This window comes from Pantherophis guttatus, chromosome 4 (genome assembly GCF_059756535.1).
Source record: "Pantherophis guttatus breed Tessera chromosome 4, ASM5975653v1, whole genome shotgun sequence".
NCBI classification, from domain to species: domain Eukaryota; kingdom Metazoa; phylum Chordata; class Lepidosauria; order Squamata; family Colubridae; genus Pantherophis; species Pantherophis guttatus.
In genome coordinates this window covers 9,198,486-9,251,526 of record NC_142066.1, presented here as the reverse complement: position 1 = coordinate 9,251,526, position 53,041 = coordinate 9,198,486, and the positions used below count along the sequence as shown (strand labels likewise).

The following is a 53,041-nucleotide window of genomic DNA, read 5'->3' as shown; positions in this document are numbered from 1 at the left end:
GCCAGGCCATTACTGGAATGGAAAGGTGCTATGAGGGCATGGCATATCCCTAGTTCTGCTAGGAACCCCTAGAATTGCGTAGCGGTTAGTTGTGGCCCATAATATGACACCAGGACATCCAGTAGCCTATGAGGACCTTATTAACAGCTTCTGCCATGGTAATGCTCATTAGGATAATTTCCATCCATTTGGAAGAGGTGTCTACAACTACGAAGAAGGTTTGGCCTTGAACGGGCCCGGTGAAATTAATATGGATTCTTGGCCTGGGGGCCCAGGGACATTCCCACTCTTGAGCTGGTGCTATAGGAGGAACTGGCCGAGACTCTTGAGAGGGCGAGCACCTGGCTACCACACTCTTGGATCTCCCGATCCATATTCGGTCACCACACAAAGCTTCGGGCTAGGGCTTTCATCCAGACAATCCCTAGATGGCCCTCATGTAATGATTTCAATATGGAATACCTTAAACTCTGAGGTATCATTACCCTGTCACCCCATAGCAAACATCCTCCTTGTGAGGAAATCTCGTGCTGCCGATTGGCAAACTGTTTGAATTCTGCCCCGAATGGGGCCTCTGGCCACCCCTTCCACGCCCAGTTCAACGTTGCATCCTTAGCTGAGTGCTTGGCCACATTGACGGAAGTTACAAGGCCAGAATCCAGGCAGTCTATCAAGATGACAGGGAGTCCTGGTGTCAGGTCATCCAACAAGTCCAGCAGGGGCAATGGCTGAGGGCATCGGCATGCCCCAATGATCATCCAGGCCGGTGCAGCACCCCTATGTGTTACTATGGTCTGTGCCTCCACAGTAGCGCCATCTACCAGCTACTGCTGGTATGTCTGCACAAGATCTAATTTAGCGAATAGGTGTCCAGGGCCCAGGGAATGAACAGTTGTTGGACTATTGGCACTGAGTATATGCTCTGCTGGTGTGCCTTATTTATTGTGCACTTATAATCCACACAGATGCGCACTGACCCATCAATCTTGACCGGGGTCACTATTGGGGTTTCCCACCTCACGTGGTCTACGGTTCCAGGATTCCCTGCTTAATTAGTTTGTCCTTTTCCTTGTCTATCCTTGGTTTAAGAGCAAGGGGGAACTCATCGGGGCTTTAACTGGATGGGGAAAATCTTGGGGTCTAAGCTGAAGGAAATGGGGGTGCCCACATACTTGCCTAGCTCCGGGTTAAATACGTCCTGGAATTCCCAAATGAGGTCATCCGTCCAGGAACAGGCAATGGCATTGATGCCGGTAACACCAAGACCCAGGGCATCGAACCAATCAAGCCTGAGGAGGTTCAGAAAGTTGCCTCTGATGAAGGTCAGGGACAGATTCCCCTGGAACTTGTTGAACTGCACCTTGAAGGACCGATGACAGTCAACCGATGACAGGGATTCAATTTCCCTGATAGTCGCTGAGTTACAAGGCTTGGTGGTCTAGCTTGTTCTCTGTATGCCAGGAACTGCCAACTTCAATGCTTGCCATGACATTATTGTGACCGACGAGCCCATGTCTATCTCCATTTCACAGGGTGAACCCTCGAGTTGGATAGTGACATGAATCTTTTTCTTGCAGGGCACGCTTGCTTGCCCTATTCTGGTTTGATAGTTGGTTTCAAGAGCCTTCGCGCTGGTAGATTCACGCCTGGGATTCCAAGCTTCTCACCTTGTCAGTCTTGGACCTTCTGTTTTAGTCACATTGGTGCCAGATCATGGGTAAACGGGCAGGTTGGCTTGACAGACCCTAGCCAAATGTCCTTTTCACTCACAATAGCAGCAAATGCCATCTCTATAGCAACAGGGTGCTGAGCCCCGAAGCTGGCACAAGGTTGCCTCTTATTTTCTCTTACTGTGGGCCTTTTTCAGTCAGTGCAATACACTTCACATCCGCTTCCGTCATGTTTCTCATCGTGATAGAGGTTTTCATGTACCGTGGCCATTGGCTTTGTGACTGCTGGCATGGTGGCCAGCTTCTGTTGTGACTCAGCTGCTTTGTTTGACAACTCAGTTGCCCGAGCCTCATCCAGCACAGCCTGCAACGTCAGGTACATTTTGGCCAAGAGTCTCCACTGGAGTTGGCTCAGATAGGGCTTCAGTGGTGTTGAAGTCATCGTGCCCACAGTGGCTCAGGAATAGTGCTCGCTTCCGGTTATCCGACAATGCAAGGAGATTGTTCACTTCCATGAAGCACTCAAATCCGGTCATATAAGAGTGCTACTTCTTTGCTGGGTCGAATGGCGTTGGCAGGTGAAATACCATCATTCTTGCTGTGCTTCGCTCTGCTTGAATTTGGCACGCAAAATGGCTGCTGTTTGCTATCTGCCACTGGGCTGGATTGTCCTTGTCAGCGTTTCGACGCTGGCATAGAAAGCAGAGGGGAGAGAGAGATAAACTCTGAACTTTTGCCTGCTAAATCCCTTTGAAGTCGTGGAAATGAAGGGGGGAGACATTCCTGGGAAATGACAAGACAAGAAGTCTAAAGAATGACTTGGAAGATAGCCAATGAGAAGCAGAGATTTGGGGATCGGAAAGGGAGGGATTGGGGGGCAAAAGGTCAGTCTTGTCCGCATCGAGCACCACATTGAGCTGTGCTCAATTAAAGAAAAGATTTCCTTAAAGATTGGCAGTTTGGAAATTCATTTATTTTGAGATAGCATCGAAGTCTGACAGTCCCGCTGTCAGCTCTTTGGATTCTCCTTGTCTCTCAGAATCCCACCTTCGTCACCAGTGTTAGATTCATGGATAGGGAGACAGGAGGCAGGCTTCAACAACAGCTCTTTTATTCACAACTATGTCCAATCCAGCAGCTAGCCTCTCTGACAGCCAGCCCTTTTATATGGAGTTGTCAGGAGTGCTAGCCAATCACATTTGAGCTATTTTCTCACTTAAAAAGATGGACCAGAGTGAAGATTATTGTTGTCAATATCTAACAAACACTTTTTATTCATGTAAGAAAATTTGGGGGAACTGGCTAAGATTATAAAAAGAAAAAAAATGCAATCAGATGTCTTAAATTTTTATTTAAGGACATTCCTTAAATTTCAATTCATAAACGTGACAAACTATGCGGAACACATTGTCACCAATTAACAAATCACCTGGGACTCTACATGGACTGTAGTTGAAAAATATCCAGAATTCCAGTTGGTTCAAAATGCAGCCACCTCTATGGTTTTGTGCAGACCCAGGTGCTCACATGTGTCACCTTTATTGCGAGAGTTGTATTAGGTGACAATTTGCTTCTGGGTACATTTCAAGGTGCCAGTTATCACCTTTAAACCTTATATGGCTTGGGACCCGGTTATATGGCTTGGGACCAGGTTATTTGAAGAAACGTCTCTTCCTAATCACATCTTCCATCATCTATCTACCCATCTACCTACCTACATGCCTACCTATATAACTCTATGCCTATCTATGCCTATCTGAAATGGTGGCACTTCAGCTCCTGCGGTCATTGGAGGAAATGGATTATCTAGACCCTTTTCAGTCTGGCTTCAGGCCTGGCTACAGTACAGAAACTGCTTTGGTCATGCTGATGGATGATCTCTGGCGAGTCCAAGATGGGGGTCATTCCTCTATCTTGGTGCTACTTGACCTCTCAGCGGCTTTCGATACCATTGACCATGGTATCCTTCTGGGACAACTAAGGGAGCTGGAACTGGGAGGCACGGTGTTACGGTGGTTCTTCTCCTATCTCTCTGGTTGGTCACAGTCGGTGTTGGGAGGATGACAGAGGTCGACCACTAGGCCCCTCGTCTGCGGGGTGCCTCAGGGCTCGGTCCACTCTCCCCTCCTATTTAACATCTACATGAAGCCGCTGGGTGAGATCATTTGATGATACGGGGTGAGGTATCAGCAATACGCTGATGATACCCAGCTGCATATCGCTACCCTGTGTCAATTCAGTGATGCGGTGGATGTGATGTGCCGGTGCCTGGAAGCTGTGAGGGTCTGGATGGGAGTCAACAGGCTCAGATTTAACCCAGACAAGACTGAATGGCTGTGGGTATTGCCTCCTGAAGACTATGTTGACTGTCCATCTTTGGTTCTAGGAGGGGAGAAATTGTCCCCCTCAGAATGGGCTCGCAATTTGGTTGTCCTCCTAGACTCACAGCGAAGATTAGAGCAACATCTGACAGCTGTGGCTAGGGGGACCTTTGCACAGGTCGCCTAGTGCACCAATTGCGACCCTACTTGGATCAGGAGTCTCTCCTCACGGTCACACATGCCCTTGTCACCTCACGGTTAGATCATTGCAACTCTCTCTACATGGGGCTACCCTTGAAAAGTGTTCGGAGACTACAGTTGGTCCAGAACGCAGCCGCGCGAGCTGTCGTGGGTGCACCTAGGTACACCCACATTACATCAATTCTCCGCGAGCTGCACTGGCTCCCTATTGGTCTCCGGTCACAATTCAAGGTGTTGGTTATTACCTTTAAAGCCCTACATGGCTCATGGCCAGGTTATCTTCAAGACCGCCAGCGACCGGTAAGATCCCACAGAATTGCTCTCCTCCGGGTCCTGTCAGCTAAACAATGCCGGCTGGCAGACCTGTGAGGGAGGGCCTTCTCTGTGGCTGCCCCAGCTCTCTGGAACCAGTTACCTCTTGAGGTCCGGACCATCCCCACCCTATTGGCCCTCTGAAAAGCAGTGAAGACCTGGCTTTTCCGGCAGGCCTGGGGCCGTTGACCTCGCTCTTGCGATCCGGCGAGATCCGGCCATGAATGGTATGAATGAGTTTTAATGTTTTTAATGTTTTTAATTTTGAAATGTTTTTATTAGGATTTTAAATGTATTGTGAGCCGCCCTGAGTCTTCAGAGAGTGGCAGCATATAAATTGAATTAAATTGAAATTGAAATTTATTTATTAAATTTTTATACTTCCCTTCTCCTGAAGGACTGAGGGCGGTGTACAGTCATATTAAAACAAACATATACCCATAAAATTTAAAAAGAATTTAAAATATATAAAATTTTGGCCCTTATGTTAAAAACTACAAACCCCCAATTAAAGTTCATTTTCTAAGCCAGCCCGGCCTGTTGGACCAAAAGAGTCTTAAGGGCATGGCGAAAGGTACGTAGGTCGGGGATCATACGAATCTCCGGGGACAGTTCATTCCAGAGGGCAGTTCTATCCTCTCCATCTAGTGAACACTCAAAATGTTCTAGTGAACCCTCAAAATGTTCCTCAAAGAGTCCTGTCCTCTGTCATAGAGGGATGTACACTTTTTCTAGGATTTGAGCTGAATTTCAGCTGACTTTCTTGGAAAATGCCAGACTTGTTATTGTAAACTAATTCAAATCACTCTTTCTAATGATCAGCATACACTTTGAGTAAAGCATGAAACAGAAGGCAGGATACATTTCATTTCATTTCAGTAAATTTCCCCTATTATTAATATCTGATAACAGGTTGCTCAAGAAATAGATCTATGGGTAGAGAGTGAATGGTTATGACCCAATACGAAACCCTTTTTCCAAAATACATGTCAATGTACAGGATTAACAAACTCAATAAATTTGACTTTTAAAAGGACCCTAACAAGTCGAAAACTGATATCATATGATATTGTATTCAATAATATTCATAAAATGATAATGAGCTTTTCATTAAATTTATGTACTGTTTTAGGAATTGAAAGTAGAAAAGCCATAAATATGTCTCTGCAGACATTGGACATCTCCCTCCCTTACCCCCTCCGTCTCTCCATACCTACTTACATACCTATAGGATTATCTACCATCTCCATCTAGGACAGGGGTGTCAAACTCAAGGCCTGTGGGCCAGATCCGGCACACAGGATGCTTAAATTTGGCCCACAGGGCCACCCTGGAAACCGCAAACAACTGGCCTATGCTGCTTCTTCCAGCAAAAATGGAGCCCAGGGGGCCTATGCATGCTTTCGGCCTGGATGTCCCCTGCAGCCCTCTGCCAGAAAAAACGGTGCTCCTGACATGAGTGATGTCGAGCTGACTACGTCCACCAGCCCACCCAAGGTCAAATACAACCTTGGTATGGCCCGTATTGAAATTCAGTTTGACACTCCTGATCTAGGGGAATATTCACATTTTTTCCCTCAGATATTTTCATTTTTGTAATCGCTCCCTCTATCAGAGACAAGGGTACATTTTTTTCTAGGATTAGCCCTGGATTTCACCTTTGCTTTTATTGAAAAATGCCTTCTAATTCCATACTGATTGAAATCACTCTTTATTATGGTCTTTGTTCAGTACAACTTTGAATAAAGGATGAGACAGAGGAAAAATATCTTTATTTCCATTTCACCGAATTTCCCGTATTATTGAAATCTGGTAACAGGTTGCAATGAAAATAGATTTATGGATAGAGTGAATGGTTATGACCCAGCATATCACTCTGCTAAAAAAACTAATTCCCACAACACTGTCAAACTCTTTACTAAGATTGTATTACTATTATTCTTCTCATCCTTCCTATTATGTATCTCCTCCCACTTATGACTATAACCATGTTGCTTCTATCTTTACAATTTATATTGTTTTTTTTGTTTCCTAGTATGATTTGATTGCTTCTTAGTAACCTTTGACTATCACTAAGTGCTGTATCTTATGATTCTTGATGAATGTATTTATTTATTATTTTATTTTATTTTTAGGTACACTGAGATCATATGCGCCAAGGACAAATTCCTGTCTGTCCAATCACGCTCAGCCAATAAAAAATTCTATTCTATTCTATTCTATTCTATTCTATTCTATTCTATTCTATTCTATTCTATTCTGTTCTGTTCTGTTCTGTTCTGTTCTGTTCTGTTCTTTCCCTCCCCTCCCCTCCCCTCCCCTCCCCTTCCCTTCCCTTCCCTTCCCTTCTAAATGTTTGGGGTTTACAAACTCAACATATTTTCATTTCAAATAAGAAAAAAAAACAACCCCTAATATCCTATAATACTATGTTAAATATATATTCATAAAATGGTAATTAGCTATTTACTATATTTATACAGTGCTTTAGGAATTGAAAGTATAAAAGCCACAAGAATGTATCTGCAAACATTGAACATTGTTTGAGTCAATGTCTGAAATATCTTAACAGGAACCAAGAAACCTACATTATCAAAGTCAAGTTCAACAGCAGTGTTGTAATGGGAAAGGATTAGGTTAAAGAATCTTGGAAAATGATGGAAATTTATTTTATTTTATTTATTATTTATTTGTCAAAAATGTACAAGATAACAAGTATAAGTATAAACATGGATATAAACATAAGAAATGAGTACAAATAAATGGGGACAGTTGGACATGGATGAGTATTATTGAGGTTGAAATGCATCAACGTGAGAACTTATTTTGGAATGGCCAAACATAATAAAACTTAATAATCACAAATATCCTATACAAATCATTATTTAACAGAAATAAAAATGTCTATGTTTCTAAACTTGTATATAATTTTCCTGGAGGAACCAGTCTTTCTATTCCTTTTTTGAAAAGTTCTGCTAAATCAGAAAGATCACATGATGTACTAATTTCTCTTTGTGAGTTGTTCCCTGTGGTTGAGGTCAGGACGCAAAACAATGATGTAGCACTTTGGCAGGAATATGCATCCCAGTAATGCAGCGCTGGAGGCCAAGATGGAGAAGACCTCCACAGCTGCCATGGCTTTTCCTTTTGTGCTCAGATAGGCTGGAAAGAAGGAGATCCACACACTGCAAAAGGCCAACATGCTGAAGGTGATGAACTTGGCTTCGTTAAAGCTGTCGGGTAATTTACGGGCAAGAAAAGCCACAATAAAGCTGGCAATGGCCAAGACACCCATGTAGCCCAAGACACAGTAGAAGAAGAAAGCTGACCCCTCATTGCACTGTAAAATCATTTCTTGGTGCTCTGATTTCATGTCCAACTCAGGGAATGGGGGAAATGTTGACAACCAAAGAATACAAATGCATACTTGTAAGAGAAAGCATGAGAGGACAATAGAAAAGGCCAATCTTTTCCCCACCCATCTCCTCATCTGAGATCCTGGTTTCGTGGCCATGAAAGCCACAACTACAGTGATGGTTTTGGCCAGTACACTAGAAATGGCTACAGAGAAAGTGACACCAAACATTGATTGTCGGAGAAGGCAGGTCAGTTTGCCAGGTTGGCTAAGGAAGAAGAAAGAGGAGAGAAAACAAAGCTGAAGAGAGACAAGCAGGGTGTAAGTGAGGGACCGGTTGTTGGCTTTGACAATGGGAGTATCCCTGTGCTTAATAAAAGTTCCAAGCACCCAAGATGTCAAGAAGAAGAAACAAAGAGCTGCTGAGGATAAACCAATTCCTAAAGTTTCTTCAAAGGTTAGAAACACCACCAGTTTCGGGATACATCCTTTCTTTTCTTTATTTGGATAATGATCTTCTGAACATTCAAAACAGTCATCCATATCTGGAAGCAAAATCAAGGAATTTGTCATCTAGGCATGTCAATTATTAGAAATTACTTCATTAACTCGACCATGGTATCATGCTGCACCGGCTGGAAGGGTTGGGGGTGGGAGGCACCATTTTACAGTGGTTCTCCTCCTTTCTCTCTGACCGGTCGCAGTCTGTGTTGACAGGGGGGCAGAGATCGACCCCGAGGCCCCTTATATGCGGGGTGCTGCAGGGATTGGTTCTCTCGCCCCTTTTATTCAACATTTATGTAAAGCCACTGGGCGAGATCATCCGTGGTTTCGGGGTGATGTACCATCTGTATGCTGACGACACTCAGCTGTACATCTCCACCCCGGACCACCCCAACGATGTCCTTAAAGTGATGTCCCAGTGCCTGGAGGCCGTACGCATCTGGATGGGGAGAAACGGGCTCAGGCTCAACCCATCCAAGACCGAATGGCTGTGGTTTCCGACGTCCCGATATAGTCAGCTGGCGCCATTGCTGGCTATTGGGGGCGAATCATTGGCCCCCACAGAAAGGGTTCGTAACTTGGGCGTCCTCCTGGATTCACGGCTGTCTTTAGAAGAGCACTTGACGGCCGTGACCGGGAGGATTTTTCATCAGGTTCACCTGATTCGCCAGTTGCGTCCCTTTCTAGATCGGGACTCGTTACACACAGTCACTCATGCCCTCGTCACCTCTTGTCTGGACTATTGTAACGCTCTCTACATGGGGCTCCCCTTGAGGTGCACCCGGAGGCTCCAACTGGCGCAGAGTGTGGCCGTGCAGGTGGTTATGGGAGCAACGTGGAGCTCCCATGTAACACCTCTCCTGCGCGAGCTGCACTGGCTCCCGGTGGTCTTCCGGGTGCGCTTCAAGGTTCTGGTTACCACCTTTAAAGCGCTCCATGGCTTAGGACCTGGTTACTTACGGGACCACCTACTACCATCAATAGCCTCCCACCGACCAGTACGCTCCCACAGAGAGGGGCTCCTCCAGGTGCTGTCGGCCAAACAATGTCGACTGGCGGCCCCTAGGGCAAGACCCTTCTCTGTGGGGGCACCGACGATCTGGAATGAGCTCCCCCCAGAGATACGGAGGATCCCAGATCTGCGCACCTTCCGTCGCGAGCTGAAGATGCTTTTATTTCATCAAGCTGGCCTCGCCTTAATCTTCTCCCTTTTAAGTGTAAATTTTAAATTTTTACTGTATTTTAAAATATGGGTATTTTAAATTATGGGTATTAATTCAGCCAAATTTATTTAATTCATTTTATTCGATTTTAAATTTTGTATATCTATGTGTTTTATTTCATGGCTGTGCACCGCCCTGAGTCCTTCGGGAGTAAGGCGGTATAGAAATTCAATAAAAAACTAAACTAAACTAAACTAACTTTTTGCATCCTAAACTAGTACATTAAACTCTAATGAAAAATGGTAGAATGCGTAACCTACCATTTTGATCTGAAATCTTCCCTTGTGGGCATGGAACACAGTCATAGCAGCAGAACTGATTTCCCTCAATCCCCTTCTTCCAGAATCCAGGTAAACAAGGATCATTGCATCGAGAAAGTGGAGGAACCTGGTGATAAGCATAAAAGGTTTTGAAGTTGGAGATAGATAAAACAGATTGTTCAATTTTTCAACTTCATCAACTTAAAAAGATGTGGAAATTGCAATGATGTAGGAAAGGTCCTGTTTGAAGGACGGGGCATGTATATAATTAGACATAGTGGCAATCTCATGAAAAATTTCCCACTCTAGTAATTTCTGATTCAAATCCAAACCAAAAATGCAATCATGCCTTTTACATTGTAATATCATATTATCCATTTGAGGAGTGCCTGATCATCAACAAGATTTGAAAAGAATATGCCATTGTTTATTTACAAGAGACCCAAAAATCAGATTTCTAAACATATGACGTTTAATATGGGATCATAATGGATTAATTTTAGCTCCTTCAATAATTGGATACCTGATTAAAAGCTGGGTTCCAGACAATCACATCTTTATCAATGAATAATTCTTTTCCTTTTGGAGCCTGGAGATCCATCTTTCCAACTCTAACTCTCTGAAAGGATCTGTTTGGAAAAGTGATCAAGTTGGTGATGTCGAATCCGCCTGTTGCTTCCCCTTTCTTGTTCAGGAACACTCTCTCCCCAGCTGAATTGTTAAAAGCAATGCCTCGAAGTAATGAATGGAGCTACTTGAAAAAGAATGACAGAAAAAGGGAGTTGAATAAAATACAACACCATATCCAAGTTTCATTGACTCGTTCATCCCAGGCCTATAACAATTATTATAACAATTATACATAGCACTCTATTATTAATTTGATGTTATTTTAAGGAAAAATAAGAATGAACTAAAGCAGAATGAAAATTGGCTATTGCGATTACTCAAATTTTTTAAATTATGATTCAGGTTCATTTCTTAAGCAATAATGAAACCAAGCTAATAGCTAATCTTCCCTGAATGGAATAAAGATATTTTCAAAATATGACAAATTTCCTTTAGCCAGATTTCAAAATTTGAGATTCATTATTCAATAAAGATGTGAGATAGAGATTATGGCAAACATAAGGTTATTCCAGAGCATAGGTGCCATTTCTGAAAAGAACCGTCTTTTAATTCATTCCCCTTGAATTCTGATAAGGATAGAAAGCTCAGTTTCTCAATCTGAAAAATTCATGAGCCAAGAGGAAGAATTGATTATTTTTTGGGAGGAAACAATGGATAAAACCCCCCTAAATTATCATTTTAAATATCTCGTATTCTACAAGCTATAATGATTTTCTGCATAATTCCTATTGATACCTAAAGCATGATAAAAGGTAGAGACAGGAAGTAGAGGATCAGTCATACTGGATTTATTGTAATTCTCACTAACAAAGAGAAAAGAAAGAAGATGTTGAAGTTACAGGAATGTAACAGAAAATTACACTCAACAGAACGCAAAAGAATTGGTTAATGGAGATGTAACAGAAAGCTTTAGTATACAAAAAGGAACAAAGCAAGGTTGTCCCCTCTCCCCATTATTATTCATTTTAACCTTAGAGGTATTGACAAGGAACATAAGAGAAGATACAGAGATAAAAGGAATGGAAATTAGAAACTCCAAGCTTTCACTGATGACTTAGTGTTTATATTAGAAGAACCCATAGAAACTGGCCCTCAATTGATAAAGAAAATTGAGGAATATGGAGAGGTGGCAGGGATGAAAATAAATAAAGATAAAACCAAGATATTAGTTAAAAATTTCACCAACAAACAGAAAAAGGAATTGAGAGAGAAAATTGACCTACAGATAGAAAACAAGGTTAAAAACCTTGGTATTTTCTTAACAGCTAGGTGTGGGGCAATCAAAGAGGACAACTATACAAAGCTGATACAACGAATTAAAACAGGATGAAAAGGTGGAGGAATGTACAGTTATCAATGATAGGGAGAATTGCAGTGATGAAAATGAACGTACTACCAAAACTACTCTTTCTATTTCAAACCATACCAGTAAAATTAGGAAAGAAATTTTTTGATGAATTAAATAAAATGATTCTGCAATTGAAAGTATTACAGGATTCTAAGAATAATGGTGGTTTTGGGTTCCCAGACTGGGAATTATATTACCAGACTGCAGCTCTCACCTGGCTAAAAGATTGGGTAAACTTGAACAACAGAAGACTATTATTACTAGAAGGGCATGATTTACAATTAGGCTGGCATGCTTTTCTCTGGTATTGCAGAAATATGGTGCATGATATTTCCAGAGGCATTATGTGAGGAATGTGTTACTTAACATTTAGGAAAAAATTAAACTACAACGCTATTGGGAAGTACCAATCTGGCTCTTTCCAATGGAGGCAATAATATATCCAAATCTTATAAATTGGGGAAAAATTGTATGTTACAAGAACATTTTAGATGAAAGGGGGGGGATCTTAAATCCAGACAACAATTGCAGAAACAGGGGTTGGACTTATCTTGGTGGCTGTATTTGCAGATCAAAGCAAGGCACGAAAAAGATGTTAAATTATGGGATGTAAACAAAGAACAAACAGCATTGGACAAAATTTTAATGGGGACAGATGAAAAATAGATTAAAAATATATATAATTATTTACTGAACTATAAAATGGAAGAAGAGATAGTTAAAGAAACAATGATTGCCTGGGCAAAGAATTTCAGATACAACACAGAATTAGAAAAATGGTTAAAAATTTGGGAGAGAAACAACAAACTGAAGATGGCCGCGGCATATAAAGAAAACCTTTACAAAATGTTTTACAGGTGGCAGTTGTCACCAGCAAGATTAGCCAAAATGTTTAAGAACTCCTCTGCCAATTGTTGGAAATGCAACCAGACTCCAGGATCATACTATCACATGTGGTGGACATGTAAGAAAGAAAAGAGTTACTGGGAGAAAATTCATAAATGGCTAGAAATGATAACTGAGTTATAAGGAGTTAAAGACTTAGGGAGAATATGAATTCAATAATTTGTTAGCATATTTTAGCTTTATGTTTGTGAATGCTATACCCTGTGCTTGTTCTGGGAAGTCTAGGGAGGGGGGTGGGGAGGAGGGAGGGGTTGAGGGGGGAAGGGTGGGGGGGGAGAAAATGTTTGTATTTCCTATAAAACTTTTCAATAAAAAAAAAAGAAAGAAAGAAAGGCGTTACTGGGAGAAAATTCATAAATGGCTAGAAATGATAACTGAGCAACATATTGGAAAATATGTGAACACCCCACCAGATGAGGACATAATTAGGAAAATTTGGGATTGTGCAAAAATGGACAGATTAACCTTAAAAATTAAAGATAAAGAAGACTCGAAATATTACAGGACATGGAATAAATTTTATGAACGGATAGAGACAATAGAGGGAAGTTTATGAATATCAGTACAACAAAGATGTATAAAACTATGGATATAATATGGAAACAGTAGAACTTTTCTTTATTTCCCTTTTTTGGTTCTTTTTTGTTTTGGTTTATTTGGTTGTATTCTTGCAATTACTGTTAAGTAGTTAAATAACTTATAGTTAAAGTTATTAGCATGTATGTTATTTATCATTGATCTCTCTCTGGCTGTGCTTTATTTGCATTGTTATCCTGACATGGCACTGTCTTTTCAATAATAATAAAAAAGAATTCTCAAGGGGAAAACAACCTAAGAAGCCTTGGAAAATTTGAAAAGGGACATTATAAAAGCCCAGTCTAACACAATTCCAATGAAGAAGAAAAATAAGAGATCTCAAAAAAAAAAAAAAATCAGCATGGTTCAAAAAAGATCTCTCTGATAAACTGAAAGACAAAAAGGACAAGTATAAAAAGTGGAAAGAGGGGCAAATAACTAAGGCAGAATATCAGCAAATAGCTTGCACCTGCAAAAATGAAGTCAGGAAAGCTAAGGCTCAAAATAAACTAAGGCTTGTGACTAAAGTAAAAAATAATTTTATAAAAGGATCTTTCAACATGTAAAAATGAAGCAAAAGATCAAGAAAACAATTGGCTCATTAATTGGAGAAAACTTATTTTCTTGCATGTGTCTTTACATAAAACAGTCCAACCTATCTACACCCACCCACCCACCCCCTCAAAATAAGTCAAAATAAGCAAGATAATCTTAGGAGAACACCTATCTGCTCTAGACAAGTTCAAATTACAAGAACCAGATGGATTACACCCCAAGGTTCAGAACGAAGTGAAAGATATGATCTCAGACCCACTGAATTATATCAAAGAATGGTTGTAGGAATATCTAGTTCAATGAAAAGAAGGACTAGAGGTGCCATGATAAGAGTCTTCCAATATCAAAGGAGCTGCCAGAAAGAAGAGATGGTCAACATGTTCTCCAAAGAACCTGAAGGTAGGATGAGAAGAAATTGATGGAAATTAATCTAGAAGAGAACCAACCTAGAACTAAGCAGAAATTTCCTGACAGAACAATTAATGAGTGGTTGACCTCCAGATATTGTGGGTGCTCCAACTCTGGAGGTGTTTAAAAAGAGATTGGACAACCATTTGTCAGAAAGTGTATCGGTTTCCTTCTTGGGGAGGGAGCAGCAAGGTCCTTTCCAAATCTTTTATTCTGTTGTAATTTATATAGTAGCTTCTCAATGATCAGAATAATGGAAATTAAGAAAACAGAAACTAGTTTTTCTGAATCTGTTATATTAAGTGTTGTACCTTATGATTCTTGTTGAACTTATCTTTTATTTTATGTACACTGAGAGCATATGCACGAAGACAAATTCTGTGCGTGTCCAATCACACTTGGCTAATAAAAATTCTATTCTATTCTATTCTATTCTATTCTATTCTATTCTATTCTATTCTATTCTATTCTATTCTATTCTATTCTATTCTATTCTATTCTATTCTATTCTAAAAATCTCCAGTGATGTAGCATGCATTCCCTGGAGGCAACATTTCCACTAATTAATTATTCTCACTATCAGGAAATATTTCTTTATTTATAGGTTGTTTCCCATACTTAAAATGTAGAAAACATTAAGACTTTCCACAGTGGGTTCAAAAGATAATTCTACATCAAACTGTTCATTGAAATAAAGGAAGTGTCCAGTGCAGAAAGAATACCTGACAAGCCTGGAGATCTAGATTACCAGTTTGTTCACCCATTATAGCTTTTTTTCTATTGAAATGTAATGTGTACAGAGCCTGCAAAGCATGAGCCACCGCATAAACAGCATTGTAGACACTGTAGCTGTGGCCAGTCATTTCTATTTCAAACAAAGGGGCAGGAAGATCTTCTAGCTTCTTCTGCCCAGTGCACAGATTACTATGCATTTCTTGTAGTTCTGGTTTTGGAAATGAACAATCAAATGATTGTTCCCAAATATCCTGCAGAAACCCATCTCTGTAGACTGAAAGAGGATTGATGGTCTGAAGAAATTCCTTGAAACCTGCAACTGCTGTTGAATGAACAGTGAAGGAAATAGCCCCATGGAACATCTGCAGATCCCAATTGACTTGAAATCCAGATAATATGAAATCAATCTGTGCAGTCATGATCCACACCTTTCTAAACGATGCAATTTCCTTGCACTCAGGGTCTACAATAAATGTGACAGTTCTTAGCCACATAATTGCCCAGGATTCTCCATAGACGAGAAATGCATTGGCTTTGCTATTCATCATATTAATGGAGATAAATGAGAGTGTTTGATAAAGTTCTGGTATGTCTTCTGCATGGACTAGTTGGGAAAGCCTTTGTATAAATGATGAACATATTCCATTCTGTGAGAGTAAGGGCTGCATTTTCTTTAAGAAATTTTCTCCATTGTTGTTATCAACAGCAAAAATCCCAATCCATGTCCACTTGAAATGGTGAAGCAGTTGGATAATCCCAATGTACTGATGGTTCTCTTTTGGGACCATGGAATAAAGTGAAGAGAGTTTACTGGTCTGAAATTCCTTTTGGGCTAATGAGCCATATGTCAACTATAAGAGAGTGGAATAGTATTCTGTTGAAATACTAAATCAAATATAGTTTTCCTTATCTAGTTTTTTTTTAAAAAAAAAATGTTCAGGGAACATATTCCCAAGAATTCTTCTAAATATTAATATAGAAAGGAATTATTTGGATTTATTTCAGAGATGTATAAGAGAACAATTGTTTCAATAGGTGCAAGAGTACTATATAAATTTCCCTCAGTTATGGAATACTCTGGATACTTACTTCTTGTATTTGGCATTGGTCTTTGGTATTATAGTTTCAGAAAAGAATGCTAATTAGTAAACCATAAGCCACCCATCCTCTTAACACAAACTTAAACCTAATCTTTGATGCTCATTATATATTCCATAACAAGAACAAAATATAGAATTTCCAGCTTACTTGTGGAATCTTGAAGAAACCTGTCAGTTCACCTATATAAGACGATGATTCAAAATCCAATCCTCCAATGATAGCCATGAGATTCTTCTGGCTATCACATTTGTAGTTAGGGACAAATTCCTGGGATTTGAAAAGCAGGTCTAGAGTCGTGCGATAGGTCATCCTCGCATTTACATAACTGTCATAGATGTGGAACCCAAGAGTGATATTAGGTAAGATCTGGGAGTTCTCATTGATCTCCTTCACAGCAAAGGCCAAAGCAAGGACATGTTGATGAAATTTGGTGATTACACTGCAAATGTTTTAAATAACCCAGTTGAAAATGTAAGTTGACAATTCTCACCATTTCTGTATGAATAACAAGCATTTATGATTGTATAACTGTAACTTTGTTGCTGGTATCCTTACAATTTATATTGACTGTTTCCTAATATGATTTGATTGCTTATTTGTACCCTATAATTATCTTTAACTGTTGTACACTTGGCCAATGCAGAATTCTATTCTATTCTATTTCTTTCTCTGACAGTAGTAAAAAGATCATCACTATTCTACGGTTCTTAATAATTTCTACAGAGGGTCCTTGGAGCTCTCTGAGCTTGTTGGCTTTCTTGGAGACATTTCATTATCCAAAATAGGTAATATCATCACTGCCTGGCACTGTGGATGGATAATGAAAAGTCTACAAAAAAATAACCAATCTCAGAGAGCACCAAGGACCCCTCATTTCAACCCTGAGCTACACATATTCCCTTTATTGGTAATTTCTACTGAATACAAATTTACAATTTTACACATTATTTCCATGACGTGCAACAAATACATACCACAACATATACAAGTAGTGACTTTTTTCAAAAGACTATGTTTTCTACAAGATTTTCAGAAAATGTTATATGAATACATTAATCGGGTTTCACTCATTTACTGTATGTTTGGTGAGGAGAGATAATGCCAAACCGTTTTAAAATTACCTTAACCTCAGTAGATGTTCAACTAGGTGAGTGAAGGTTCTTTAAAAAAATGTTAAGAAAAATATATGTTCTGTCAGAACCAGATGCATTTGAAAGACACAGAAAGCATAGATTACATTAAAAAAAAAAGATTTGTGCACACACATCTTTTACTCATATAAGGGATTTTTGAGATTGGCTAAGATTAGATAGCGTAGAAAAATTCTTACATTGGTACCACGTAAGGTGTTCTAGCAGGGTTTTCATCAAATTCTATTTTTAAAAAGTGGTAAACGATGTGAGATGCCATTCCACCAATGATGAAGTCTCCAGGCTGGTACCACTCATGCGGAACAAGGAAAGCATCACTTGCAGGGCAGCTTAGAGAACCTACTTTATGCACCCAAAACATCAGGAGAAACATCTTAATGGTCTTGTTATTGTGGAAAGGTTTTGCCTTCCATCCTACCCATAGGGAAGCATATATAATCCAATACTTCATCTAAAGATAGATCTAAGGATTATGTTTGAGAATACATCTAATGAGAAAATCTATCATTTTCTGTTTGAAGATCCATGTGAGGACAAATTTTTATCTTGACTATCACAAGGATTTGAAGAAATACTCTGGCAGAAGAAAACAAAGTGAGGAAACTTGAAGCAATGAATCTGACAGAGACATTACTACCCCTTGCACCAAACTCTCTGTTGCTCCAGACTCACTTTGTAGCCCAAAAAATACCTTCATTGTTGTTGAATTTCAATAGCCTTTTGTGCAGCCTTTGATGTTTTGTCATATAGTACTGTAATTCCTCTAGGATGTAATTATTTTGTTTTGATGAGGTGGTTCAGCTTTTTTTTTTTTTTAAATGACACATGTGGTGGACATGTCCCAAAGCCAGAGATTACTGGTTAAAAAAATAAAAAGTGGTTGGAGGAAATAACTGAGCAAAAAATTGACATGAATCCAGAACTATTTCTTTTGTGGATTATCAAAGAAAAAATGAGTAAAGATATTCAATACCTTATGCTCCACATAATCACTGCCACCAGAATTTCATTTGCCCAAAATTGGAAACAACAACATGCTCCATCAAACATGATGATCATAAAAAAGGTGCTAGAGTGTGCAGAATCAGATAAGTCGATGATGGAACTCAAAGACAGTGAGGACACAATTTATTATGAAACATGGAACAGATGGTATGATTGGCTGGAAAAGAAATCTAAAATCAATGAATAGTGACCGTTAAGAGAAGATATTATAGTGAAAATGCATTATTAGTAGGTATGTATATAGCGTAGTGATTATATGAATAAGTATGTAACAAACAAAATACATATGTGTATAATTGGCCGAAGGATAAAATGGACATTATTAAAGATGCCAGTATTGGGAAGCTGTAAAAGTATAACTAAGATTTTAAAAATGTAAATGTCGAATAAAAATAAATTTTAAAAAACATTCCATTTCCAATAGATATTAGGACTGCTCAGCTGATGGGTGAGTGGATGGATGGATGGATGGATGAGGGACGGGGGAGGGAGGGAGGGCAGGAAGGAAGGAAGGAACAAAGGAAGGAAGGAAGGTGGACTTTATTTAGAGCCTCTTAATGAATACAAACTTTCCACCGAATCTGGCTTTCCAGAAGCTTCCTTATACCTCAATGGACTTATGCAAATATCATCACGAAATGTTCCCATTTAAAAACAGGATCTTCTTTTTGGATTTTTACATTTTCTTCAAATTGTTCATGTCAGATGGCAGGAAATTCATTTTAAAAATTCACTATAATTTCTTGCTGTTGTTTTTTTTCCCTATGATAGCCATGCCAAAACGTGAGTACGCAATTTTAGAGAAAGCAGTAATATGGGTTGTTCTTTTTCCTGATATATGTGAATTTCAATTTTAATTTCTCTTACTTCTTTAGAGTCCCTTTCTGAGGTGCAACTTGTATCATCAGGGCCCAAAACACTAAGACCAGGGCAAAATCTCAATTTGCTCTGTAAAGTTCCTGGTGTCTCAACCTTGGACAACTGTGCTTGGAACTGAATCTGTCAGGAAAAGGATTAGAATGGATTCCCAGAATCCATTGAACCTTGTCAATTGCTGTCACTGTTGTGTATTATTGTGCTGGAGGCCCACAGTGAAAGATTTTGCCTGCTCCTCTGAATAAAAACAGGAAGCTGATTGCCAGTAAGCATGAACGTTGTGGTGGTGCAGTTGTTAGAATGCAATATTTCAGGCTAATTCTGCCAACTGCCAGCAGTTCAATTCTCAGCAGCGGAATTGACTCAGCCTTCCATCCTTCCAAAGTGGGTAAAATGAAGACCCAGACTCTGTAAACTGTTTAGAAAGGGCTGTAAAGCATTATTAAGTGGTATATAAGTCTAAAAGCTAGTGCTATTTCTGTTCCAACAAAACAATATTCAGACAATATAATATGTGAATATACCTTGGATGAATATAACTCCTAGAAGAATATCCAAAAGAGTGGGCCCAGCCAAGAAGTTTAATTCAGCTCAAGGGGAAATTGAAAAAAACTCTTTCTACCCAATTGATCCAGCTGGCTGAGTCCACTCCAAAGAATTTGGGCTGATTATTGATGGGAATTTTGATAAAACATAATAATAAACATTTTCTTGATGGCATGAAAATGTCATCGTTTTGTGCAACTGACTATGCAGGCAAAAACTGAGTGGAATTTGGATCACAATGTCATCGTATACGCTTCATCTTTTAATCATTTTCACTTGCCACATCAGATTTATTTTATCATTTTTTAATTTTATTTTTTTATGATTTTACTTTTCATTTTATTTGAACTCAAGGCAGCAATCATATGCAACGCTCCTTCCTAGACATATTTTCCCCACCACAACAAACCTGTGAGTTGGGTTGGGCTGAAAGACAGAGTTTGGCTTAAGGTCATCAAGATGGCTTTCATGGCCAAGTAAGGACTTGTAGTCATGGTCTCCCATTTTCTAACCGAGTGCCTTTACCATTAGACCAAACTAAAATACCTTTAAACATAGAAATGATAGAGAAACCTCTATGAAAGAAGAATCTGGACTGCAATGGCACCATATATCAGGGGCATTTTCTGAAATGACACAATAAACCACCTTTAATGTTCTAATTTGGTGAGAAATCCACCTTCACCTCTTCATTTCTATAGACAATGAAGAGCAAATGACAATCTCTTCTGGCATCCCCATCTCCACTTCTTTTATGGCATCTTCAAAGCAAGTCTCCCTGTCTCCCATGGTCTCTCCAGTTTCCAGGTTCTCACACAAAATTTGGGAATGATGGGAGCAAAGCCATAGCAAAGAAGTCCTTCACCCATGTCCAAATCAACAGTCAACACACTTGTTGCTGGATGGAAAACATCTATAACATCAGCAAATTCCTCCCCTTTCACACTTGGAATATGAATGCTCAAAATAGACAGTTGTACATCATCAATCATTCTGCTTCATTCTTGTGGTACCCAGTGAGGCTGGTTAACACCTTCACCTTCAGATACTTCAGGTGGAGTCTGACAGAGATATGGAAGTTTGGCATGACAGGGTTTTTCAGGGAGATATTGGTGGAATTGCTGCAACCAGTTGGGAGTGTGAAGATACCTGGCATTCTCCCACAAGCATACAGATTCTGCCTACCCTTTCTAGTGGATCAAATATTGGGTTCCCTTGCCCTTCACCTGGAACCCCAAATTTCTTCCATTTTGTACATTATTTTCCCCTCCAATATCACTGCCAGAGAATTTGTGAGACTTCAGAACACAAAGTGCTTAGAGGCTTTTATTGAAGCAGCAACAAACAGTAAAAAATTAGTCAGAATGAGGTAATTACAAGTGTAGAATTACAGGGTTGATGTGTTGGAGGACTTTGAAAGGTCCGTTGAAAATACCTGGTAAGAGATAGTATCAGCTAAGGAATGCCCTAGTGCTAATACACATGACTGCACCCCATTGTATAACACCAACACGATTATTAAATTTGTAGATGACACAACAGTGGTGGAGCTCATTAAGAAGAACAATGAGTCTGCTTACAGGAAGGAAGTACAAGGGCTGACATTGTGGTGTAATTAAAATAATCTCACACTTAACACCAAAAAAACTAAAGAACTTATAATTGACTTCAGGAGGAAGAGAGATGTACATTTACCATTGTACATAAATGGTGAGGAGGTGGAGAGGGTTTATAGTTTTAAATTTCTGGGCATTTATATCTCGAAGGACCTCTCATGGACTATGAATGCTAACATGCTTGTGAAGAAGGCACAGAAGAGGCTGTACTTCCTGAAAATGCTCAGGAAGATAAATCTATCTCAGCATCTACTTCTGTCCTACTATCGCAGCACCATTGAGAGTGTCCTGAACGATGGCATACTTGCATGGTATGGGAACAGCTCTGTAGGGGACAAAAAATTTTTTTGCACATAGCTCTCAAAGGGTCACAACGTCCAATATACACTACATAAGCATGACAAAATAAATAAATACCAAATTATGCATACGCCCTCATACCCACATACATTATATGACACAGAGAAACAACACAGTCTAGTTTGGATGAATACATGAACACTTGGGTATTAATTTCTCTTTGTGAGTTGCTCCCTGCAATTGAGGTCAGGCCGCAAAACAATGATGTAGCATTTTGGGAGGAATATACATCCCAGTAATGCAGCACTGGAGGCCAAGATGGAGAAGACCTCCACAGCTACCATGGCTTTGCCTTTTGTGCTCAGATAGGCTGGAAAGAAGGAGATCCACACACTGCAGAAGGCCAACATGCTGAAGGTGATGAACTTGGCTTCATTGAAGCTGTCAGGTAATTTACGGGCAAGAAAAGCCACAATAAAGCTGGCGATAGCCAAGACACCCATGTAGCCCAAGACACAGTAGAAAAAGAAAGCTGACCCCTCATTGCACTGTAAAATCATTTCTTGGTGCTCTGATTTCATGTCCAATTCAGGGAATGGGGGAAATGTTAACAACCAAAGAATACAAATGCATACTTGTAAGAGAAAGCATGAGAAGACAATAGAAAAGGCCAATCTTTTCCCCACCCATCTCCTCATCTGAGATCCTGGTTTCGTGGCTATGAAAGCCACAACTACAGTGATGGTTTTGGCCAGTACACTAGAAATGGCCACAGAGAAAGTGACACCAAACATTGATTGTCGGAGAAGGCAGGTCATTTTGCCAGGTTGGCTAAGGAAGAATAAAGAGGAGAGAAAACAGAGCTGAAGAGAGACAAGCAGGGTGTAGGTGAGGAATCTGTTGTTGGCTTTGACAATAGGAGTATCCCTATACTTAATAAAAACTCCAAGTACCCAAGATGTCAGGGAGAAGAAACCAAGAGCTGCTGAAGCTAAACCAATTCCTAACGTTTCTACAAAATTTAGAAAGACCAGCAGTTTCAGGATACATCCTTTCTTTTCTTCATTTGGATAATGGTCTTCTGAACATTCAAAACAGTCACCCATTTCTGGAAGCAAAATCAAGAATTTGTCATCTAGGCATTTCAATTATTAGAAATTACTTCATTAATTTTTTGCATCCTAAACTAGTACATTAAACTCTAATGAAAAATGGTAGAATGCGTAACCTACCATTTTGATCTGAAATCTTCCCTTGTGGGCATGGAACACAGTCATAGCAGCAGAACTGATTTCCCTCAATCCCCTTCTTCCAGAATCCAGGTAAACAAGGATCATTGCATCGAGAAAGTGGAGGAACCTGGTGATAAGAATAAAAGGTTTTGAAGTTGGAGACAGATAAAACAGTTTGTTCAATTTTTCAACTTCATCAACTTAAAATGATGTGGAAATTGCAATGATGTAGGAAAGGTCCTGTTTGAAGGACGGGGCGTGTACATAATTTCACATAGTGGCAATCTCATGAAAAATTTCCCACTCTAGTGATTTCTGATTCAAATCCAAACCAAAAATGCAATCATGCCTTTTACATTGTAATATCATATTGTCCATTTGAGGAATGCCTGATCATCAACAAGACTTGAAAAGAATATGCCATTGTTTATTTAAAAGAGACCCAAAAATCAGATTTCTAAACAAACTACATTTAATATGGGATCATAATGGATTAATTTTAGCTGCTTCAATAATTTGATACCTGATTAAAAGCTGGGTTCCAGACAATCACATCTTTATCAATGAATAATTCTTTTCCTTTTGGAGCCTGGAGATCCATCTTTCCAACTCTAACTCTGTGAAAGGATCTGTTTGGAAAAATGATCAAGTTGGTGATGTCGAATCCACCTGTTGCTTCCCCTTTCTCATTCAGGAACACTCTCTCCCCAGCTGAATTGTTAAAAACAATGCCTTGAAGAAATGAATGGAGCTACTTGAAAAAGAATGAAAGAGAAAGGGAGTTGAATGCAATGTAGTGGAGAGGAGTACACCATATTCAAGTTTCATTGACTCATTCATCCCAGGCCTATAACAATTATAACAATTATATATAGCCACTCTATTAATTCGATATTATTTTAAGGAAAAATAAGAATGAACTAAAGCAGAATGAAAATAGGCTATTGGGATTACTCAAATTTCTTCATTTATGATTCAGGTTCATTTCTTAAGCAATAATGAAACCAAGACCATAGCTTATCTTCCTTCAATGGAATAAAGATATTTTCGAAATATGACAAATTTCCTTTAGCCAGATTTCAAAATTTGAGACTCATTATTCAATAGATAGATGTGAGATAGAGATTATGGCAAACATAAGGTTCTTCCAGAGCACAGGTGCCATTTCTGAAAAGAACCGTCTTTTAATTCATTCCCCTTGAATTCTGATAAGGACAGAAAAATCAGCTTCTCAATCTGAAAAATTCATGAGCCAAGAGGAAGTACTGATTATTTTTTGGGAGGAAACAATGAAAAAACAACAACCCTAAATTATCATTTTAAATACCTTGTATTCTACAAGCTATAATGATTTCCTGCATAATTCCTATTGATACCTAAAGCATGATAAAAGGTAGAGACAGGAAGTAGAGGGTCAGTCATATTGGATTTATTGTAATTCTCACTAACAAAGAGAAAAGAAAGAAGGTGTTGAAGTTACAGGAATGTAACAGAAATTTACACTCAACAGAATGCAAAAGAATTGGTTAATGGAGATGTAACAGAAAGCTTTAGTATACAAAAAGGAACAAAGCAAGGTTGTCCCCTCTCCCCATTATTATTCATTTTAACCTTAGAGGTATTGACTAGGAACATAAGAGAAGATACAGAGATAAAAGGAATGGAAATTAGAAACTCCAAGTTTTCACTGATGACTTAGTGTTTATATTAGAAGAACCCATAGAAACTGGCCCTCAATTGATAAAGAAAATTGAGGAATATGGAGAGGTGGCAGGGATGAAAATAAATAAAGATAAAACCAAGATATTAGTTAAAAATTTCACCAACAAACAGAAGAAGGAATTGAGAGAGAAAATTGACCTACAGATAGAAAACAAGGTTAAATACCTTGGTATTTTCTTAACAGCTAGGTGTGGGGCAATCAAAGAGGACAACTATACAAAGCTGATAAAACGAATTAAAACAGGATGAAAAGGTGGAGGAATGTACAGTTATCAATGATAGGGAGAATTGCAGTGATGAAAATGAACGTACTACCAAAACTACTCTTTCTATTTCAAACCATACCAGTAAAATTAGGAAAGAAATTTTTTGATGAATTAAATAAAATGATTCTGCAATTGAAAGTATTACAGGATTCTAAGAATAATGGTGGTTTTGGGTTCCCAGACTGGGAATTATATTACCAGACTGCAGCTCTCACCTGGCTAAAAGATTGGGTAAACTTGAACAACAGAAGACTATTATTACTAGAAGGGCACGACTTACAATTAGGCTGGCATGCTTTTCTCTGGTATGGCAGAAATATGGTGCACGATATTTCCAGAGGCATTATGTGAGGAATGTGTTACTTAACATTTAGGAAAAAATTAAACTACAATGCTATTGGGAAGTACCAATCTGGCTCTTTCCAAGGGAGGCAATAATACATCCAAATCTTATAAATTGGGGAAAAATTGTATGTTACAAGGACATTTTAGATGAAAGGGGGGGATCTTAAATCCAGACAACAATTGCAGAAACAGGGGTTGGATTTATCTTGGGGCTGTATTTGCAGATTAAAGCAAGGCACAAAAAAGATGTTAAATTATGGGGTGTAAACAAAGAACAAAATTGGACAAAATTTTAATGGGGACAGATGAAAAATTGATTTTATATATATATATATATGCATATTCTTTCTAGCCAGGTTTTACCTACATAAATTTAGTTGTTCTACAGCCCTAGGTTCTGTGAAATCTCATTCACAAGTTTCTGGGCTTTTTTTCTGCTGACAAACTTCAACTCTGTGTTGCTCTCTGGGAGACTATATATTTATTTATTTACTGAACTATAAAATGGAAGAAGAGATAGTTAAAGAAACAATGATTGCCTGGGCAAAGAATTTCAGATACAACATAGAATTAGAAAAATGGTTAAAAATTTGGGAGAGAAACAACAAACCAACGTGGCATATAAAGAAAACCTTTACAAAATGTTTTACAGGTGGCAGTTGTCGCCAGCAAGATTAGCCAAAATGTTTAAGAACTCCTCTGCCAATTGTTGGAAATGCAACCAGACTCCAGGATCATACTATCACATGTCATGTCATGTTCATGTAAGAAAGCAAGGAGTTACTGAGAGAAAATTCATAAATGGCTAGAAATGATAACTGAGTTATAAGGAGTTAAAGACTTAGGGAGAATATGAATGCAATAATTTGTTAGAATATTTTAGCTTTATGTTTGTGAATGCTATACCCTGTGCTTGTTCTGGGAAGTCTAGGGAGGGGAGTGGGGAGGAGGGAGGGGTTGAGGGGGGAAGGGTGGGGGGGGGAGAAATGTTTGTATTTCCTATAAAACTTTTCAATAAAAAAAAGAAACTATGGATATAATATGGAACAGTGGAACAATTCCAATGAAGAAGAAAAATAAGAGATCTCAAAAAAAAAAATCAGCATGGTTCAAAAAAGAACTCTCTGATAAACTGAAAGACAAAAAGAACAAATATAAAAAGTGGAAAGAGGGGCAAATAACTAAGGCAGAATATCAGCAAATAGCTTGCACCTGCAAAAATGAAGTCAGGAAAGCTAAGGCTCAAAATAAACTAAGGCTTGTGACTAAAGTAAAAAATAATTTTAAAAAAGGATCTTTCAACATGTAAAAATGAAGCAAAAGATCAAGAAAACAATTGGTTCATTAATTGGAGAAAACTTATTTTCTTGCATGTGTCTTTACATAAAACAGTCCAACCTATCTACACCCACCGACCCACCCCCTCAAAATAAGTCAAAATAAGCATGATAATCTTAGGAGAACAGCTATCTGCTCTAGACAAGTTCAAATTACAAGAACCAGATGGATTACACCCCAAGGTTCAGAAGGAAGTGGAAGATATGATCTCAGACCCACTGAAGTATATCAAAGAATGGTTGTAGGAATATCTAGTTCAATGAAAAGAAGGACTAGAGGTGCCATGATAAGAGTCTTCCAATATCAAAGGAGCTGCCAGAAAGAAGAGAGGGTCAACATGTTCTCCAAAGAACCTGAAGGTAGGATGAGAAGAAATTGATGGAAATTAATCAAGAAGAGAACCAACCTAGAACTAAGCAGAAATTTCCTGACAGAACAATTAATGAGTGGTTTACCTCCAGATATTGTGGGTGCTCCAACTCTGGAGGTGTTTAAAAAGAGATTGGACAACGATTTGTCAGAAAGTGTATCGGGTTTCCTTCTTGGGGAGGGAGCAGCAAGGTCCTTTCCAAATCTTTTATTCTGTTGTAATTTATATAGTAGCTTCTCAAAGATCAGAATAATGGAAATTAAGAAAACAGAAACTAGTTTTTCTGAATCTGTTATATTAAGTGTTGTACCTTATGATTCTTGTTGAACTTATCTTTTATTTTATGTACACTGAGAGCATATGCACAAAGACAAATTCTGTGCATGTCCAATCACACTTGGCCAATAAAAAATCTATTCTATTCTATTCTATTCTATTCTATTCTATTCTATTCTATTCTATTCTATTCTATTCTATTCTATTCTATTCTATTCTACTCTACTCTATTCTATTCTATTCTAAAAATCTCCAGTGTTGTAGCATTCTCTTGAGGCAACATTTTCACTAATTAATTATTCTCACTATCAGGAAATATTTCCTTATTTATAGGTTGTTTCCCATACTTAAAAAGTAGAAAACATTAAGACTTTTCACAGTGGGTTCAAAAGATAATTCTACATCAAACTGTTCATTGAAATAAAGGAAGTGTCCAGTGCAGAAAGAATACCTGACAAGCCTGGAGATCTAGATTACCAGTTTGTTTACCCATCATAGCTTCTTTTCTTTCGAAACGTAATGTGAACAGAGCCTGCAAAGCATGAGCCACCGCATAAACAGCATTGTAGACACTGTAGCTGTGGCCAGTCATTTCTTTTTCAAACAAATGGGCAGGAAGATCTTCTAGCTTCTTCTGCCCAGTGCACAGATTACTATGCATTTCTTGTAGTTCTGGTTTTGGAAATGAACAATCAAATGATTGTTCCCAAATATCCTGCAGAAACCCATCTCTGTAGACTGAAAGAGGATTGATGGTCTGAAGAAATTCCTTGAAACCTGCAACTGCTGTTGAATGAACAGTGAAGGAAATAGCCCCATGGAACATCTGGAGATCCCAACTGACTTGAAATCCAGATAATATGAAATCAATCTGTGCAGTCATGATCCACACCTTTCTAAACGATGCAATTTCCTTGCATTCAGGGTCTACAATAAATGTGACAGTTCTTAGCCACATAATTGCCCAGGATTCTCCATAGACGAGAAATGCATTGGCTTTGCTATTCATCATATTAATGGAGATAAATGAGAGTGTTTGATAAAGTTCTGGTATGTCTTCTGCATGGACTAGTTGGGAAAGCCTTTGTATAAATGATGAACATATTCCATTCTGTGAGAGTAAGGGCTGCATTTTCTTTAAGAAATTTTCTCCATTGTTGTTATCAACAGCAAAAATCCCAATCCATGTCCACTTGAAATGGTGAAGCAGTTGGATAATCCCAATGTACTGATGGTTCTCTTTTGGGACCATGGAATAAAGTGAAGAGAGTTTACTGGTCTGAAATTCCTTTTGGGCTAATGAGCCATATGTCAACTATAAGAGAGTGGAATAGTATTCTGTTGAAATACTAAATCAAATATAGTTTTCCTTATCTAGTTTTTTTTTTTTTTTTTTTTGAAATATGTTCAGGGAACATATTCCCAAGAATTCTTCTAAATATTAATATAGAAAGGAATTATTTGGATTTATTTCAGAGATGTATAAGAGAACAATTGTTTCAATAGGTGCAAGAGTACTATATCAATTTCCCTCAGTTATGGAATACTCTGGATACTTACTTTCTGTATTTGGCATTGGTCTTTGGTATTATAGTTTCAGAAAAGAATGCTAATTAGTAAACCATAAGCCACCCATCCTCTTAACACAAACCTAAACCTAATCTTTGATGCTCATTATATATTCCATAACAAGAACAAAATATAGAATTTCCAGCTTACTTGTGGAATCTTGAAGAAACCTGTCAGTTCACCTATATAAGACGATGATTCAAAATCCAATCCTCCAATGATAGCCATGAGATTCTTCTGGCTATCACATTTGTAGTTAGGGACAAATTCCTGGGATTTGAAAAGCAGGTCTAGAGTCGTGCGATAGGTCATCCTTGCATTTACATAACTGTCATAGATGTGGAACCCAAGAGTGATATTAGGTAAGATCTGGGAGTTCTCATTGATCTCCTTCACAGCAAAGGCCAAAGCAAGGACATGTTGATGAAATTTGGTGATTACACTGCAAATGTTTTAAATAACCCAGTTGAAAATGTAAGTTGACAATTCTCACCATTTCTGTATGAATAACAAGCATTTATGACTGTATAACTGTAACTTTGTTGCTGGTATCCTTACAATTTATATTGACTGTTTCCTAATATGATTTGATTGCTTATTTGTACCCTATGATTATCTTTAACTGTTGTACACTTGGCCAATAAAGAATTCTATTCTATTCTATTTCTTTCTCTGACAGTAGTAAAAAGATCATCACTATTCTACGGTTCTTAATAATTTCTACAGAGGGTCCTTGGAGCTCTCTGAGCTTGTTGGCTTTCTTGGAGACATTTCATTATCCAAAATAGGTAATATCATCACTGCCTGGCACTGTGGATGGATAATGAAAAGTCTACAAAAAAATAACCAATCTCAGAGAGCACCAAGGACCCCTCATTTCAACCCTGAGCTACACATATTCTGCTTTATTGGTAATTTCTACTGAATACAAATTTACAATTTTACACATTATTTCCATGACGTGCAACAAATACATACCGCAACATATACAAGTAGTGACTTTTTTCAAAAGACTATGTTTTCTACAAGATTTTCAGAAAATGTTATATGAATACATTAATCAGGTTTCACTCATTTACTGTATGTTTGGTGAGGAGAGATAATGCCAAACCATTTTAAAATTACCTTAACCTCAGTAGATGTTCAACTAGGTGAGTGAAGGTTCTTTAAAAAAATGTAAAGAAAAATATATGTTCTGTCAGAACCAGATGCATTTGAAAGACACAGAAAGCATAGATTACATTTAAAAAACAAAGATTTGTGCACACAAATCTTTTACTCATATAAGGGATTTTCGAGATTGGCTAAGATTAGATAGCGAAGAAAAATTCTTACATTGGTACCACGTAAGGTGTTCTAGCAGGGTTTTCATCAAATTCTATTTTTAAAAAGTGGTAAACGATGTGAGATGCCATTCCACCAATGATGAAGTCTCCAGGCTGGTACCACTCATGCGGAACAAGGAAAGCATCACTTGCAGGGCAGCTTAGAGAACCTACTTTATGCACCCAAAACATCAGGAGAAACATCTTAATGGTCTTGTTATTGTGGAAAGGTTTTGCCTTCCATCCTACCCATAGGGAAACACATATAATCCAATACTTCATCTAAAGATAGATCTAAGGATTATGTTTGAGAATACATCTAATGGGAAAATCAATCATTTTCTGTTTGAAGATCCATGTGAGGACAAATTTTTATCTTGACTATCACAAGGATTTGAAGAAATACTCTGGCAGAAGAAAACAAAGTGAGGAAACTTGAAGCAATGAATCTGACAGAGACATTACTACCCCTTGCACCAAACTCTCTGTTGCTCCAGACTCACTTTGTAGCCCAAAAAATACCTTCATTGTTGTTGAATTTCAATAGCCTTTTGTGCAGCCTTTGATGTTTTGTCATATAGTACTGTAATTCCTCTAGGATGTAATTATTTTGTTTTGATGAGGTGGTTCAGCTTTTTTTTTTTTTAAATGACACATGTGGTGGACATGTCCCAAAGCCAGAGATTACTGGTTAAAAAAATAAAAAGTGGTTGGAGGAAATAACTGAGCAAAAAATTGACATGAATCCAGAACTATTTCTTTTGTGGATTATAAAAGAAAAAAAAATGAGTAAAGATATTCAATACCTTATGCTCCACATAATCACTGCCACCAGAATTTCATTTGCCCAAAATTGGAAACAACAACATGCTCCATCAAACATGATGATCATAAAAAAGGTGCTAGAGTGTGCAGAATCAGATAAGTCGATGATGGAACTCAAAGACAGTGAGGACACGATTTATTATGAAACATGGAACAGATGGTATGATTGGCTGGAAAAGAAATCTAAAATCAATGAATAGTGACCGTTAAGAGAAGATATTATAGTGAAAATTCATTATTAGTAGGTATGTATATAGCGTAGTGATTATATGAATAAGTATGTAACAAACAAAATGCATATGTGTATAATTGGCCGAAGGATAAAATGGACATTATTAAAGATGCCAGTATTGGGAAGCTGTAAAAGTATAACTAAGATTTTAAAAATGTAAATGTCGAAAAAAATAAATTTTAAAAAACATTCCATTTCCAATAGATATTAGGACTGGTTAGTGGGTGCTCAGCTGATGGGTGAGTGGATGGATGGATGGATGGATGGATGAAGGAGGGGGGAGGGAGGGAGGGCAGGCAGGAAGGAAGGAACAAAGGAAGGAAGGAAGGTGGACTTTATTTAGAGCCTCTTAATGAATACAAACTTTCCACCGAATCTGGCTTTCCAGAAGCTTCCTTATACCTCAATGGACTTATGCAAATATCATCACGAAATGTTCCCATTTAAAAACAGGATCTTCTTTTTGGATTTTTACATTTTCTTCAAATTGTTCATGTCAGATGGCAGGAAATTCATTTTAAAAATTCACTATAATTTCTTGCTGTTGTTTTTTTTCCCTCTGATAGCCATGCCAAAACGTGAGTACGCAATTTTAGAGAAAGCAGTAATATGGGTTGTTCTTTTTCCTGATATATGTGAATTTCAATTTTAATTTCTCTTACTTCTTTAGAGTCCCTTTCTGAGGTGCAACTTGTATCATCAGGGCCCAAAACACTAAGACCAGGGCAAAATCTCAATTTGCTCTGTAAAGTTCCTGGTGTCTCAACCTTGGACAACTGTGCTTGGAACTGAATCTGTCAGGAAAAGGATTAGAATGGATTCCCAGAATCCATTGAACCTTGTCAATTGCTGTCACTGTTGTGTATTATTGTGCTGGAGGCCCACAGTGAAAGATTTTGCCTGCTCCTCTGAATAAAAACAGGAAGCTGATTGCCAGTAAGCATGAACGTTGTGGTGGTGCAGTTGTTAGAATGCAATATTTCAGGCTAATTCTGCCAACTGCCAGCAGTTCAATTCTCAGCAGCGGAATTGACTCAGCCTTCCATCCTTCCAAAGTGGGTAAAATGAAGACCCAGACTCTGTAAACTGTTTAGAAAGGGCTGTAAAGCACTATTAAGTGGTATATAAGTCTAAAAGCTAGTGCTATTTCTGTTCCAACAAAACAATATTCAGACAATATAATATGTGAATATACCTTGGATGAATATAACTCCTAGAAGAATATCCAAAAGAGTGGGCCCAGCCAAGAAGTTTAATTCAGCTCAAGGGGAAATTGAAAAAAACTCTTTCTACCCAATTGATCCAGCTGACTGAGTCCACTCCAAAGAATTTGGGCTGATTATTGATGGGAATTTTGATAAAACATAATAATAAACATTTTCTTGATGGCATGAAAATGTCATCGTTTTGTGCAACTGACTATGCAGGCAAAAACTGAGTGGAATTTGGATCACAATGTCATCGTATACGCTTCATCTTTTAATCATTTTCACTTGCCACATCAGATTTATTTTATCATTTTTTAATTTTATTTTTTTATGATTTTACTTTTCATTTTATTTGAACTCAAGGCAGCAATCATATGCAACGCTCCTTCCTAGACATATTTTCCCCATCACAACAAACCTGTGAGTTGGGTTGGGCTGAAAGACAGAGTTTGGCTTAAGGTCATCAAGATGGCTTTCATGGCCAAGTAAGGACTTGTAGTCATGGTCTCCCATTTTCTAACCGAGTGCCTTTACCATTAGACCAAACTAAAATACCTTTAAACATAGAAATGATAGAGAAACCTCTATGAAAGAAGAATCTGGACTGCAATGGCACCATATATCAGGGGCATTTTCTGAAATGACACAATAAACCACCTTTAATGTTCTAATTTGGTGAGAAATCCACCTTCACCTCTTCATTTCTATAGACAATGAAGAGCAAATGACAATTTCTTCTGGCATCCCTATCTCCAGTTCTTTTATGGCATCTTCAAAGCAAGTCTCACTGTCTCCCATGGTCTCTCCAGTTTCCAGGTTTTCACACAAAATTTGGGAATGATGGGAGCAAAGCCATAGCAAATAAGTCCTTCACCCATGTCCAAATCAACAGTCAACACACTTGTTGCTGGATGGAAAACATCTATAACATCAGCAAATTCCTCCCCTTTCACACTTGGAATATGAATGCTCAAAGTAGACAGTTGTACATCATCAATCATTCTGCTTCATTCTTGTGGTACCCAGTGAGGCTGGTTAACACCTTCACCTTCAGATACTTCAGGTGGAGTCTGACAGAGATATGGAAGTTTGGCATGACAGGGTTTTTCAGGGAGATATTGGTGGAATTGCTGCAACCAGTTGGGAGTGTGAAGATACCTGGCATTCTCCCACAAGCATACAGATTCTGCCTACCCTTTCTAGTGGATCAAATACTGGGTTCCCTTGCCCTTCACCTGGAACCCCAAATTTCTTCCATTTTGTACATTATTTTCCCCTCCAATATCACTGCCAGAGAATTTGTGAGACTTCAGAACACAAAGTGCTTAGAGGGTTTTATTGAAGCAGCAACAAACAGTGAAAAATTAGTCAGAATGAGGTAATTACAAGTGTAGAATTACAGGGTTGATGTGTTGGAGGACTTTGAAAGGTCCGTTGAAAATACCTGGTAAGAGATAGTATCAGCTAAGGAATGCCCTAGTGCTAATACACATGACTGCACCCCATTGTATAACATCAACACGATTATTAAATTTGCAGATGACACAACAGTGGTGGAGCTCATTAAGAAGAACAATGAGTCTGCTTACAGGGAGGAAGTACAAGGGCTGACATTGTGGTGTAATTAAAATAATCTCACACTTAACACCAAAAAAACTACAGAATTTATAATTGACTTCAGGAGGAAGAGAGATGTACATTTACCATTGTACATAAATGGTGAGGAGGTGGAGAGGGTGGATAGTTTTAAATTTCTGGGCATTTATATCTCGAAGAACCTCTCATGGACTATGAATGCTAACATGCTTGTGAAGAAGGCACAGAAGAGGCTGTACTTCCTGAAAATGCTCAGGAAGATAAATCTATCTCAGCATCTACTTCTGTCCAACTATCGCAGCACCATTGAGAGTGTCCTGACAGATGGCATACTTGCATGGTATGGGAGCAGCTCTGTAGGGGACAAAAATGCTCTACAGAGAATCATTAAAACTGCCCAGAATATCATTGGACTCCAGCTACCAGCCCTGAACGACACCTTCGAATCTCGCTGTTTGAGAAAGTTGCATAAAATACTCAGAGACTTTTCCTCTTCCTGCTTACAATCTTTTTGGACTGTTGCCTCCTGGCAGAAGATACAGAACAATTAAAACTTGGACCACACATTTCCTGAATAGTTTTTATCCCAGAGCTATAATTGCATTCAACAATGAACTAAAGGGCCACCATCAGTGAGCTGTTGGACAGTATTACTTGGTCTGTTGTGTGGATGTTTGGGTAGTTTAGGGGTGGGGAATTGCAGTGGGTGAGAGTGTGTTTGGGGATTGTTATGTGTGTTGGACCTGGTCTTTGGGTGTTAAATGAATTTTGTTGTATAGCTATACTGTGTATACACGTACAATGACAAGAAAGTTATTATTATTATTATTATTATTATTATTATTATTATTATTATTACTATTATTATTATTATTATTACTACTACTACTACTACTACTACTACTACTACTACTACTACTACCAGGATCAAAGCACAGAAAACTTCAATCAATGTTTAGGGGCAATCAATGGATGACCTCCAAGGACCCCAAATATATACTTTAGATGTTACTGCACTTATAGCCAAGACAACTGACTCTCATTGCCAAAATTCTGCCATTGGCAGAATTTTTCTATAGTAACTCTCTCCAACCTCTATTGCTATGACCCCCCTTTCAAACTTTGTATGGAAGACATCCCAGCATTCTTTCACAGGAGCTGTGAATTTTTTACAACAGCTGTTTGCTGCACTGCAGATTGCAATGAAAATAGATTTATGGATAGAGAGCAAATGCTTATGACCCACCATGAAAGTCTATTGTAAAATGCAGTTAAATCTATGGGTTTCACAAACTCAATAGGTTTTCATTTTGAAGAAGAAAAACAAATCCAAAATTGGTATCCTATAATACCATATTAAATATACATTCATAAAATGGTAATTAGTTTCTACTATATTTAAGTAGTGCTTTATGAATGAATCTTGGACAATGGTGAAAATGTAGCAACTTAGACTTAGACATTAATTTTTTTTTTTTTGCACATAGCTCTCAAAGGGTCACAACCTCCAATATACACTACATAAGCATGACAAAATAAATAAATACCAAATTATGCATATGCCCTCATACCCACATACATTATATGACACAGAGAAACAACACAGTCTAGTTTGGATGAATACATGAACACTTGGGATATTAATTTCTCTTTGTGAGTTGCTCCCTGCAATTGAGGTCAGGCCGCAAAACAATGATGTAGCATTTTGGGAGGAATATACATCCCAGTAATGCAGCACTGGAGGCCAAGATGGAGAAGACCTCCACAGCTACCATGGCTTTTCCTTTTGTGCTCAGATAGGCTGGAAAGAAGGAGATCCACACACTGCAGAAGGCCAACATGCTGAAGGTGATGAACTTGGCTTCATTGAAGCTGTCAGGTAATTTACGGGCAAGAAAAGCCACAATAAAGCTGGCGATGGCCAAGATACCCATGTAGCCCAAGACACAATAGAAGAAGAAAGCTGATCCCTCATTGCACTGTAAAATCATTTCTTGGAGCGCTGAGTGCATGTCGAAGTCAGGGAATGGGGGATATAAAAACAACCAAATGATACAAGTACATACTTGAAAGAGGGAGCAGGAAAAGACAGTAGAAAGAGCCAATCTTTTTCCCACCCACTTCCGCATCTGAGATCCTGGTTTAGTGGCCATGAAAGCCACAATCACGGTGATAGTTTTGGCCAGTACACTAGAAATGGCCACAGAGAAAGTGACCCCAAACAATGATTGTCTGAGAAGGCAAGTCACTTTGCCAGGTTGGCTGAGGAAGAGCAAAGGGGAGAGAAAACAGAGGAGAAGAGAGACAAGCAGGGTGTAAGTGAGGGACCGGTTGTTGGCTTTGACAATGGGAGTATCCTTGTGCTTAATAAAAGTTCCAAGCACCCAAGATGTCAATAAGAAGAAACAAAGAGCTGCTGAGGATAAACCAATTCCTAAAGTTTCTTCAAAAGTTAGAAACACTACCAGTTTCGGGATACAGCCTTTCTTTTCCTTATTTGGATAATGATCTTCTGAACATTCAAAACAGTCATCCATATCTGGAAGGAAAATCAAGTAATTTGTCATCCAGACCTTCCAAATTATTGAAAAATCACTTTACTGGTTTTATGCATCCTAAAGTAGTGTATTAACGTTCCCTTAATTCTACTGAATTTGGGTAGAATTTCTATCCTACCATTTTGATTTGAAATCTTTCGTTCTGGGCATGGAACACAGTCAAAGCAGCAGAATTGATTTCCCTCAATTCCTTTCTTCCAATATCCAGGGAAACAAGGATCATTGCATTGAGAAAATGGAAGGTTCTGGTGATAAGCATAAAAAAATATTTTGAAAAGTTTGATTTTTAAAACAAAGTTTGTTTTTTCTCTTTTATGTTGTGAAACTATTTTCAGATTCCCTAATTGATTCGCAATGTATGAACTTTGATTTATAGTGTACATTAAAGCAATATAGAAATTACAATGATGTACAAAAGATCCATGTTTAAAGTGCAGGGTGAGTAAATAATTAAACATGGTGAAAAATTTATGGGAAAATGAGCACTCTTGTGATTTCAAATGGAAATGCAGTCTATATATGGCAACATGGCTTTTTTGTTTTAATATCATTTTGATCAATGCTTGATGATTTACATGATTGGAAAAGAATATGTCATGTCTCATTTTAAGAAACAGAAATTAGATTTCTAAACTGACTATGCTCAATATGGGATCAGAATAGATTCAGGCATGGTTGCATCAATGACTCCATTCGTACCTGGTTAAAAGTTGGGTGCCAGACAATTAAATCTTCATCCATGAATAATTCTTTCCCTCTTGGAGCCTTGAGATCCATCTTTCCAATTCTAACTCTGGTAAAGGATCTGTTTGGAAAAGTGATCAAGTTGATGATGTCGAATCCACCTGTTGCTTCCCCTTTCTCATTCAGGAACACTGTCTCACCAGCTGAATTGTTAAAAGAAATGCCTTGAAGAAATGGATGGAGCTACTTGAAAGAGAATGAGAGAGAGAGGGAGTACATTTCCACCTTGTTTTAAATTTGGTATTATTTTAAGGAAAAATAGAAAACGCCAATCAAATAAAACAGAATGAAAATATACAAATGCCTCTCATTATAATTTAAGCCCACTAGAGTTAACAAAAACGACGCTATAGAGCACTGCACACAGAATAACTAGACATGAGAACAGTTTTTCCCAAATGCCATCACTCTGCTAAACAAATAATTCCCTCAACACTGTCAAACTATTTACTAAGTTTGTACTACTATTAATCTTCTCATTGTTCCCACCACCCATCTCCTTCCATTTATGACTGTATAACTGTAATTTTGTTGCTTGTATCCTTCCAATTTATATTGATATTGTTTCCTGATTGCTTATTTGTACCCTATGACTATCATTAAGTGTTGTACGTTATGATTCTTGATGAACGTACATTTTCTTTTATGTACATTGAGAGCATATGCACCAAGACAAATTCCTTGTGTGTCCAATCACACTTGGCCAATAAAAAAATTCTATTCTATTCTATTCTATTCTATTCTATTCTATTCTATTCTATTCTATTCTATTCTATTCTATTCTATTCTATTCTATTCTATTCTATTCTATTCTATTCTATTCTATTACCAGATCATATTTAATCATTCCTGATTGGTACAAAGTTATCTGACAGTCTGAGGTCTGACTAATTTCCTTTAACCAGATTTTAGAAACTGAGACTCAAGCATTCTTCCATAGATAGATGAGAGGTGGAAATTATTGGAAATATAGGGTTGCCACATTTAGAGATGCCACATTTAAAAATGGCCACCTTTTATCTCATTCCTCTAAAACTCTGATAGAGACAGAAAGCTCAGCCCATGGAACCTGAAAAGTTCATGAGCCACACAAAGTATCTTGGAGAATTGATTATGGATAGTAATCTAAATGATTTGTTTTAATCATCTCTTATTAGGGAACCAATGGTGATTTCCTACATAACTCCTACTGACATCTAAAAACATTTTTAGGTAGTAGCTTCTCAGTGACCTCATTTAACTTTTTTGCACATGCAGAAAATATTAAGACTTCCCACAATGAATCCAAATAGTAATTCTTCATCAAACTGCTCATTAAAATAAAAGAGCTGTCAAATGCAAAGGGAATACCTGCCAAGCCTGCAGTTGTGGAAGATCAATTTTTTTACCCATCATAGTTTTCCTCCTATTGAAGCCCAACATGTATAGAGCCTGCAAAGCATGAGCCACAGCATAAACAGCATTGTAGACATTGTAGCTTTGGCCAGTCATTTCCATTTCAAACACAGGCGCAGGAAGATCTTCTAGCTTCATCTCCGCAATGCATTTCCTACTGTTTATTTCATGTAACTCTGCTTTTGGAAATGAACAATCAAATGATTGTTCCCAAACATCTTGCAGAAACCCATCTCTGCTATCTGAAAGAGGATTTACAGTCTGAAGAAATTCCTTAAAACCTACAACTGCTGTTGAATGAACAGTGAAGGCAATAGCCCCATGGAACATCTGGACATCCCATGAGATTTGAATGCCTGATAAAATAAAATCAATCTGTGCAGTCATGATCCACACCTTTCTTAACAATAGTTTCCTTGCTTTCAGGATCTACCAGAAATGAGACAACTCTCAGCCACATAATGGTCAATGATTCTCCATAGACAAGAAATGCATTGGCTTTGCTATTTATCCAATTCATGGAAATAATTGAAATTGTTTCATATACTTTTGGGAAGTCTTCCACATGGACTAGTTGGGAAAGCCTTTCTATGAACGATGAGCAGATTCCATTCTCTGAAAGTAAGGGCTGCATTTTCTGTAAGAAATTTTCTCCATTGTTGTTATCAACAGCAAAAATCCCAATCCACGTCCACCTGAAATGGTGAAGCAGTTGGATAATCCCAATGGACTGATGGTCCTCTTTTGGGGCCATGAAATAAAGTGAAGAGAGCTTGCTGGTCTGAAATGCATCTTGGGCTAATGAACCGTATGTCAGCTGCAAGAAAGTGGAGTATTATTCTCTTGAGTTGTTAGATCAAATCTGATTATCCTGTCTAGTATTCATATAAAATATATCCAAGGAATATTTCCCCCTAGAATTCTTTGAATTATTAACATAGAAAGGAACGTCTTGGAATTACTGCAAATACATATAATAGATCAATTGTTTCAATAAATAATTGTTCTATTATATGTATCTGAAGTAATTCCAAAAAATGTGGAGTACAGATTCAAATCTTCCTTCAGCTTTGGAATCTCCTTGGACACTCACTTCATGTAATAGGCATTGTAGTTTCAGAAACAGCAGCTAAGTATCAGACCTTAAGCCATGCAGAACATATTAACACAAACTTAAGCGTAATTTTTTATACATATTAATTATTTCATAACAACAATAAGATTAAGAATTTTCTTTTGAACCCCTTCAGAACTTACTTGTGGAATCTTGAAGAAACCTATAATATCAGCGATAAAAAATGATGTATCGAAACCCAATCCTCCAATAATAGCCATGAGACTCTTCTGGCTATCACATTTGTAGTTAGGGACAAATTCCTGGGATTTGAAAAGCAGGTCCAGAGTGGTGCGATATGTCATCCTTGGGTTGTTGTAACAGTCATAGATGTGGAACCCAAGAGTGATGTTAGATAAGATCTGGGAGTCCTCATTGATCTCCTTCACAGCAAAGGCCAAGGCAAGGATGTGTTGATGAAATTTGGTGATTATACTGCAAAGAATTTAAATACCCCAGTTAAGAAAGGAAATGGACAGGTCTCATAAAATGGCATTATATCTATGTGAATATCAAACTTTTCTCTGATGGAAGTAGGAAGATAATAGGCTTTCTAAAATGCTCAATAATTTGTACAAATATCATTTTTGTTTTTTTATTCAGTATTTCCATGGTTTGCAGCAAATATCTACCACTAGAAACAAAAACATTTATTTTTTTCGTGGTACACATTTATTTTTAACTTTTTCACAAAATAGAATATGAACAGATTTAGCAGGATCAGTCATTTATTTCATGCATGTTTTGTTAAGAGTGAAAATACAGATTGTTTTTTTAAAAAAAAATACCTTAAACTCACTAAATGTTCTTCAAAGGATTTCTTGTACTAAAGTCTCATATATTATATAACAAACACTTTGCCATAAAGTAAAGAAAATTGTTTATTCTCCCATAACTAGAAAGAGATAGAGATAATTAGATTAGCAATAGCAATAGCAGACATACTGCTTCACTTATACTGCCATCTCTAAGCGGTTTATAGAGTACATATTGCCTCCAACAATCTGTGTCCTCATTTTAACGACCTTGGAAGGATTAAAGGCTGAGTCAACCTTGAGCCCCTCAGGATCGAACTCCTGGAGAAAGCATTCATTCATAGACTTTATTCTAAGTACTGTGCCACCATGGCTCCTTACACACATTACACATAACACCTACATTTATGCTGAAAACCTTTTACCCATATAAGCAATTTTGGGGGAACTTATTCAGATTAGAAAAAAATAAAATCCTTACTTTGGTAAGTCATGTGGTCTTATGGAAGGTTTTTCCTTAAAATTCATTTCATAGAAATTGCAAAAAATGTGGGACGCCATCCCACCAATGACGAGGTCACCAGGCTGGTACCACTCATGCGGAACAAGGAAAACATCACTCCCAGGGCAGCTCAGAGTCACTATTTTCTTTACCAGAAACACTAGAAGGAGCAACATCTTCACTCTTGAAAATCTCTCTCTCCCATCCTCTCCTATCCTACCCCAGAGGGAAGTTTGTATTGTTGCAATGGTTAATCCCATGATTAATTCAAGGTTTCTATCTGAGAAGTGCACCTAATCAGAAAATCCACCTTTGTCTATTTGAAGATTCATGAGAGTGCAAATTGGTGTCTTGAATATCATCAGGGTTTATACAGATGGAGAACAGATGTACATAGCAATGGCTCCGACACAGCCATTATTACCCTTGTGCCAATCTCCCTGGAGTTCTTATAACCATACAGATATGTTGATTGTTGTTGAATTGAAACAGCCTTCTGTCAGTCTTTGATGTTTTGTCTAGTTAATAAATGTGGTGAATCCCGTAGGAGATAATTATTTTGGTGAAAGCATAAGTGGCTGATGGTTAACCCTTAACCACAGATGTACTATTTCAGCTACGCTATTACAGACATGAGGTCATAATGACCTCTCTAGCAAAAAGACTTTCAATGTTTTCATGGTTAGATCTAAAAATTGATGTATAAAGCAGTAAAGCAAAAAATGTATTGATCTTTATCAAATCCACATCACGCAGGTCACCTTTTGTTTCTCTATAATTGAACTTCAATCTTTCTTCTCTAATTTTTACATTGGTCCACTGAATGATGGGGGTATGGTTAGGGTTAGGGTTAGGGTTAGGGTTAGGCTAATAATTTATTTAGAAAGTAATAATTTCCAAATCTCTAGGGGAGTAGGTAAATTTCTGAGATTTCTCGCTGCTGGCCGTAGTCCAAGTAATTGCACAACAAAATTGTGACTAACGGTTCTGGATCTATTGCTTCCATCTGAATTTGTTACTAAGTTGTACTAAGGTACTAAGTTGTTTTATTCCATTTGGAAATGGACAGGAAACTGTAGCTTTAGATCTTACTATGGCCTTCTCCTCCTCATCCCCTCCTCCTCCTCCTCCTCCTCTCCTCCTCCTCATTCTTTCTCTCCCATTCCTTTCTCATTTACAGCATCACATTTCATTTTACTTTCGTTGCTGAAGAGAAGAGTACTGAAAATCTCACAAACTAAAATGCACCAAGTGTGAATTCACAGTAGATATGTGATATAGAGCGTATAAAGGAGAAAAGAGGCATTGTAGCCTAACATTTATTTGTAATGTCTCTCTACACATCATCAGCTCAATAGTAGAAGCCAGAGCTCTGTTTTACTGTATTAGAAATGCAAGGGGTGTGAACTTCTAGTGGGCAGCAAATAGCTACAACAGCACTGAAAAAGGTAACTTACGACCATTTTTCACACTTACGACTATTGCAGCATCCTCATGGTCACGTGATTAAAATTAAGACACTTGGCAACTGACTCGTATTTACGACAGGTGCAGAGTCCCAGGTCACGGATCCCCTTTTGTGACCTTCTGTCAAGCAAAGTCAATGGGGAAGCCAGATTCACTTAACAGCAGGGTTACTAATTTAACAACTGTGTCAACTCCTAAAGCATTCCAGACCTGCTTTCTGGTTGCCATAAGCAGGAAGGGGGGAGAACTAATGCATCTGATGGGCACATTCCACACATGCCTTTCTCCAGATTGTATACCCGGCTACCGGAGCCAGCAGAAGGGGTGTGATTTTCACAGCCCGGGAACATATTCCGTTGGAGAATGTGATTTATGACAAGCCCAAGGAGGAGGGGGGGAAAAACAGGGTCATAGGGAAAAGTAAATCACGTGGAGGTAGAAATGACTCCTTATGGGTAATTGCCAAGATGTTGCTCCTAATAAATGAATGGATTTCCTTTGAACTTTGGCTCATGAATTAATTTCACATGGTCCAATCAAAGCCTCCCAGTCACACTCCTCCAGATGCAGGGCAGAATGTCCTTGATTCTCGGAGAAAGGAATGTTATTATGACTCTATATCTCCCCAGCTCCATACAATCCCACCCCTCCCAGTTTCTCATAGACTAAATGTGGCAGGCCTGAAGATCCAATGCTCAAGATGCTCCCCCCCCATCCAATGACCGAATCCTGCAACGAGAGCAACATAGGGGGTTAACCAAATTTTTCTAACCACCTCTTCCCCTCCCAGGAGGACCCTTTGGCTTGTCAGGATATTTATCATGGAATTGTTTCACTAATCTGTCTGCCTTTAAGTTCCAGCTTTTAACCCAAGTAGCTTCAGACAAAGGATACCCCTTCCAGTGAACTAAGTACTGTAATCGTCCTCTAAACAATCTAGAGTCTAGAATTCTTTTCACTTCATAATGGGTTTCCCCTTGCAGCACTATAGATTTGGGAGCTGGCTGGGTCTGTGGCCTTAATCTCAACCCGACTGCTGTCTTTAGCAAACTGCAATGAAAGACAGGATGCACTTTCCCTAATATGTGTGGGAGACTAAGCTGAACTGTCACTGGGTTAATTACTTTCACTATGGGGAAAGGACCTAAAAACTTTGGTCCCAGTTTTTTACTCAGCAGCTTCAGTCTTATGTATTTAGTTGAAAGATAAACCCGATCTCCCACACGGAAGGGGGTTGAAGAAATTGGTGTTTGTCCGCTTGCTTGTTATATGCCTCAGCAGTGCTGTGAGTTAAAATAATCTCTATGATGAAGCTGTAGAAGGTCACCATAATGATTCTACATCATTCAATTGTGGTTGCCTGAGAAACAATACATATAATACATATAATCTCTGCTCTTTATCTTACATATAATACATATAATCTCTGCTCTTTATCTTGTCTTATCTTATCTTATCTTATCTTATCTTATCTTATCTTATCTTATCTTATCTTATCTTACCTTACCTTACCTTACCTTACCTTACCTTACCTTACCTTATCATCTTATCTCTTTCTCACAAGATATAATTGTGGATTCAAATGGTCACCTTTCAAACACTTTTCAATGATAGATAGTGAGTATTGAGAATTTTCCCAGTGATCCATATAGGGTCACCTGGGCTGTGGGTTATCAGACAGTGGGTTATTTGTAAAAGTTAGTTGATAGCTCACTGGGCTTATGCAAATCACATCATGATATGTTCCCCTTTAAACAGAGGCTCCTAATTTTGGATCATTACATTTTCTTCAAATTGTACAGGTCAAACTGCAGAAAATTGGAGTTTGAGGTTGGCCTAGAGGTGGAGCTCACACCTCACAATCAGGAGGCTGTGTGTTTGATCCTAGGTAGAGGCAGATATTTCTCTCTCTGGGCACCCTGAGAATATATCTTATATTATATTAAAGATGATATGATATGATGATATGATATGATATGATATGATATGATATGATATGATTGCTTCAGCTGACTGCTAGCTGCAGTTCAGCAGTTCAAATCTCACCAGGCGCGAGGTTGACTCAGCCTTCCATCCTTCCGAGGTGGGTGAAATGAGGATCAGATTGTTGGGAGTGATATGCTGACATTTGTAAACTGCTTAGAAAGGACTGTAAAAGAATTATGAAGCAGTATATAAGTCTAAGTGCTCTCATATTTGACACAGAGAAACAACACAGTCTAGTTTGGATGTATACATGAACATCTGGGATATTAATTTCTCTTTGTGAGTTGCTCCCTGCGATTGAGGTCAGGCTGGAAAACAATGATGTAGCATTTTGGGAGGAATATGCATCCCAATGCAGCACTGGAGGACAAGATGGAGAAGACCTCCACAGCTACCATGGCTTTTCCTTTTGTGCTAAGATAGGCTGGAAAGAAGGAGATCCACACACTGCAAAAGGCCAACATGCTGAAGGTGATGAACTTGGCTTCATTGAAGCTGTCAGGTAATTTACGGGCAAGGAAAGCCACAATAAAGCTGGTGATGGCCAAGATACCCATGTAGCCCAAGACACAGTAGAAGAAGAAAGCTGACCCCTCATTGCACTGTAAAATCATTTCTTGTAGCACTGAGTACATGTCGAAGTCAGGGAATGGGGGATATGTTGACAACCAAATGATACAAGTACATACTTGGATGAGGGAGCATGAAAAGACAATAGAAAAGACCAATCTTTCCCCACCCACTTCCTCATCTGAGATCCTGGTTTAGTGGTCATGAAAGCCAAAACTACTGTGATGGTTTTGGCCAGTACACTAAAAATAGCCACAGAAAAAGTGATGCCAAACATTGATTGTCGGAGAAGGCAGGTCACTTTGCCAGGTTGGCTGAGGAAAAGCAAAGAGGAGAGAAAGCAGAGCTGAAGAGAGACTAGCAGGGTGTAGGTGAGGGATAGGTTGTTGGCTTTGACAATGGGAGTATCCCTGTGCTTAATAAATATTCCAAGCACCCAAGATGTCAAGAAGATCTGGGCTACCATTGCTTCTGCCTACGAGGCTCAATCCTTGCCAGTCCCTCGCCACATCATGGCCCATTCCACCCCTAGTGCATCCATCTCAGCAGCTTGGTCCACACAGGCTTCATTGGAGGATGTTTGCAGGGCCGCCACTTGGTCTTCACCTTCCCCATTCATCCGCCATTATCGTATTGATGCCTACGCATCGGCGGATGCAGCCTTTGGACGCAGGGCTTTGCAGCAGATCCACTCAGGGGAGGTGCTCCCGGACCGGGTGTCTCCCACCCTTTAAGAGATCTGCTTTGGTATGTCCCAATTGTGACTGCCCCCCCCCCACTGCAGTAGAATGGGTGTTGTCTTACCTGAATGCCCTTTCTGCGAGGCAGGGGGAGCCAGCAGTCACTCCCTCCCTGGGTTACCCGGTTCTTATGGTGGGAGGGTTGGCTACTAATCTCTTCTCTCAGCTCAGCACCACAGTCTGCAGACTGTCCTTCATGGGAAATCTGGGAAGCACCAGGAGGACAGGAAGAGGAGGAGCTTCTCAGATTGCAGACTCAGTCAGCTCAGTCAGGACGTCCTAATCTACAAAAAACCCAATGGCTCCCTAGGACATACCATCTACAAGAAAAAAACACACACCAACCACTACTTAAATGCACAATCACATCACCACCCTGCACAGATCAACTCCATAGCCAAGACTCTCATCTCCAGAACCTAATGCCTAACTGACAAAGACCACCTGGAAACTGAATTACACACTCTCACAAACATATTAATTTCTAATGGATTCCAAAGAAACACTATCACCAACCTAATCCAAAGGGCAACACCCCCAAGAACCAAGACACAGAACAGGACAATGACATCACCCTCTTCCCTTACATCAAAGGCACCACAGATAAAATCAGCAAAATTCTCCACAAACACAATATCAAGAAAGCCTTCTGCACTGACCAAAAAATAGCCAACATCTTAAGAAACCTCAAAGACAAGATCCAGCTAGAAAACCAAGGAGTCTATGAAATACCATGCAAAATCTGCCCAGCCACATACATTGGACAAACTAATAGGAGAATAAATGCACGCATTGCAGAACACAAGAATGCAGTCAGAAAAGAAGAAAAAACTTCCTCTCTTTTCCAGCACCTTAAAGCTACAGGACATGAAATTGATTTTGAAGGAACCAAATTAATCACTAAAACTGAACACCTCAACAAGAGAATAATTATGGAAGCCATTGAAATAGAAAAACGCCCCCATAACATGAATAAACATGATGATACCTCCCACCTACCAGACATCTGGAAACTAACCCTTGTCAACAAATGAATCCCAGCACCCACAGACAGAAAAATCTACACCCCAGAAGCCAGACACACACATCCCGAGACCTCCAGCCAAATCACATTCCAGCCAGCCACAAAGATGAAACCCTGCCACATGGTGGAGAAAAACCGACCATACACCTGAAGCCAAGCCAATAGACACAGACTGGGGCTCCCAACCAATCAGAACGAAGAGGTGGGGCCATCCCAGCAAAGCAGACTACCAGCACAGATTTGAAATACTAACGGCAGTTGCTGCAAAAGACCCCTTGCATATGCCTGATGATGGCAGATGAGATTCTGCCGAAACATTGCCAAAGTGCTCTCAATCTTACATAGGAGAAGAGCCGAATACACCAATACTTGCATACCTGTACCCGTGAAAATCTAATATATATATATATATATATATATATATATATATATATATATATATGTGTGTGTGTGTGTGTGTGTGTGTGTGTGTGTGTGTGTGTGTGTGTATAATATATATATATATACATATACATATATATATACATATATATATATATATATATATATATATATATATATATATATATGTTTTCTTTTCTTTTCGTAGGCCTTTATGTGTATTTCTCTTTAGCCAGGTTCTTCCTACATAAACCAAGATTTTTATGCAGCCCTAGTTTTCTGAGGTTTTCGTGGGTGTTTGTATGTAGGCCTTTGGTAATTTGGGTTTTCTCCCATGTAAAATTGGAAGTGTTTTGGCGACGTTTCGACGAAGTCCCATTCATCATTTTCAGGCTGGTGTTTTCGGCTTTGTGCTTCTAGGAGTAATGTGTGATCGCAGCTGTTTCTTCCTTTTAACTGCCAGTGGGGGTGTGAACTGATTGGGTGGGAGCTCGGCTGTGTTCTGATTGGGTGGAGGTGTGTTCTGATTGGTTGGGGGTTTGACAGTGCTCTGATTGGATGGGGGGTTGGCTGTGCTCTGATTGGATGGGGGGGTGTTCTGCTTAGGTGGGGGCTTGGTTGTGCTCATGTTAGTCTGAGTTGCAGGGGGATTTGAGCTGCTGAGCTGCATTGTTTGGCTTCGCGTTCGTGGTCATGCCACATCTTCATGGTGGGTGTCAGTTTGCTTCATGTATGGATTGGAGAGGTTCAAAGTGGCTAATGATGCAGCTGTGGCCTGGCTTCTGGTTTGTGGTCGTGCCTCATCGGTGTGGGTTTGTTTTTTGCATGGATGTGTGGTGGGGACATCCTGTGTGGTTTTCGTGAGTGTGGGTCTGGTGTCGTTCTTTGTGTTAGGGACTCATTTGCCAATGAGGGCAGGTTTCCAAATGGCTGGTAGGCGGGAGGTATCATCTCGTTTATTCATGCTATACATTTTTCTATCTCGATGGCTTCTCTGATTATTCTGTATGTAGGTATATGTATACACATATACATACATACATACATACATACATACATACATACATACATACCATGGTAATTAGCTTTTTACTATCTTTAAGTAGTGCTTTATAAATTGAAAGTATAAAAACCATGAAAATGTCTATGCAGACATTGAACACTGTTTGAATCAATATCTGAAATATCTTAACAGGAACCAAGACACCTAGATTATCAAAGTCAAGTTCGAAATGAGCGTTGAAGTGAGGAAAGGATTAGGTTAAAGAACTTTGGAAAATGGTGAAAATATAGCAACTTATACTTAGAATAACTTTATTGTCATTTTAAATGTACACTAATCATTATACATTAACATGAAATGTTGCTGCATACAGCTCTCTAAGGGTCACCACCTCCAACATGCACTATATAAACAGGACAAAATAAATAAATACAAAATGACGCACATACAGTACCCCCATATACACCTAGTGTATATTATATGACACGGAGAAACAACACAGTCTAGTTCAGATGGATACATGTACATTTGGGGTACTAGTTCCTCTTTATGAGTTGCTCTCTGAGGTTGAGGTCAGGTCTGAAAACAATGATGTAGCACTTTGGCAGAAATATACATCCCAGTAATGCAGCACTGGAGGCCAAGATGGAGAAGACCTCCACAGCTACCATGGCTTTGCCTTTTGTGCTCAGATAGGCTGGAAAGAAGGAGATCCACACACTGCAGAAGGCCAACATGCTGAAGGTGATGAACTTGGCTTCATTAAAGCTGTCAGGTAATTTACGGGCAAGGAAAGCCACAATAAAGCTGGCAATGGCCAAGATACCCATGTAGCCCAAGACACAATAGAAGAAGAAAGCTGAACCCTCATTGCACTGTAAAATCATTTCTTGGACCTCTGAATGCATGTCCAACTCAGGGAATGGGGGAAATGTTGACAACCAAAGAATACAAATGCACACTTGTAAGAGAAAGCATGAGAGAACAATAGAAAAGGCCAATCTTTTCCCCACCCATCTCCTCATCTGAGATCCTGGTTTTGTGGCCATGAAAGCCACAACCACGGTGATAGTTTTGGCCAGGACACTAGAAATGGCCACAGAGAAGGTAACACCAAACATTGATTGTTGGAGAAGGCAGGTCACTTTGCCAGGTTGGCTGAGGAAGAGCAAAGAGGAGAGAAAACAGAGCTGAAGAGAGACAAGCAGGGTGTAGGTGAGGGACCGGTTGTTGGCTTTAACAATGGGAGTATCCCTGTGCTTAATAAAAGTTCCAAGTATCCAAGATGTCAAGAAGAAGAAACCAAGAGCTGCTGAGGCCAAACCAATTCCTAAGGTTTCTTCAAAGGTTAGAAAGACCAGCAGTTTGAGGATACATCCTTTCTTTTCTTTATTTGGATAATGATCTTCTGAACATTCAAAACAGTCATCCATATCTGGAAGGAAAATCAAGGAATTTGTCACCTAAACATTCCAAATTATTCAAAAATCGCCTTATTATTTGTATGCATTGAAGTAGTTTATTAAAGTTCGCTTAAGTCTAATGAAAGTTGGTAGAATGCCTACCCTACCATTTTGATTTGAAATCTTCCGATCTGGGCATGAAACACAGTCATAGCAGCAGAACTGATTTCCCTCAATCCCCTTCTTCCAGGATCCGGGGAAACAGGGGTCATTACATCTAGAAAGTGGATGAACCTGGTGATAATCGTAAAATGTTTTGAAAAGGGAGATATTTAAAACAGTTTGTAATTTTTGTCCTTTACAGAGTGAAAATATTTTTGACTCCCCAAAAAATATTTAATTGATCAACTTCATCAACAATTTAAAAAGATGTAGAAATTACAATGATGTAAAAAAGGTCCTGTTTGAAGGGCAAGGTGTTTAAATAATTTAACGGGGTAACAATGTCATGGAAACATGGTCACTCTTGTGATTATAAATGGAAATGCAAATGAAATGTGCAAGCAGGCTTTTGTATTGTAATGTCGTTTTGTCAATTTGACAAATGTTTGATCATCAACAACATTTGAAAAGAATATGTCATTGTTTATTAAAAAACAGAAATCATATTTTTAAACAGACTGCGTTCAATATGGGATCATAATGGATTAATTGTAGCCAATTTAGTAGATACCTGATTAAAAGCTGGGTGCCAGACAATCCCATCTTCATCAATGAATAATTCTTTCCCTTTTGGAGCACTGGGATCCATCTTTCCAACTCTAACTCTCTGAAAAGATCTGTTTGGAAAAGTGATCAAGTTGGTGATATCGAATCCACCTGTTGCTTCCCCTTTCTTATTCAGGAACACTCTCTCTCCAGCTGAATTGTTAAAAGAAATGTCTTGAAGAAATGAATGGAGCTACTTGAAAGAAAATGAAAGAAAAAGGGGTCTGAATACAATGTAATAGAAAGGCCATAACAATTACTAAATACGTACACTAAGAAATTTGATTATTGATATTTCATAGAAATGTACATGGCTACTCTATTATATGAATGAACCAAAGCAGAATGAATGTAGGCTATTAGGATTAATCAAATTCCTTCAATTATTTAAACAATAAATAATCTTCCCTCAGTGGTACAAATATATTTGATAATCTGAAATATGACAATATTTCTTTAGCCAGATTTGAAAATTTGATCATTCTTCAGTACCATGTTTCTCCAAAAAGAAGGCCGGGTTTTATTTTCTTTTGACCCCCGAAAAAATGGCTAGGCCTTCTTTTTGGAGGGTTCTAATTATTGACTCACCTTGTGGCAGTGGCACTCAGAGCCACACCCAGCAGGAGCCCTCTACTGGCTCACTTCTTCTTTGTCTGCTCGCCGACACTCACACGCATCATCCTGGCCTCTGTTTCACCTTAAGATGCCTGCCGGAAGGCATCTGCAGCCAGTAACAGAGCTCCCGATAGATCCAGAGCTCTGTTATCAGCTGCAGATGCTTTCCAGAAAGCCCTCTGCAGCTGATAATAGAGCTCTGGATTGATCCGGAACTCTGTTATCGGCTGCAGATGTCTTCCAGCAGGCATCTCGAGGTTAAACAGAGGCCAAGGCGATGCGTGTGAGTAGCGGCAAGAAGCTGCAGAAGATGCAGCCACAGAAGAAGGTGAGGCAGGTGTTGGGGTGTATGAGGCCTGGTAAATTGGGCAGCTCAACCCCCCATCCTCACACTAATCTATTTTTACCTGTGTGCCTCACCCCACCCCCTGCAACCAGGGTTGGGTGGGGTCTTAATTAGGAATAATTTTGTGTGGGGGGCTTAATTTGATAGCATGTGCTCAAAAATGTGAAAGGGCTTCTTTCCAAGGTGGGTTGTCTTTTTGGAGGAACACGGTAGATAGATGAGAGATGGGGATTATTGCAAAGAATGGATTATTGTTAGAGAGAGAGAGAGAGAGAGAAAGAGAGAGAGAGGGAGGGAGGGAGGGAGGGAGGGAGGGAGGGGGAGAGGGTTATTATTGTTCCAAAGCACAGATGCCACTGGTGAAAAGAAACATCTTCTAATTCATTCCTCTTGAATTCTGATAAGGACAGAAAGCTCAGCTTCTCAATCCTGAAAAATTCATGAGCCAGGAAGAAATATTTGGAGAACTAATTATTTTTGGATGAGACAATAAAAAGTAAGCTAAATTATCATTTTAAATATCTCTTATTGTATAAGCTATGGTGATTTCCTAGATACCTCTTACAGATACTTATTAAGGATAAAAGGTACAGAAGGGTTAGATGGTTAGCCACACTGGGCTTAATTCTCATTTAAAAAGATGAAATGAAAGAAGGTGATGAAGTAACAATAGGAGTGATCGTGCAATACTAAAATTTAATGTTCTGCAAGCAAAAGAGGTAGAACACAGTCAACCTAGAGGCTTGGACTTCACAATAGCTGATTTCAACACACTTAGAAGAGCTTGTAAGAGATTCCATAGATTAGAATTCTCAAGGTGAAAATAACCCAATAAACTTGGGAAACTTTGAAACATGACATTATAAAAGCCCAGTCTAGCACAATTCCAACAAAGGAGAAAAATAAGAGATCTCAAAAGAAATCAGTATGGCTGCAAAAAATACTCTCTTATAAACTGAAAAAGAAAAAGGACACATATAAAAAAGTGGAAGGGGGGCAAATAACCAAGGCAGAATATCAGCAAATAGCTCAATCTTGCAAAAATGAAGTCAGAAAAGCTAAGGCTCAAAATAAATTACTTTTTCTATTTTATACAGAACAGAATAACAAAGATGAAAGGGAACTTGGAGGTTTTATAGTCCACTGCTCAAGGAGAAGCTCTTATACCATTTTAAACAAATCAATATCTAACCACTTTGTAAAAGTTTTGGAGCATCCATAACTTCTAAAGGCAAGCAACTCCACTAATTAATTATCTCACTTTCAGGAAATTTCTTCTTATTTCTAGATAGTTTCTCAAACATAACATGTAGAAAATAGTACGACTTTTGACAAACTGCTCATTGAAAAGAAGTGTCCAATGCAAAGAGAATACCTGACAAGCCTGTAGATGTAGAAGATCAGTATTCTTACCCATCATAGCTTTTTTTCTATTGAAATGTAATGTGTACAGAGCCTGCAAAGCATGAGCCACAGCATAAACGGAATTGTAGACACTGTAGCTGTGGCCAGTCATTTCTATTTCAAACAAAGGGGAAGGAAGGTCTTCTAGCTTCTTCTGCCCAGTGCACGCATTATTATGCATTTCTTGTAATTCTGGTTTTGGAAATGAACAGTCAAATGATTGTTCCCAAACATCCTGCAGAAACCCATCTCTGGAGACTGAAAGAGGATTGATGGTCTTAAGAAATTCCTTGAAACCTGCAACATCTGTTGAATGAACATTAAAGGAAATAGCCCCATGGAACATCTGGAGATCCCAATTGA

General features: G+C 38.7%; 4 protein-coding genes across 4 annotated transcripts in view; all 4 read right to left on the bottom strand.

Annotated features, from left to right (window-relative positions):
• Positions 1–2,112, bottom strand: part of LOC148113687 (vomeronasal type-2 receptor 26-like) — an 11,433-nt gene extending 9,321 nt beyond the window's left edge. Inside the window, exon 1 of the mRNA XM_087893276.1 lies at positions 1,880–2,112. Within this exon, the coding sequence (XP_087749402.1) occupies positions 1,880–2,112 (233 nt within the window). The remainder of the gene's footprint in view (positions 1–1,879) is intronic.
• Positions 2,113–7,505: 5,393 nt separating this feature from the next.
• Positions 7,506–10,449, bottom strand: LOC148113686 (vomeronasal type-2 receptor 26-like). The gene is made up of 3 exons (XM_087893275.1): positions 10,370–10,449; positions 9,847–9,973; positions 7,506–8,404 (listed from the first exon to the last, which is right to left on the bottom strand). The coding sequence occupies exons 1-3, from the start codon at positions 10,445–10,447 to the stop codon at positions 7,506–7,508; spliced, it is 1,104 nt and encodes a 367-aa protein (XP_087749401.1). The 5' UTR covers positions 10,448–10,449.
• Positions 10,450–35,527: 25,078 nt separating this feature from the next.
• On the bottom strand, positions 35,528–37,238 carry LOC148113685 (vomeronasal type-2 receptor 26-like). Its single transcript, XM_087893274.1, has 3 exons — positions 37,161–37,238; positions 36,580–36,706; positions 35,528–36,442 (listed from the first exon to the last, which is right to left on the bottom strand). Exons 1-3 carry the CDS (start codon positions 37,236–37,238, stop codon positions 35,544–35,546), a joined length of 1,104 nt encoding a protein of 367 aa, XP_087749400.1. The 3' UTR covers positions 35,528–35,543.
• Positions 37,239–48,548: 11,310 nt separating this feature from the next.
• On the bottom strand, positions 48,549–50,356 carry LOC132710134 (vomeronasal type-2 receptor 26-like). Its single transcript, XM_087893273.1, has 3 exons — positions 50,279–50,356; positions 49,713–49,839; positions 48,549–49,577 (listed from the first exon to the last, which is right to left on the bottom strand). Exons 1-3 carry the CDS (start codon positions 50,354–50,356, stop codon positions 48,679–48,681), a joined length of 1,104 nt encoding a protein of 367 aa, XP_087749399.1. The 3' UTR covers positions 48,549–48,678.
• Between the last annotated feature and the right edge of the window lie 2,685 nt (positions 50,357–53,041).

Bases quoted from the DNA above. Each gene is read 5' to 3' on its own strand.
- LOC148113686 (XM_087893275.1), bottom strand. From the start codon at position 10,447: ATGGATCTCCAGGCTCCAAAAGGAAAAGAATTATTCATTGATAAAGAT. The intron at 9,974-10,369 runs GTATCCAATTAT...GCTTATCACCAG, and splicing joins GGAACCCAGCTTTTAATCAG to GTTCCTCCACTTTCTCGATG. The intron at 8,405-9,846 runs GTAGGTTACGCA...TTTTGCTTCCAG, and splicing joins GAAGATTTCAGATCAAAATG to ATATGGATGACTGTTTTGAA.
- LOC148113685 (XM_087893274.1), bottom strand. From the start codon at position 37,238: ATGGATCTCAAGGCTCCAAGAGGGAAAGAATTATTCATGGATGAAGAT. The intron at 36,707-37,160 runs GTACGAATGGAG...GCTTATCACCAG, and splicing joins GGCACCCAACTTTTAACCAG to AACCTTCCATTTTCTCAATG. The intron at 36,443-36,579 runs GTAGGATAGAAA...TTTTCCTTCCAG, and splicing joins AAAGATTTCAAATCAAAATG to ATATGGATGACTGTTTTGAA.
- LOC132710134 (XM_087893273.1), bottom strand. From the start codon at position 50,356: ATGGATCCCAGTGCTCCAAAAGGGAAAGAATTATTCATTGATGAAGAT. The intron at 49,840-50,278 runs GTATCTACTAAA...GATTATCACCAG, and splicing joins GGCACCCAGCTTTTAATCAG to GTTCATCCACTTTCTAGATG. The intron at 49,578-49,712 runs GTAGGGTAGGCA...TTTTCCTTCCAG, and splicing joins GAAGATTTCAAATCAAAATG to ATATGGATGACTGTTTTGAA.